The sequence below is a fragment of the Rhipicephalus microplus genome, chromosome 3, assembly GCF_043290135.1.
Source record: "Rhipicephalus microplus isolate Deutch F79 chromosome 3, USDA_Rmic, whole genome shotgun sequence".
Lineage (NCBI taxonomy): Eukaryota > Metazoa > Arthropoda > Arachnida > Ixodida > Ixodidae > Rhipicephalus > Rhipicephalus microplus.
The window spans coordinates 66,790,417-66,851,364 of NC_134702.1; the positions used below are offsets into that span (position 1 = coordinate 66,790,417).

At 45.7% G+C, this 60,948-nt stretch overlaps 1 protein-coding gene across 6 annotated transcripts; it reads left to right on the top strand.

Annotated features, from left to right (window-relative positions):
- The first annotated feature begins 20,532 nt into the window (after positions 1-20,532).
- Positions 20,533-57,303, top strand: LOC119161297 (beta-1,4-galactosyltransferase 1-like). Of its 6 annotated transcripts, none has more exons than XM_075889706.1 (9): positions 20,533-20,748; positions 23,264-23,322; positions 23,385-23,548; positions 28,515-28,677; positions 34,015-34,247; positions 36,254-36,438; positions 44,499-44,621; positions 49,204-49,299; positions 56,960-57,303. In XM_075889706.1, exons 3-9 carry the CDS (start codon positions 23,405-23,407, stop codon positions 57,090-57,092), a joined length of 1,077 nt encoding a protein of 358 aa, XP_075745821.1. In that variant the 5' UTR covers positions 20,533-20,748; positions 23,264-23,322; positions 23,385-23,404; the 3' UTR covers positions 57,093-57,303. The 6 variants fall into 6 exon arrangements, with proteins under 6 accessions (XP_075745821.1, XP_075745820.1, XP_075745819.1 ...); XM_075889705.1 differs by having other exon boundaries at positions 23,267-23,322; XM_075889704.1 differs by having other exon boundaries at positions 23,264-23,548.
- The last annotated feature ends 3,645 nt before the right edge of the window (positions 57,304-60,948 follow it).

Consider the following 60,948-nt stretch of genomic DNA (forward strand, 5'->3'; position numbering starts at 1 on the left):
CGGGGGCCAGCCCGGTGGCTCCGCCCATGTGGGGACTGGGAGTCGGAGCTCGCCAGCCACCTTTTGGGCCTTCTGGACGGCCTGGTGTTGAAGGGCCCTGTCGGGGCTCCTGAGGTGGTTGAACCAGTCGTCCTCGGTGGCAGGGGACCCGAAGCTAGCGTTTAGCACGGGACACTGCCACAGCATGTGACTTAAATCGCACCTTGAATTTTGGCATTTGGGGCATTCTGGCCTTATATCTGGTAGGTATTTGCTGCAGATATAGGGGCTGGGGTAACTGTGCGTTTGCAGCAGTCGAAGCGTTAATTGTTGGGCTTTATTTAGTGCTGAGTGAGGTGAGGGGAATTCTTTTCTAAATAACTTATAGTGCGAGCAAATTTCATGATATGATAGGAGCGGCTCCCGGTGCGTGTTGGTGTCCCCGGCCAGTGAGCCGGACCGCGACCCCCCGCGGCACGTAAGATCACGCGCGAGGTTATGGGCCAGCTCATTACCGTTGGGGACCCCTGGTTGAACGTTGATCCCTTCATGCCCAGGGAACCAGTGGATATGCTTGTCTACAGTTATCTGAACAGATGTTAGAACTCTTAATGCCGACTGGCAAAGTGTACCGCGGCGGTATGCCAGTGCAGCGGGTTTAGAGTCGGTAAATATTGTGTCGCGCTGAGGGAGTGCTAGAGCAAGGGCAATGGCCACTTGTTCAGCCTCGCAGGCTTTCTGAGTTTTTACGGTAAGAGCATTAAGAGCTTTTCCGTCTGGGGCGACCGCTACAGCTGCAAAGTAGGGTTTGTCCACGTATTTAGCGGCGTCTACGAAAACCACGTCTGTCGCGTGTAGGTTGGCCGCTTTTAGTAAGGATTGAGCTCGTGCCCTTCTTCGAGCCTGATTGTGCACCGGGTGCATGTTCCTGGGGAAGGGTAGCACTGTGATTTTAGCGTGAAGGTGTTGCGGTAATGATTCTGCTTCGTTCACTTGAGTTGGGATAGGAAGACCTATGTGTGAGAGGAGTTCCTGACCCGCAGCTGTCGAAGACAGGCGCACGAGTTGGGACATTCTTTGTGCTTCGATGATTTCTTGGAACGTGTTATGTACCCCAAGGGATAGCAGGCGCTGCGTGCTTGTGGACATGGGTAGACCAAGTACTCGTTTTGTGCATTTTCGGATGAGGTTGTCTACTTTAGTTTCATCGCCTTTGCTCCACGGGTGAGCGCAGGCAACGTAGTGAACGTGGCACATTAAGAACGCATGAAAGATGCGTAGTAAGCTTTCTTCTGTGAGTCCTGCGTGTCTATTAGCGACGCGTCGGACGAGGTGCATGACTGCCTCAGCTTTTTTGGTGAGATGTGTGATGGTTAAGTCGTTTTTGCCATTCTCCTGTAGGGTAACGCCCAGAATTCGAACCGACGACACTATCGGGATAACCGAGCCATCCATTGTGGAGAGGTGTATGGTAGGTTCGGCTTTGGTGCGGCCGTACTGTGGTGGCAGAAGCAGCAACTCGGACTTAGATGCCGATAGTCTGAGGCCCGTGGGCTTTAAAAATGTTTGTACTGCAGTGACTGCTTCCTGAAGGCTCGCTTCGATTTGTCCATCGCTCCCTCCGGTACGCCAAATAGTAATATCGTCGGCGTAGAGCGCGTGTTCTATACCTTCGATGTGTCGAAGCTTTTGCGAAAGTTGCCTGAGGGCTAAATTGAAAAGAAACGGTGAGAGCACCGACCCTTGCGGGGTGCCGCGCGGGCCTAGGTTGTAGGTGTGTGACTTGAGATCCCCAACTTTAAGTGTGGCCGTTCTGGCTCTTAGGAAAGAGCGGACGTATTCGTAGAAACGGCGGCCTAAGCCTGCCTCCTGAATCTCGTGTAGTATATGAGCGTGGCTTATGGTATCAAAAGCTTTTTCTAAGTCAAGAGCTAGGATTTCTCGGAGGTCTTTGCTCCTTACTTTAAGTAACGTCTCCTGCAGCATGAGAAGTACATCCTGCGTGGCCATAGCCGGCCTGAACCCTACTTGATTGAATGGGAAGAGGTGTTTTCGCTCTGAATATTGTGTGACTCGACGGAGAATGACGTGCTCCATGACCTTACCCACACAGGATGTGAGGGAGATGGGTCGTAGAGAGTCGAGTTCCAGGGGTTTGTTCGGCTTGGGAATGAGTATGACGGTCGCGGCCCTCCATTCTGGCGGGACGCTCCCTTGCTCCCAAACCTCATTCATGTAGGTGGCTAGTGATTCAATGTCATGGTCAGCCAGGTTGCGGAGTAGCTTGTTGGTGACTCCGTCAGGACCCGGGGCTGACTTAGTATTGAGCTCTGCTATTACCGCGCGTATTTCAGCGCTAGTTATAGCATGCTCAAATGGGTCGTCTGCGGCCCCCGCGTAAGGTGGATAGTCTTCATGTGAGGTAGGTTCTGTGCATAGATACCGGGCTGCTGTAGCATCTAAAATCTGCGCGTCGGTAAGTTGCTGTCCTCGCGCTTTGTGTAACAGTCTATCTAGAGTTAGTCGTTGCTCTGACTTGGTGGGCTTGTCGCCGAGCAGATGCCTGAGAAGGTCCCATTTTAGACCCTTTCTCATGCGTGCGTCAAGCGAATTACACACCTCATTCCACTGATTGCGTGCTAGTGTGTGACTGTACTCTTCGATTTGTCGGTTGAGCAATGCGATTCTTTTTCGTAGCCTACGATTGAGTTTATGCATTCTCCATCTTTCTTGAAGACTTTTGTGAGCCTCCAGGAGATGTGCGAGGTGGCTGTCCATGTGGTCTATGTTGCGTGTTGTAGAAATATTTTTGGTAGCTTGTTTTACGTCCCGCTGTAGCCTCGCAAAGAGTTCAGAGAGTGAAGAGTAATGGTTGGTGTCTTGTTTGCGTATTTGCCTAAAAAAGTTCCAGTCTACTACTTTAAAGTCTCTGGGCTCGAGGCTGCCTATATTGACTGTTGTGCTACAGATAAAGTGATCGCTACCGAGGTTAGCTTGCAGATTAACCCATGTGGGGTTCGAAACGTTGCGTACTAGGGTCAGGTCAGGGGATGAGTCCCGTGACACTGAGTTACCTATGTGTGTGGGGGTAGAGAGGTCGTTAAGTAACATGAGATTGTGTTGAGTGATGTGTGTTTGTAAGTGGCGTCCTTTCTGTGTTGTGCGATTGTAACCCCATTGTACATGGGGGGCGTTGAAGTCCCCCGCGATGATGAGGGGATGGTTGCCTGCTATCTGCGTCGCTTTAGTTAGTAGTGTGGTGAATGTTTCTGTGCTGTGTGAAGGTGAACTATACACGTTAAGGATAAATACCGATTGCTTAATCTGAGCGCTGGGGATAATCTCTATCATCTGATGCTCTATTTTGAGGTCTGGGCGTACTGCATGTGTCGTGTAAGCATAAGGCTTAGCCACACAAGTGGCTATTCCTCGAGCTTTGTTACCACAGACGGCCTCGACTCTGTATCCGCGAAGAGCGAATCGGTCGATACGCGTTTCCTGCAGGAGAATGACGGCCGGTCGTTGGGTCATAGAGCCAATGAATTGTTGTAACGTTTCTCTCCGCGTACGGAGGGTACTTGCGTTCCATTGCCAAATTGTGAATGATTGTGACGACGCCATTTTAGGGTCTAGGTATTTGCCCAGCACGCTTACTGCGTGCCAGGTCCTCCTCCAACACCTTAGTCCTCGCGTCTATTTGTGCTGGCCATGTAGCCAACTCGATAAGTTGTTTCTGCATGCTCTCTAGTTTAGCGTTGAAAGCGCTATACTCGGCCGTGGTCTCTGCGCGGTACTGCTCTAGTATCGCGTATATATTGGCTGTAAACCGGTCAAAATCGGATTGCTCTTCGGCCTGGAGCGTCGGGCCTGCCCGTTTCTTAGCGCCGCGTATCGAGACGGGGCCGCTGATAATGCTACCCTCGCGCGATTCGGGGGCCTGTTGTTTTGCTAGCTCTTCTTTAAGCGATTGGATTTCTTTAGCCTGCTCCGCATACATGCGTTTTAACTGTGCTAGTTCTGGGTCAGGTTGCTGTGGCGAGTGTCCCTGACGCTGCGCTGCGTGGGCCTCACCTTTGCATGCCACCTTGTCGGCCCAGGTAGGCTGGTCAGTGGGAGTAGGATTTCGTGGGTCTAGAGGAGGTCCTTGCGGTTTGGTGGTCTTGGCAGCAACCGGGCTGGTTGCTGGGGTGGGTGCTTGCTGCTGGGCTTGCTTTCGTCGGCGACGGCGCTGACGACGACGGCGCACCAGGTAAGGCAGCTGGTAGCGATGTCGGCATTCGCGGTCGCCCGTGAAGTGTGCTTCACCACATAAGGCACACACTGGCTGGTTGCACACGTGTGGATTGTCCGTTGGTAAGTGACCGCAGTGGTCGCAGACCTTGGTTGAAGGAGTGGGGCACACGTCTTGGCGATGGCCCACTTGGCCGCAGGTACGGCAGGTGTCTATTTGGCGCTTATACAACGTGCAGCGGTAGATGACCTGGCCGCAGTAGACGTAGTTGGGCACTTTGAGCCCGTTGAAGATCAGAATCACAGTTCCAGTGTTCTTGATGCGACGCGCTCCCAGTAGGCTTGAGTTGCGCGGTTGGATTAGCATGCGGTTGAGTGCTGCGTCGTCAAAGTCAGTGTCGACGCCGCGAATCACGCCTCGGCTCGTGATACCGGCAGGTGAGAGGTAGGCCGTGACCGGGTGTCTCTGGTCGGTGAGGATGATCTCTGTTACTCGGCTGTACGCTGCTGCATTAGTAGCGCTGGGCGTACTGACGACAAAAATGTTTTGCATCGAGTTGGGACAAATAATGTCCTCCTCCGTTACCGACGGCGCTAGCTGAGCTGCCATGGTTAGTGCGGCGAGAATCCTGTGCGGGCTGCAGGCTTGCACGTTGAGGCCGCCTACCGGTCGCACGATGACTCGATTGTGACTACGTGGCATCGCCGGCAGTCGGCTCGCAGCTGCGACGCGTCGTAGAGTAGCGTTCGGCGTCGCTGTCGCGCCTCGTTGCGTTCCAGACTGGCGGGCTGCATGTGACTTCGCTCGCGATTCTTGCCGTCTTTTTAGAACGGAGAACCATCCGTTTCCTTGTAATTCCTCAGGGGTGACGTCGTCCCCTTCCATGGCAATCTGCTGCGGCATATCGCAGCTGACGTGCGAGCGCCGTAGGCGGGGAGGCTGGCCTAACCTCGCCTAGGCTTAGCTCGCTGGTGCAGCGAAAAGGCCTCTAAAATGATGAAAAACGAGCCCACCTTGGTGAACTAGGTGTCGAAATGTTCAGGTGAACTTCGCGGAAGAGGGTCTGTGCAGCTCAGGAAGATTCGAGGCCGTTGACTGGTCAGAATCGGCATTAGCAGCGGAGCGCGATAGGTGTGCGTCCGCACACCAGTCTGAGAGACGTTCTCCTTTCATGACAGAGGGTCGCTGGACACGCTGAAACGCACATGTGTCAAAGCAACGCAGTGCGGCACGCGCCTGCGAGAATATGGCAGGACCAGCGCCTGGCGTGGCAACGCCGGCGTGACGCGACGAAATGAACGCCGGTGAGCACGCGAACCGCGTCACGTCGATATGTATTGGCGCCTTGACTGTGGCATGTAGTCATGTTCTCACACGACACGCATCTCATGATTACCATGTATGCACCAGTCACATACCTTCGTCATCCATTTCGTGATCCATTGGCGTCACGTAATACCAAATTTCGCATACGTGAAGCTAGTGAAGCGGCCGCGAGCACATTATTAGTGTGGCTTGCAGTCATGTCGTTAGATGACACGCATGTCATTATTATCAAGTTTGGTTGTGTCATTTACCTATGCCGACCCTTCGCGTCACGTAATAACCAGTTTGGTACATGTGAAGCTAGCGAAACAGCCGCGAGCGCCTCAAGAGCGTAGCATGTAGTCATGTTGTTACATGACACGTATATCATGATTTTCCTGTTAGTATCTGTCGCTTGTGTACACCATGCAATCATGCCATACCATACCAGTTTTGCAACATGCCATGCGAACGAAACCACCACAAGAGTTGCAGGACCATGAAATGTAAATTATAACATTCATGACATACATATCATAATTTTCTTGTTATGACTTGTCAGATAGAGAGAGAGAGAGATAAATAGAGATAGATAGATAATAGAGATAGATAGAGATAGATAATAGAGAGATAGATAATAGATAATAGATAATAGAGAGATAGATAATAGAGATAGATAGAGATAGATAATAGAGATAAATAGATAATAGAGATAGAGAGAGAGAGAGAGATAAATAGAGAGGAAAAGCAGGAAGCTTAACCAAGCTTGGCTCGGTTGGCTGCCCTACACTTGGGGTGGGGGAAAAGGAGATTAATAGAACGGAAAGAGATAGAAAAGAAGAGTAGTAAGAAAGAGAAGCATGAATAGTCAGCTTGAGACTACACAGCACAGTCTCGCACAGTTCTTCCACAAGCGGTCGTGAAGTCTGGTGGTCCTTAAAAAGTACAAGAGGGCTATCGTGGCTTTGCGCGTATGGGAAGCCGTCGGCCAAGGTCCCAGGATCTCCTCTTCTGTAAGCGGCCAAGAATCCAGCTGACAGAGCTTGGCTTCCAGAATACGTCGTTTGGTCTGGTATGCTGGGCAATGACATAGAATGTGCTCAAGCGTTTCCTCGCAGACGCAGATGTTGCATGCCGAAGTGCTCGCCATTCCAAGGAGACGAGAGTACGAATTCGTAAATGCCACGCCCAACCTCATGCGACACAGTAAAGTTTCAGCGCATCGTGGGAGCGCGGATGGCGAACGAAGTTGCAAGTTTGGGTCGATCGAATACAGGTGCGTGTTGGAGAAACCCTGCGTATTCCATTTTAGGAGAGATATACGGCGAGCAAGTGGTATGGGCGTGCGCTGGTCTTGGTCATGAGCCGATCGAGCAGCTTCATCCGCGCGGTCGTTGCCGATGATTCCGCATGACTCGGCTACCACTGAAATACAATATCGTGATCTTCCTTGAGCGCTTCGTGGTAGTCGTGCCTTATCTGATATACTGATTGTTCATGTAACCCGTGCTGCATAACAAACCGTAGTGACTGTAAGGCTGACCTGGAGTCGCAAAAGATGGCCCATTGGTTAGGTTGCTGCCGAAGAATGTACTTTAGTGCACCTTGAAGTGCAGCGAGCTCTGCTGCTGTCGACGTCATGGTGTGAGAAAACGTGTACTGAAGCAACACATTTTCAGATGGAACAACCACTGCTCCTGTAGACCTGTTGGAATCAGTGGAGCCATCGGTGTAAACATGTATGCGGTCGAAGTACCTTTCGTCCAACAGATGCAAAGTCAATTGCTTCAGGGCTAGCGTTGACATGCGTGCCTTCTTAAAGATTCCAGGAACTGATAAGCGGACGTCGGGTTGACGAAGACTCCATAGCGCAGCTGCTGGATGCATCGCAAGTTTGAAGCCAGGTGGTAGTATGTCCTGATGTTTTGTCACAATACCGCAGTACGAAGAATGGGGCCTCCGAGCTGTCAAACACGCTGAATGATGTGACGGTAGCCGTGATAAATGCCGAATGTGCGCTCTCAGCGTCTCGACAATGATATGCGTTGTGACCGGTTGTTCTTGTGCAATAACAATAGTTGAAACTGTCGATGAGCATCTTGGAAGGCCAAAGCATGTCCGAAGTGCTTGGGCTTGTACGCTTTGCAGTGCACGGATGTTAGTCTTGCACGTGTTGGACAGGACAGGAAAGCTGTACCGGAGAGTTCTGAGAAAGAGGATAACGCTGTTGCGGATGCGAGTGAATACCTCGAAGAGTCCTCCATACGGGAGACAAGGGCTTTTGAGGGTCTAGCGAGTCACAAAATTCTTCCACCGTTGTTCATGAAGTTTGTGCATTCGACGCTGGATTTTTTTCTGAATGGGTCTGGATTCTCTGAGGTCAGAGATAGATTTCTTGCGTCTGTACCGTCTTTCGGCACGTCGGCGGACCGCTCGAAGTTGTTCCAACTCTTGGTCGAGTGCCGTGCATCTCGATTATTTCGAACATATCTTCGTGGAAGTCTCCGTTGCACAACTAATCACTTCTTCAATGGATTCTGGCAGTTCGTGCATGCACTTGCTCTCCACTGATATCTGAAACTCTTCCCAGTCAATAAGTCTTGAATGTCCAGGGAAAGGAGAATCGCCCAGACCTCTCACTCTCACGTACGTGGGGATATAGCCACTGCCATGTGTTTCAATATCTGTGAACCATTGGACTTTCGTGACAATGCTATGCGACACTAATGTCAAGTCCAGGCAACTGCTGTAAGTTACTCCTCGGAGATAAGTAGGGCTGCCGTCGTTCAGCACCTGAAGCCTGTCACCTGAAGATCAACTAGGTTCGTGCCTTTTCGATTTGTCCTGATGCTCCCCCACAATGAATGAAGGGCGTTGTAGTCACCCATCAATATCCAAGGTGCTGGAGTCGTTGCAAATATACCATTTAATATCTGTTGATCTAGTCGACGTGACGGCGCTATATATGCGTCTATCTGCGTAAACGACAACTTCTTTTTAACATGTAGACACGTAGTGATTTTCCTTGCGAGACTCTACTCTTTGGAGAACGTAAGTGAGTTCTTTACGGATGTACACAGCAACTTGACTTCGCTCAATGCACGATGAAGAAATGAACGATTCATAGCCCGACAGTCGAGGTATTTTTGAAAAATGCGGTTCACATATGATGATGATGGGAAACTTATTTTCGGAAAGGAATTGTCTGAACTCAGGTATTGTTGACTGTAGACCTCTTGCGTTCGACTGAATTATGGAAGCACGCTTGACTTTTTTTCGGAAAGGCTGATGTGGTCTATGGTGCGCGATCTTGTTACTGAAGTCCGGCAAGAACTGGTTCTAGTGTGTCCAAAATTTGCAGCACGCATTTAGCGGCAGGGATCTGTAGACTATCCAATAGAGTGCGAATAACACTCATGAACGACCTCAATACAGAAAAAACTTGTACCTCTTGCGCGGACAGACTGCCGGCTGGCGGCATATCCGTTGTTGACTGTCGATATTGTGGTTCCGTAGACACGTGTACCCACGGTAAAGCGGGCCAGTCAGAGCCGGATGTTCTCTGTTGCGCCACAGTGTCTTCCGGCACCTCTAGACGTACCCCGCTAGGTGGCGGGAGCGGGGGAGGTCTCTGTGGTCGTGGCGGCGGTGGTGGTGGTGGCGGCGGCAGAAGTGAAGGCACCTTCGGCACAGGACTGCTTTTTCTTTTCTTCGAGCACCGCCGTCGACGGGAACGCCGTCGTTGAACAACCGTTACCGCTTCCTTTCGTGAGGATCCGTCTTTAACCATTTGTCTCAGAATGCTCCTCTCTTTCTTCAGTACTGGGCAGTCTTTGGACGAGGTCTCATGGTTCCTGTTGCAGTTGCTGCATTTTAGGAGAGTTGCTTGGGAAGCCTCTGCTTTGTGGGGTCCAGCACAACGGGGGCATGCTTGCTTGTTGTTGCACACAGCGCTAACATGACCCAGTTTTAGACAGTTGTGGCACTGTAGTGGTCTTGGGATGTATGGTCGGACAACGTGACAAAAATAACCAACCTTTACATGTGATGGGATTCAATCACCTCTGAAGGTCACCTTGATGCAACGAGATTTGCCAAGCCGGCATACTTGCAATATGTCCGTTGCCCCAGTAGCTGGCTTTATCAGAACAGGAAGGTCTGCGTTCGGTATGGAAACATCAACGTCATAAATGACGCCCGTCGTCGTGTCACTATTCTGCGGAATGTAAGTACTGAGAGAGATGCCTCCAAGCTCCGTGACAGTTCGCAGGGTATGTAGCACAGCCGGGTGCTCGATGTCTATGGCCAAGATATTCTTCCGGAGGTTGAGTCTAATATCTTTTATCTCATTAGGCATGATAGCTTCAAGACGTGCTGATATCACTTGCCTGTTCATGTTCTTCAGGTTGATCGAAGAGTCGGCAGGAACAAAAAAAAAAATGGCAGCATATCCATGGAGGGAATGATGGAGAGTGGGGCGAAGAGTTCGTCCGTCCATTCATTCTTGCTTCCGTCCGTCCATGCGTCCGTCAGTGTGACCGTCCATGCGTCCATCAGCCCGTCCGTGCGTGCGTCTGTTCATGCGTCCGTCCCTGCGTTCGTCCATGCAGCCGCCCCTGCGCCCGTTCATGCGTCCATCCATGCATTTGTCTATGTGTCCGTTCGTCCATCTATTCAACACTCCAAGTACCACCATAACGCATCTTTTCATCATATATTCCCCATATAGAAGCACCGCCATCCAGCGGACATTCCAAGGACTAAACGAGAGATGGCACACGCACACTTTCTTACGGCTTGCGCTTCGGGTCCACTTCCCACCTTTAACCACCTCGAGTTCATGGTATATACTAGTTCACTGTATTCATGGCACTGCGGCCCAATGCTCGCTAAACTATCTAAAACCAAGGAGGTTACGCCCGGCGAGTATAATGTAGCAACCTTTTCCTGTCAGATAGTGCTCAATGTACGTGCCAGTGGCTGCTAATGTGAAATGAGAGACAGGAGGATTCAGCTTTTAATTTCTTACGGCTTGCGCTTCGTGTCTACTTACCATTTTTAACCACCTCGAGTTCATGCATGGTATATACAAGTTCATTGTATACATGGCACTGCGGCTCAACGCTCGCTAAACCTTTCTAAAGCTAAGGAGGTTACACCCAGCGGGTATAACGTAGCAACCTTTTCTTGTCACATAGTGCTCAATGTACATGCCAATGGTTGCTAATGGTGATCGCAGCCTGCGCGTTAACTAAAAGCCGAATGCTCCTGTCTCTCATTCCCCATTAGCAGCCATTGACATGTACATTGAGCACTATTTTTTATTGTTCAACAACGCACAGAAAAAGTCTCTCACCGGCACCACCTTGGAGGTCAAAATGTTATACTTGTTGCATACTACGGGGGACGAACGGGTGCCGCTATAAGGAGCTTCGCTCCTAAAAGTATGGTATGGCGTTCAGAACTGCACGCTGCCTTCACGGTAAAGACGCTCGCTGGCGAAGACGCGCCGACCATTCTCCTTTTAGCTTTACGCTTCACTGCAGGGATGATATCGTCGTCGCTGTCTTCACTACTCGCCGTGTACAGTTCAGTGCTGTCACTGTTGTTGTCGTCCTCCCGGCTGTTGCGCTTCCTTGAGGTTGACGTCGAAGGTGGCGCCAAGTCCGGATTGCATACGGTGGTGTCTGGATCCATCGCTGACCGCAGGAGAGCGATGATCCTCGGATAAATCGTAAATTCACACAAAAAACACCAAACGGAATTGGCAGCGTTCGGCAGAAATACACTTCGTCGTCGTCCACTTGTCAGATATGTTCTTCATACAGTCATGTTATGGCATACCTAGTTTGGTATCTATACCATTATCGAAACGGCCAGGAGAGCTAAAAGTTGTACACCGCTAGATAGATAGATAGATAGATAGATAGATAGATAGATAGATAGATAGATAGATAGATAGATAGATAGATAGGCTCAAAGTCACCGAAGTTCACTAAGAAATGCTTCGCATTTAAAAACCTGGCACAGTGGGGTTTGAACCCTTGTCAGCTGCGTGCCAGTGCAGTAGTCTACAACTGCGCTACGTCGGTGCTTGTGCCTAGTTGGCAAACTTGCTTTAGGCAGGCCTAATGTTGGGAAAGCAATCACGTTAGTACGACTTTTAAAGCGTTTTAAAACAGTCAAAGAGCAACCAATCATCGTGCACTGTGAATAGCGTAAAGAGTGGGCCGTCCAATGCTCCAACCTATTATAAAAACTTGTTCCTGTTCCCCTAATAAATGTGTCACATACCCACCTTCCACCATAATTCCTCATCGTCGTCAGCCACTGCATGAACAATTGGGAGTGAATTCCTTGCCAGTGTTTAGCGGATACCACGCTTCTCAGAAGAATGACGAAAAATAGCATAGCGAATGCCGGCCTATTACACCAAAAATTAATAATAATGCCCGATATCAAGCAAGTGTGGTGGCAGTATTTGCTCAGTGAGTGTTGAAAAGGCTCTGAAAGGACGCTCTTCTAGCTTTCGCTGTGACTGTGTTGCGCCGTCCGCGCAGGTCTAGCATTTTTTTTATAGCGAGGTATGCAGCTGAGTTATCTTCAATTCCTGCGCAGGCTTCTGAGAGTGCAGTGTGCTGTAGCGCATCACGACAACGTAGACGACAACCTATACGACAACCTATACGATTGATATGTGGGGTTTAACGTCCCAAAACCACCATATGGTTATGAGAGACACCGTAGTTGTGGGGTCCGGAAATTTAGACCACGCGGGGTTCTTTAACGTGCGCCCAAATTTGACCACACGGGCTTACAGCCTTTCCGTCTGCATCGAAAATGCGAACAACCTTTACGGGATGTGTACGTTGCCCCTATGTAGGTTTTGGCATACAGATAATCGATGTGAAAAGTTAGAAGACGATTGAGCTGTGCGTACTACTTTGATGTACAGAATGCTAACCAGAAATGGGCAATACGATGCGAAGCAAATTACCTTCTTGTTACTGCAGTAAGCATATCAGGCTGTTTATACAACAGCACAAAAAGACCCAATATTTTGATGTTTAAACAGTGATTTTCGCATGAATATAAATGCAAAGCTAGTGAGAAGTATGTATAGCGTGGCACGCACTCAAAGTTAGATACATGTCTAGAGACTTGTCACAATGCAAAAGGCTCGTATTATGTGAGAGCATTGTTTAATAAAGGCGGTAGTTTGGCTAGCCACTACATGGGTTGATGGTACTGGCTTCAAATGGAGCTGGAAATGCACACGTAGGAACTGAGAACATGTGGATAACACCATGGCTGTGTCGTGACGTGTGGTCTGACGACAGCTGTTTTCTTTGACAATCTTTGCCAAATGCTATTTTGCCTTGCAGATAAAAGCGCAACCTTTTCATACAGAGACCCTTTACTCTGAGTTTATCATTTTGGCCCCTTACGAAGATCTGCCATATAAGGTTGTCATTCGTAAGAACCTTAGACGATAATTATTTCATGTAAAGCAGAAAACAGATAGTACATATAGTTCGACGCCTGGCCGGCTGGTACTGAATAGATGTGGACATGTTTTTTTCCCAATTCAATATTTCCACAGCCAAGTTCAAGAATATGGTAGCCGTCACCAAGGAACAGTGACAACTCTTATTTATTTTCGATTTCAGTAATAACAAAGCTCTTAGTCGATTATTCGGTGCATGTTAGAGTCAGCTAATTGTAGTCGTTCTGTCGATCTCACAGGCTTAACGTCCTATCGTTACAGCCAATGGTAGCGCAGAAGACGTGTGACGTTGCTGCTCCAGAAAAGCCGGCGATAGTTCCTCATTACTGTTCAAGGCTATTGAGTCATTTTTTGGGTAACACCGCCGATGTATACGCAAAAAAAAAGAAACGTTAGCCCCAAATAATTCACCCAACAAAATGTTTTGTCCAACGAACATCCAGCAAAATGTATTATTAAAGAAAATGAAGCATTGAAGTGCGTTGCTCTCGCAAATAATAACCCAATGCTAAACAACTGGCGAGGAAGGGGGGGGGGGGCACTTAAGAGACACCTACACGAAGCATGTTAGCTTCTATTTTCGTTCTTCGTGAAGAAGCGTGGACAAAACCAGCCCCTGATATTAGGTTAACGCATTATATAATAGCACGAATGTGCTATTGTATCATATTCTTCGCACCTAAAACAAACTACGCCTGCTCGTGCGCGTCGATTGAAAATTGGCTGAAACGCTCTCACAGCTGCATTGCTCTGCCTGTCGCTGTCAATGACGTAGTTATTAGACATCGAATATGAAAGCAGGTATTCGCTCACATTGCCCCGCCACGGTGATCTAGTGGCTAAAGTACTCGGCTGCTGACCCGCAGGTCGCGAGATCAAATCCTGGCTGCAGCGGCTGCATTTTTGATGGAGGCGGAAAGGCTGCAGGCCCGTGTGCTCAATTAAAAGGGTGCCCGTTAAAAAATCCCAGGTGATCGACATTTCCGGAGCCCTCCTCTACGGCGTCACTCATAACCATGTGGGGGTTTTGGGGCGTTAAACCCAACATATCAATTTGTATTCGCTAACATTAGCCGGCTAGACGTTATCCTTCCCAGAAAACTTGAAAACATTTCCATCAGCGATGTTCCCACTAAGCATAGGTTTCGAAATATTTTTAAGACAACAAGCACATCAATTTTACTCCGTTTCATTGAGGAGTAGTGGTGATCTTTAAGCATTGTTCTGGGCGTCACCACAAAAGTTCGCCAGATTTTTTTTCGCAGTGCCTCTAAGTGACTGCGTGAAAACGACCACAAAGGACCGCAGTAGATTTTTACAGTGAAAGCATTCGTTCTTCGCTGCACCTTGGATGTCAATATGATAAGTTATCAAAGCCGTTTCTAAGCTTTCAGAGGTTCAATCTTAAGAAACCTCAACGCTGCTGGAAGAAGACGTCGTCACGTACGCTAATTCGGGTAAGTAGCCACTGATTTCCACCTTTGATAGGAAGAGGCGGGGTCGGCTCAGATACCTTGAAGTTCCCGCGCTAGTAGCCGTGCCGTCATCAATTTTTACGGTGTCTTTTAATGCACACGTACTTAAACAGGTAAAATAACGAAGTACACCAATGTCCGAGGGAGCCACAGACTTAACATACCAGGTTTGATGTAATTTCATCCAATGTGACCAAAGCATTAAAAGCACACTATGGAATTCGTGAAATCATGCGCAGAGATTCTGGCACCAAACTTAAAATGAAAACGTTAACCTAAACTTTCTCTCCTATCACTAAACATACTGTATTGAAGTTACCGTCATGGGAGTTTTCAAAGCACAATTTGTCAATCTGAAATAATTAGTTGTTTCCCTTATAGTGTTCTTTTAAATGCTGCTAAAAGGTTAACTCAACGAAATTCTATCGTTGCATGAATAATTGGCAGCTTCCTCTTAGAATGATATCGCATTGTCTTCTCGTAAGGCTACGTCAACTGCCGCATTTTTATATCTGTTAAGAATTTTCGGAGCGCAGTAATACTGCGGAAATGTTGAAAGCCCAGAATCGGGCACTCAATCTTATTCGATATGCTTGTCAATATATCGACATTGTCTGCTGTTATGTATTTAGAAAGGGGAAAAAGGTCATATGTTAATTGGCTATCCGAATTAACTGTTGAAGTGATGCCACATTTTTTTACGTACGACATAACCTAATTTCTAAGTGCGAAGGTAGATAAAGACTGAACAATAAAAAAGAAAAAGCTAGAAGAAGCGTCTTCTAGCTTTACGCGCGATAATAAAAGGTAATGATAATGGTATGTGGCGTTTAATGTTCCGAAACAACGGTATGATTATGAGAGACACCGCAGAAGAGAGCTCTGGAAATTGCGACCACCTGGTGTTTTTTAGCGTGCACTGATATCTCACCGCACATGGCACTCAACCATATCATCTCCATCGAAATACTACCACCGTGGCCCGGGTCGAACCCACGACGTCGTGGACAAACGCAGCTTGCCTTTTCCAGCTTCATCGCCAGCTAATACCAGCAGGGCTTGCACGCTGTTCGATTTGAGGACGGTAGGTATAACATTACTTTTGAGCGAACAGCTTGTTTTCGAAATTCGATGCCTTCTCCACACTTTACTCGAGAAAGGGCATCATGTGACGCTTCAATGGCTGCCAAGTCACTGCGGCATCATAGGGAACGAACATGCCGATACTGCCGCGCAGGCAGCCCTTGATGGAACACGAGAAGAAGCCATACCACTTTCGAGGACCGATGCTGCCAGTAATCTTCGACTACTTGCGCGTGAAATCACGTTTTCACTATGGTGCCCACCAAGCATCGATACGAATCGTCAACACCAGCTGTCCTCTTTGATGGCTCTCCGCATGCCCACTGGACTCGACCGAAGAGAAGCCACCCTTCTTCATCGCTTATGGCTAGGAGTGGCATTTACAAAATCTTACTCCTTTGTCATAGGAAAGGCCGACAACGCTCTCTGCGATGCCTGTCATTGCAAAGAGACGCTACACCACATCCTGTGTGACTCTCCATTGTATGAAATCTAGAGACAGTCACTGGCGTCCTCTTTTGCGCGCATCGACAACAGCCAAACGTCTGTGGACACTATTCTGCCAAGTGCCCGAGAGAAGACATTGCAACAGAAGGCGACGAAAGCTCTGTTGAAATTCCTACGTGACACCGACTTGAACAAGCGACTGTAACAGCAATGTCACACACCGCGAAAGACAAGACTGGACTATGACTGAGTTTGCGCGCGTGTGCTGCCGAATGTGCTGTTTCTCTCTTCCCTCTCTGCTCTCTTTCATCTACCCCATCCCTCTCCCATGCGCAGGGTAGCAAACTGGCTGCCTATAGGCTGGTTAAGCTCCTTGCCTTTCTTTTCCCTCTATTTTCTTTCCTTCTTTCCTTCCTTGAAAGTCACTCACTCTGCAGCACCACTGTTCGTGGTGGGAGACCACGTGTGCATTCAGGAGCGAAAAGTGACGCGGACCCTAAGAAGAAGTAAGATAACTTTCATGGAGGGAAAGGAGAAAGAACAGTTTAGGAGCTTGATGGATGGAGTTCTATGTACGAGGTTCCACTAGATTTTGCCGTAAGCCGCATGTGGCCCCGCAACGCCAGTTGCATTTATGGATCCGAGCTGGAGAGGAGTGCCTCCCATTGTTCCAGATGGGTTTCTATTCTGTAATTATGCTGTAAACGACTCCGGTCATCTTGCCTTTTTACTGCAACACCCTGAGATGTGGTAGAGAGTCGACATTGCCACATAGTATTCCATAGTCAGAATGTGTGAATCATTTGCTTCAAACAAGCTACAAAATTAGAGAATAGCACTATATGCAAATACGTGGGGATACACTTGCTAACGTAGCAAATGACGTACGCTTCCTGACATACGCAAGGGTAATGAAAATCACCAGCCGGTTTTTCTATTGGCGCCACGTGTGGCCTCGTGTTCCTGTCATTGCCCCTTCTTTTAGGGGCGAAGCTTCATATAACGGCACTCGTTCGTCCCCCGTAACCGTTGCAGCGTGTAACAAGTATAACATTTTGACCTCCAAAGTGATGCCGGTGGGAGATTTCTTCTGTGCATTGTTGAACAATAAAAAATAGTGCTCAATGTACATGCCAATGGCAGCTAATGAGGAATTAGAGACAGGAGCATTCGGCTTTTAGTTAACGCGCGCGCTGCGACACCCATTAGCAGCCATTGACATGTACATTGAGCACTATCTGACAAGAAAGGGTTGCTACGTTATACTCGCTGGGTGTAACCTACTTAGTTTTAGAAAAGTTTAGCGAGCGTTGAGCCGCAGTGCCATGAATACAATGAACTAGTATATACCATTAACTCGAGGTGGTTAAAGGTGGGAAGTAGATACGAAGTGCAAGCCGTAACAAAGTAAAAGCCGAATTCTTCTGTCTCTCATTTCCCATTAGCAGCCATTGGCATGCACATTTAGCAGTATTTAACAAGAAAAGGTTGCTACGTTATACTCGCTGGGGGTAACCTCCTTGGTTTTAGAAAGGTTTAGCGAGCGTTGGGCCGCAGTGCAATGAATTCAGTAAAGTAGTATATACCATCAACTCGAAGTGGTTAAAGGTGGGAAGTGACCCGAAGCGCAAGCCGTAAGAAAGTGTGCGTGTGCCACCCCTCGTTTAGTCCTTGGAATGTCCGCTGTAAGGCGGTGCTTCCATATCGGGAATATATGATGAAAAGATGCGAGATGGTGGTAGATGGTGAATAGTTGGACGAACGGACACACAGACAGATGCATGGATGGACGCATGAACGGACGCAGGGGCGGATGCATGGACGAACGCTGAGAAAGACGCACGAAGAGACGTACGCACGGACGGGCGGATGGACGCATGCACTGTCACACAGATGGACGCATGGACGGACGAATGCTTTGTACTTTTGGGCCAAGAATGAACTTCTTTTGAAATAAAATCATGTTTTAGTGGCTCGAATCTGGTTAGCGCACTTCAAACTACCCGCCTAAAGAAGCAGTCCGACTAACGTTACTGTTTCCGAGTACAACGTTGCCCGACTTTTGCTGCTCCCCAACGACACTAGAAGAACAAACGAAAGCAGTGGGAGCCACAGCAGCAACAACGACCGTTGATCGATTTCCTGCCAATATTTCCGAGATGGCAGACGTATTTCCGTTTCTTTGCGTCCCGCTAGATGACATGACCTGTTCAGTGTAACCACGCGAAAATAGAATTTTTGAACCAGTCGCGCTATTCTCCAAAGTAACATCCGGCGCTTCTTTTTTCTTTGAATCAAAGAGAAAGGTAAAGCAACATTTTATTGCAGAAGAGTTTTTTGAAGGGCTAGCTGGTACATGATACTGAGGGGAACAGCACAAGAACAATTTATTGCGCTTCTGGATGCATGGAAGGTTCTTTGTTCAGTGCAGCCAGATCGATTACTAGTGAATAATTGTAATGGTTTGCCTGACGTGATTGGTATAATTTTGAGAATGTCCTATATACTGCGGTGCATGTGTTCTTGTGCATTTACCTTAATTTATCGGTAAGTAGAGCACTACTGTTGATAGTATTGTCGTTTGATATGTTGTCATACAGTGAGATTTCACTCTGACGCAAATTGTTATTTGACTTTAGCGCCCCTTTAAAGAACAACATATGGCAAAAACATGGGGAGGGCTTCAGTCTTGTGAGGGGGACTTTCCTTTCTAACGTGGCTTACACTCGGACCTGCATAGTTATTTGCCAAAAATTGGATTACGGCAAAACGATTCTGTAAAATTGTGATAATCCTACATACTCGCTAGTTATCTGGCCTATTTGTGCTTTCTTACGAAACATTCAAACCAGTGGTCAGTCTCATCCGCTGAGTGCTAGATGCAGCCGTTGCGCGCTGCACATTGCAAGCGCACGTGCGGCTAAACACCGTATCATTTGTCGTTGATAGGCGGGACCTCGAAGGCACATGGTAAAGTTTCAACGGGATAAAAAAAATGGCGCGAGTATTTAATTTATTAGAGCACCCATCACAGCGAAAGTTATTTTTGAGAGTTTCTTACTTGAATTTGTACTTTTGCGTGTGGTAATGTCCTACTGATATCGCGAATGCTCTAGCGCGTCGTGTAAATAATGCTAGCGCATTAATTCAGAATGATCTTGCGTTAGTTTAAAGCAGCCATCTGAATACCTTAAAAAAACTAGCACCCCACAGCGGAGCAGCGCCTCAGACTACATGCGCTCAAGCTACGGTGATGCTGAAACGTGTTCTTTTCAAATAAGGGGTACCCTTGGGCGGTAAAGAATGAAACGATGTGAGTGCTTCGAACGTGTGCTCCTCAGAAAAAAGAAAATAATTGCTGGTGTAAGCAGCCGAAAGACAACAGAGCAAGAGGGTTCACGCCGGGTGCCAGTCGGGGTATTGCGGGAGTGCCGCAAATGTTCGACCTCTGCAACGTTACAAAAAAGATGCCCTGTATACGCGAAACCACACAAAGTGTCGACTGCACCTGAATACTCGAACGAGCACGCGCCGTCACTTTAAAACCAAACTAAAATATTTTCTAGGCAACGCTCGCCACTAATAATCGATTAAAGGTGGCCCCACATTCAGGACTATCACCCAATTCAAGCATATTTAATTTCCAATTATGGTGTTAGGGGTTATTTAAGGCGTAAGCCGTAAAAGCCTTATCAAACACGTAGAATCGGCCATGAACATCGGTGGCATGAGTGACGTAAAGAAGTCATGATCGCATGATCACGCCACCTTGGGATGTCATTGTGACGTCACTGTTTGCGACAATTTGTTGATATTGTTTATCACACGTCACTGAGGTACCACAAAACGCGACATCACTGAAAGATTTCTTCACATGACATTGTAGCTTGGTCACAAGTGGGCCGATCATGGAGGCGATGCGAAACCATGCAAGTTTCAAAAAGCTTTCAATGGCTCCAATCTCGGAGGCTGTGTGAAACCTCGTTAGGCTCAGAAAGCTTTCGCGTGGGCCTGATAGTGATTCAGTAGATCGACTGAGAAAAAAAAAAAGATGGCTTTCTCCATCGAGGCGCCCGAGGCGAATGCATAGGAACCCCGTGGCAGTTTATTTATTGGCTACAGGGAATATTTTACATGCTCCACTTTAGAGTACAATGAACGACAGTTTGGAAAAGAACGCCGGCGAGCAACTGCACGTTTGTTAAAACATTGGTTCCATTTGCATTTCCTTGTTCAAGGTGAACACGCAGCACATTAACACCCGACTGCAACGTTAGGTACAAATACAGTAGCTGTTAAATGTCGTCCCAAATTCCTCCGTAGAGGCCACAGTAAATAAGTACATCTTATTCAATGGTATTCGTATCTACAACAAAATAACAAAAATGCGACTTTGGGGAGCTTGAAGATAGATGGCGTCGGAATTTCTTGGGTCGATGCTCGACACAGGGGCACAATGTGAATCTGCGTCAGACAAAATTACATTGTCGTGGATCGATCTCCTCAATTACAAGTGAACTAGTTAGTGCTTCAGACGTACCGTGCTGACTGATGAGAGAATAAGCAGCCATGCATCGCCGTCGAACAAAGAACGTTTCAACGAGAAGCCACCTTTTTCGTTCTCACATGTTGTTTCAATCGAGACTGCACCTCCTCAACGCACGAGAGCTACAACTGGCACACTTGAACGTACAGCGATTGCTCACGCTTTCAATACTGGGGTATGTGAACACTGCCTATATCACTGCTGTTTACGACGAGGTATATTGATGTTTGTTCAAAGCATCGAAACGCATATACGACTTCAGTTGTTTTGTGTAGTGTGCCATAAGTTTAATGTCTTTCATTACGTGCTTTTACTGTATTCATTTTTTTGCATCAATGCTCTTATCAAGTGGCTAGCGTTCAATTCTATTAATGAAAAAGCACTGACGTTCTGGTGTGGATGCTTTGAGACAATTTTTTCAAGCACGTTTTCAAGCGAAATGAACTTTATTTGGTCCTGGAAAGCTGGTCAGACACCCCTCCCCCCCCCCCCCCCTAAGAGGTGTCCGCCGCAGTTGCTGGCCGCGTCCACGCCGGGACTGGAAGACTGTGGCCCTCCGCCCGTTCGCAGGCCTCCTGGACTGCAGAGTATTTGGCTGAGAGTTTGGGGCTTGCAAGAGCCCTCTCCCTGTCTTTTTCTGTGCTGAACTTCGCGCCATGTAACGCCGGGCACTGCCAGAGCATGTGACCGAGTGTGCAGTTATGTGCCCCACAACTAGGGCATCCTGGAGTTATGCCAGGAGTTATCAATTTCTAGAATGTGGTTAAGTCACAAATCATCGTATAGTGCTTCTGTAACTCAACTTCAGTCGAACGTTTAGTCGAGCTAAAACATTGATTTTGTTGTATACGAATGGATGCGATAAGCGAGGCTAGCAAGGACAACAATTGTGTGGAAGTCGTAAGCTCACGATACGTTAAGGCGATGACGAAATCGCATTTCTATTTTAGACATTCCGAAAGATACGGACGCGTAGCAACGACGCGTTGCAAGAACTAATCGCGGAGGCCATGTTCATGATGCATTACATCGCTTTACGACTCTCAGAGGGTGACGCCACACCGACGACTAAGAGCTTTGTGGGAAGTAAAGTGTGAGATAAAAAAAGGCGCGTTTGTAAATCCCCCAGAACGCGCAGCTGATGGTGTGCCCGGCATGTGCTGTGGTGGACTCAGTCGTCATGTGTTAGAATCCCCATCACAACATTTTTTTCTTTGTCCTATAAACATGTGCAATTTTTTGACGATGTTCTCCAGATAAAAATACAGCACTCATGTCTTGGTGCACTCCGGCATATAAAACTCTTTCGCTTTAAAAGAACAACTTGTGCAAGAAGTCGAATGACCGAACTTTGCTAGTTGTTCAAAAAAAAAAAAAAATGCCGATGCTCTTCTGATATCGAGCTTCCCGCGTGCTTCAGGCAAATGCTCCCGAGGCGGGATGTCACGAAAGAAACAGTTGACGTACTTCCTTTTTTGTAGATCATTTCACCAAAAATGTGTAGCTCAACTGTTAGCCAGAAAACGCGGTCAACAGCAGTAGTTTCAAAGCACCTCTTCCTTTCATAATACGCGAAGAAAGCCAGAGAAAGCACGGCACACGAGAAAGAGACAGACACAAACAATGCTGTCACTAAGAACTGAGACTTTATTGAAGGGGAGAATTATTCAACCAGGAAACCTCTGAACGCGTGCGCAGAGCGTCAATATCGCCTGCCATGCCATTTGGTGAAAGATGGAGTACACAATAATCTTTCTTTTTTGCCATTGTCGCAGCACACTGAATTCCTTGCCCAGGAGGCAAATTGACGGTGTGCTTACACATTCACCACCACTTTTCTCAATTCAGTATTCGCCCTTCCGTCTTCCACGACAAGCGACACTACGGAAAAGTGGGTGGCAACCGTACATTCGCGACAGTGCCGTGTAGGATTAGCACAAAAAATCGCATTCAGAGAGGCGTCTACATAAAGCTAATGCAGCCTAGTATTAACACACCAGCCGGTTTGGCCGGTATATACTGTACCAAAGGTCACCCCTTCCCAGTAATGTCACTTATAAGGGAAGAAAGAACGACAAAGAGAAATGTGAAATTATGGAGGCTTACCAAATCAGGAAAATCGGTGAGAAATGTATAAAAACACCGACAATTTGCCTACTGGACAAGGTATGTAGTGTGCTAGGACGATTACAAGAGATATGAGTGTGTATTGCATCTTTCACCAGATGACGCAGTAAGTGTTATTGACGTGCTGCCCATGTGTTAGAGCTTTCCTGGGTGAATAGTTCTCTTCAATAAAGTCACAGTTGTTAGTCCCAGCTGGTAGTTTCGTCTACTTCTTTTTCATGTCCCGTGCTTTTTCTGCCTTTCTTTAAGTATCATGAACCAACTGACCTGCGTTCAACCCTTTTGTTTTTCTTTCTACTTTTTTGATGAGTGCTGTACTTCATAGCGCGAATGCCAAACAAAATAGTTTTGAAAAGTGACAAATTGTAGACGACGTTTAATGACCCTTTTCTTGCGACCTTCGTCAAAAAGCTATTATTTTTCGCGTATTTACAGCGCTAACAGAAGTTCCACATTTGGCGTGCTGTAAACACGAAAAAAAAACAAAGATGCTACTGGATTGCAAAATGGAACTTCTTTTTTCATTTCGACAACGTTTGTCAATTCTACTGCAACGCTTTCAGCAGGTCCTTCAGAGAATCGGAGGAATTCCTGACATGATGGCTCAAGGATTTCGAGAAACGTAAGACCAAAAGGAGACACTTTTCGGAGTTTCAATCGTACGTATTTGGAATATGTTGCCAGGATAAAGCAAAAAGAAAGAGATGGTGGAAAACGGACGGTGGATCCCACAAAAAGAACGGCTGCTGGCTCGAAGCCGCCTCCTCAAGTTTATCGCGACGCCCGTGATAGCGCTCAGCCTGGTTCACTGGTTGTTCGACGTGAATGAACTGACGAAGGCGGTGAAGGTATGTGAAATGTTCGCACCCACTCTAGCTCATGCTATTTTCAATGTGTTTTTGACCATTGGTATACTAGTACATCATCTGATCTGTTGCTGGCAACCTCATTGTAAGGTACTTATAGCCCTGTCCCTAGGCCCCCCATTTCATACCTCCGGTAATCACTGCAAAGAGAGAAAGAAAGACAAGGTAAAGTAAAAGTCAGGAATCCTAATCAGAATATAAATGCATTAAAACTTTGGTAACACGGACCTCGCCCAGCCGACGAAAATGTTCGAGTCAACCAAATGGCCAAGTTAACCTGGTTTACTGCATGCCTTGCACGGGGAAAGTGTAATGGGAGACAGAGAGGAAATGAAGAAAAGAATCACAGAAAGAATAAAAAAGAATATAAAGACCGTGCACCCACACCCGCACGCATGCACAAACACATACCCACACGCACGCACAAACAAAGGGCAACCAATAGATAAGGCAGAGAAAAAAAAGGAAAGACAACTAAAGAAAATGAACAGTCATGCTAACATACCTCCAGAGGGCAAGCTCTAAGCGGTTAGAAAAGAAGAAATGAAAACTGCCCAACCGTAACTGTCTCTCGCTTTGAGGACACCATTTACAGGTCAGTACTTTTCCGCTGGCGAAGTATTGGGCAATTACCTTTTGCTTCGCCCATACTTAGATGTAACTCAAAAAGAAAGGGGCTTTTCACCGTCATGAAAAGCCCGTCCAGCCAATATTGTGGTGGCCGCTTTGTGACACGCTTTGTGGCACGCTTTGGTATGCTACTTCGCGATTCCTTCCGTGATCGCGGCGCGAAGTCGATCTGCTCCGGGCTCACGATGACATGGAAACGCCATTGCTTCAAGGGTGGTCCTCTGAGGGTTAAAATTTCTTTCTGAATTGTGTTTGAGTAAAGCGTAGGCAAGAGACAAAACTCTCTTACGTTCTCTCGAATTCAGAAGGCATAGCACACCACATTCACGTGACGGGATCTACGCGGTGTTTTTTTTGTTTTTGTTTTGCGATGGCAAAAAAGTTGAAAATGTCTCTTGGTTTTTGCCGTCGCCATCATGTCCCATATAAAGTATAAATTACTCGCATCCCCGGTGCGTCGTAAATACTATCCGCGGAAAAAAGCGCGAGTGGGGGTGATAACGTGGCTGAACCACAGATCAAAGGAGCCAACCAATCTCCGTAGCTAAGAGAGGCTTCCGATAATCTCCCCATGCTTGTTAGACCGGTAGTGTAATGCTCAAGCAGAAATGAAATGTACCACCTGCCTTTAATTAGCATGAAAAGATGAGAGGGGGGGGATGATCGAGCAGCCATTGTGAAGTTTAATTCTACCAGCATGAAAGCCATCGCGCACCATGTCGACACCTCAGCAGCCATGAGCGGGTCACCCATATACTCGTCTATGTGCTCCGCTCCCAACGTGAAGAAACTAAGCGATGAGTGTAGGTTTCGGCCATATTTTTTTACACAGTGCTTTGTACAGCTGCGTGAGATCACATCCAAAAGACTTAGTGGCCATCCTCACTTTCTATAACATTCCGATTTGTTGCTATCGCACTCATTGCTTCTTCTTTGCGATGAAGCTGACTTTTTTGTTTTGCTTTTGATATTGCTTTTGGATGACTTGGAGTGTAGGCACTGTACGCTTAATATGAATGACAAGCGGAAGTGACATGTCACAGTCAGGGACGTTAAACACTGGCGTGTAAGCATGCGCAGCTTGTTGGGTATTGCGTGTCTGAGCCCACGGCTGCATCTGCGCAGAGCTGATAGACGGAGTGGACAAGGCGACGGTGAGTCAAGGCAACATTTGTGTGCATTACAAACGGAGGCGTTACATATTTGGCACTGGGGCCGACAGCTTATGGAGCTTGTGAATTGTGTTTGAGTAATGCGTAGACAAGAGGGAAAGCTCTATTACGTTCTCTCGAATCGAGAATCCTAAGGTGCGATGATGAACGGGGATTTTCCCACTCACTCTCCCTCTCTTCGCGCCACTTGGTTCTTTTATAGGCCCTGGACATCCTCGCATCAGCAAGTAGTTCGAAGTCTCCAATCAGGAACCACCACTGGTCACTAGCTGGAATCGAACCCGTGAGTGAGAAGGCTTGCCACGCGCTGCGTAAGACGCACCGCAAGAGATGCCGTCGATTGCATCAGGCTGGCTGGAATCCGAAGTGTGGGTGAGGCGAATTGCCGCGCGCTGCGTAAGACGCACCTCAGGAGATGCCATCGATTGCATCATACTGGCTCGCTCGCTGGTTTTGACGCTAGTTGCATCGGTCAGTCTGTTGATGTTACCGCCACTTGCATCAGACGACACGAGTTTGAATACTTTGCAGAAGCAATGAAGTTCGGTTTGGACTCCCAGGCATGACAAGCTCCAAATGACCGTGGGAGTTGCCCGAAGTGTTGTCGGTCTTTTTCGCTTCAAACATGCGTATCGTAATTTCCGCGCGCGATCTACGCGTTACAGCTGGTTATTTGATATGCCTCAACCTGGTTAGGAGCCTTGTGATGATGGAAGTATACGTTTGAAGCGGTGAGTGTCCGTGAAGTCTTTGTGTGCCGGAACGAATGTTACAATGGCATGTACAAAAGCCGAAGTAGTTTGTAAAGCTCAGTAAGCATTGCTGAAAATTGACCTAGGCTCAACCTTAAATGCATAGAGCATTCATGAATATTTTCCGAAAGGTCGGATGTTTTGAGCTTTTCTAGGCTAGTGTTGGAGGGCTACATCAAATATATTATTTCAATATGAACTATTGAGACTCTCCAGACCATTTTTCCCGTCAGCGTCGGCATCACTGTGAAGTTCCTTATAAAGTAGAAATTGTAGAAACTTAGCCAAGTGCGTTTTACGATCTATGTGCGAGAGAAATATTGTGAGGGCAGCCAACCATCGTGGCTCATGTGGAGAGGTAATGCGCCAGCCATCACTTTTGTGCAATAGGCGCATAGAACGGGGATGGAAGGGGTCCCGTGTGGAGCTGCGTGGCTCGGGCTGAAGCTATGTAATTCGACCAGCCTGCCCCGCCGCGGTGGTCTAGTGGCTAACGTACTCGGCTGCTGGGGTGCACGTTAAAGAACCCCAGGTGGTCTAAATTTCCGGAGCCCTCCACTACGGCGTCTCTCATAATCATATAGCGGTTTTGGGACGTTAAACCCCACATATCAATCAATTACTCGGCTGCTGACCCGCAGGTCGCGGGTTCGAATCCCGGCTGCGGCGGCTGCATTTCCGATGGAGGCGGAATTGTTGTAGGCCCGTGTGCTCAGATTTGGGTGCACGTTAAAGAACCCCAGGTGGTCGAAATTTCCGGAGCTCTCCACTACGGCGTCTCTCATAATCATATAGTGGTTTTGGGACGTTAAACCCCCCATATCAATCAATCAAATCAATTAATTCGACCAGCCTGGCAAGATTGGGCCTGGTCGGGGGTGTTCTATATTCACAGGAATGTGCAGACGACGCATGACATTATACTAGCGCTGTTGCCACCGCTGTTGACGTTCATACGAGAGACAGCACGAAGGTTGCTTTTCTCGCTACAGCGGCCTCATCTGCTTACGCCAGCTTTTTGCCGATTATTGCATGGTAAGATGCCAAAGGCGTTTGCTGCTCGCTTTCTTTTGTATCCCATTCTGACTTGTCACTGTGGCATTCATTGATGCGTCATTGCCGTGATACCACGACTTCTTCACATCATAATTGTCTCGTTCCTACATGCCTGTAGCGCGCGATAGTATGCAGCTGGCTATCCGTCACTCTATTTAGGGCAGCTACTTTGTGCAAAAGCATGTGTCATAAAGAATACATCAACCACTGACAACCTGATGACGGAGAGATAGAATAAGTTCTACCGACTTACTACTTACAAAAGTGTTTCTTCACTAACCGGTAGCAGTGCTTCGCTCTTTAAAAAAGAAGAAAGTGCAGAAATAAGTAACTTGGAGGAGAGCTTGCCCTTTGGAAGAGATTACGCAACTGGTATTCTTGTGCTTGTTAATGAACCAGCTAAAGCCCTTTTTGCCCTGCCCTTGGTGCTAGGTTGCTGGTTTAGAATAAGTGTTCAGTGGACTCTAATTCAATTATTCAGATGTCTTGGTAGTTTCTTTGCTGATGCGTTGAGTCAATCATCTGGTCCAAAAGAAGCTTTTGTTACTTTGGCAATACTTGATATGCTATATTTCACGCAATCTAGGTATGCCCTGTTTATTTGCTTGGTTGTTTCTCGACAATGTATTTCGAACAATATTTTTACCGCGGCTTCATTGAATGCATAAATGAGAATGTGCCCTATAATTGCTATTGCAATGCGGGGGGATACTGAGGACCCGACTTGTATTGCTTCATACGTCTGTTGATAGTTCTTAGTTTTTAGTTATTAGCGGAGTTATTGCGGTGAATATGTGACATATTTTTCAGAGAAGGAACATAAAAAAGATTTTACACACTCACCATATGTATGTACATCTACATTACGTGTACGTTTTGCATCGCATCGAAATGTCATGTCTAGTACGTGAATCAGTTAGTATAATTAAATAATTCCATAAGACAATAAATGCTGCCAATTTTCTATTACATTTCCATTAGGTTGGTATGCCGAGCGACAAACGCAATTTGATTGGCATCTTCGTCTTATTAACCTGTGCTCTTTGAAGTAGCAAATAAAGAATGATTGATTAACCTGTCACGGTACCCTGAGGGTTATAATATTACAATGCTCACCCGATAGACACGGGGTGATACTTGGAAGTGGTGACCGCATTTCGATGCAAGTGGAATGCTAGAGACCCGTGTCCTGAGATTAGGGTGCACGTTTAAGAACACCAGATGGTCAACATTTTTAGAGCCTCTTACTACGACATCCCACAGTCATATCACTGTTTTGAAATGTAAAGGCTTAGCGATTATTGTAAAGAATGATTGATTGGTTTTCTTTTCTTTCAGACGGATTCGTTTCAACTTCCTTGGCGTTCAGTGGTCAATAACTGCAGTGAGCAAGGTGAAGTCTACAGTATTAAGAGAGCTTTTCCCGAGGATGTAATTACAGATGGCAAGCGAGAAAAAATGTCAGCAGTGAATTCCTGTCCTCTAATACCTCCGAAATTAGGTGAGCAGCTGTTCATGCCATTCTAAGTGTCGTTGTCAAGTGACACTGGAACATGTTACCATCTCACGTTCTTTGACAAGCGCCGTTTCGAGATCGCACCTGAAAAAAAAAAATTCGGAACCACCAAGCAAACAATAGATTTGATCGTTGTCACATTCACTAGGCACAATTAAAATATTACGGCTTATTCACAGAGTGCACGATGATGTGTGGGGCGAAGCGTCCGTGCGCCCATGCTTCCATTCGTGCGTACATCTATCTGTGCGTCCGTCCGTGCGCTCCTCGGGATCCTGCGACGAACACGAGCCGCAGCGACCTTCTGCACCCGGTGCTCCTCGTCGTCCATGGTCCACCAAGAAGCACGATCTGGCAAGTGCCCTCGTACGGTGACAATCTAGGATAATGATAGATATAGACGCGCCAGCGGAACCACACGCAGCACACGCAGCAGCCAATCGAAGAGCAGCTGCATTACCAACGCCATCTAGCGTACCTTCACCCAACCGCCATATTGTACGCGTGTATATGGGACAGCACCCTCTCCGAAACGTGACAACTAATCGAATGCGTACAGCGCCATCTAGTATATTATCACCCAACTGTATTTTGCATGCGTCTCTATAAGACAGCGCCATGTATTGTATGCGAAGTGAGACACTTTTGGGTACGGAGGATGATGGACCAACACCCGATGCCGCTCGACAACTGGCCAGGTCTCCCATAAGGAGCTTCGCCCTGTGGTCTCGATGTGGAGAGATCACCACTTTTGGAGTGAATGGACACAGTAGACGCAGTCCAAATAAACCAAGCCAAACACATTTTTTAATGACAATAGTCTTTTTTGGGGACCTTCATCGCAAATGTTTTGGTCTGTCTGTCTACTTGTCTGTTCGTTCACCCTTCACAATACCGGGTACTTTAAACGGCCCCAGCCGATGGCCGAACGGCCGACTCCATCCGCAGCGTTCACCAATGTTACTCAAGATCCAGCGTTCATACTTGTGCGATCGTCAATTAAAAACACTTATTGCGCACATATGAGGCACTATAACAACACGTATATATTCTCTATGGGCGCCTTTTACTAGAAAAGGCATACAAAAGTAATTCTAAGGACCGTAGCGTTTATGACGCTGTGATGACCATGCAAAACTTGCACGAAAAGTCAAGCATTTCCAACGCATTGCTAAGGCGACACGGTGGTGCCATCTTCCTGTCGCCTTGAGTTCTACACCTTATTACCTCTGAGAGAGAGAGAGAGAGAAAAACAACTTTATTGATGGCATAGCAAGGTCGGTAAACTTAATTGGCTGGTGGTTCGAATGGGGGAAAGAATACAAGACAAGAGACGAAAGGCAAGAGCAGAAAACCACGCGAAACAATTTCACGATCGCCCAACCGTTCTGTATGTTGACGCCGCTCGATGAGCGAGAGACCGTTACACCATATGCACGGTAACCGGCAATGGGGAACTTATTACTGCAGCCACCGTAAAAACGGCCTCAGCATTAGAGGCAGAAGAAGCCGCCATCGCGCTGGCCAGCTCAATTCCGGCCATCAATTCCATCCTCCGTGATCCGAAAAGAGTGCTCATGAATTTTACGATGGGCTGTGTTGGGCCGATCGCGGCCAACATCATCGAAAATAAAAAACGAGACAATAAAATACAACTTATAAAGGTGCCCACTCACGCGGGGAATCCAGGGAACGAGGTGACCCACCGCGTAGCCCGAGGTTTAATCACCTCTGAGAAGGGCGCGCATGCCCGTCTCAGAGCCACACGCTTCGTTTTCCAAGATAACTGCCATATAGCGCTCATGTCTCACGTGTGACGTGATTTGATGCGCTCGTTCTCCTCCGCTGCACGCTCAAGGCACTCTAACGCTGCGCTTCCAGAATACCATTCACCGACTTTCTTGCACAGAACATCAAATAAACGTTTTGTTCACTCTTTCGGTGGCATTTAGAGATTAACCAGCAGATACGGGGGCCAACATTTATTCAACTCCCTTTAGATACGACGATATCGTCAGCCATATCATTGTACATCAATTGTAATTAACACACTAAACAACCTTACACAATAATTACGCAACACTAAATAACATAATAAATACAAGGCGGCAACGCCAACGCTTAACTCACCAAAAGGGTCCACGGCAGATGGCCCACGGTCCATGGCGTGCACTGGGGATCCACGCCAGAAATTTCCGCCCACACCAACTGCCACGCGCTAAAAAGCAGACTCGCTCAACTCTCTCGTGCCGCCACCACAGCTTCGCGCCAGGAGTCACCACCAGCGCTACCGATCTAACCTGGATGATGATAGTGGTGATCAACACTCGCGAACACAACGCCACCTATCCGCTCAATAGTTGTGATCTCGAAATATGGTTTCGGCGCGAGACACGTGCGCCATGCAGCGTAAACAACTTTACAAAGAGAGCCAGCACCTCAACAGTTTAAAAAAAAATTATTCCTTTTCCCTTTTGACACGCACATAAGGTGTGTGCTCCAACGTTATTCGAGGCTGCCGTCGCGTCGACAATGCACTAAAGACCTAGGTTTGTTTCCTGTCTGTTTGTATTCAGAAGCACACTGAAAACTGAGAATCGTAGAATAAGATGGTGTGTGCACGTAACGCGAATATCTCTGTATTGAAGATAGATGCTCTTTTGTGTTGAAGCTGGCAGTGTTAACCTATTTTGTAGCACCATGATACGATGAAAAACCGTGAGATGTAAAACACTATAATAGAATTAGGACGCCGTATATTCGTGATAGAAATACGAGTGCGTTGTAGAAATTAGTTTCAATTATTGAATGAGCTTTCAGACATAGCAGGAGATGAAATATATAAGACAACAAAGAAACAAGCATGCATGGTTGCTTTCCAGATTAGGAGAATGTTGCTCATGAAAGTCTGTTTGTTTCTCTGAGAACTTTCGCGCAGTCATTGTATGGTAGAGTGTAGCTATAGTTGCAATGAACAGCGCTCCGAGATCATCAATGATGTGAAGTTGTAGTGTACTCTGTGTAAAAAAAAGAACGGTATACGACACTATGGAGTTGCTACAAAACACGACTACTTAATAGTAACGTATTCTGAACTGTATGCTACCAAACGGTACTGTTACAACGCTTTGTCACCCTCTCACGTTGTAGTGCTGCTGTAAAAAGGCACTCCTGTGAAACAAAAACTTGCTAGGATAAAAAAGTTTCAGGTGCCAGTATTACCACTTTCTTAAACAGTATACGTCACCAATATTTTGTGCCCAGGGTGCCATTTTAGTGTGCTACAATGTTCAAAGCATTCAACAACATGGGCACCAGTTTGTTTGTATCTTGCATCTACAAATTTCAAATTTTCGAAATGGGTTCGTTAACGCGCAAGTTGAACCAAGTGAAGAAGTAATCAGTGTTTCAGTTTCTTGGATGGCTTTCTCACATGAGAAGACGTCAATGCACGGCTTAGAGAGTTTGCAAGCGGAGGGCGAATTTTTCTTTTTTTTTTTGAGGTGCACGTTTTTTCACGAAAACGTTTGTGCTTACTCTCTTTGGAACTGTCGGTATCTGCTATTGGACCATGGTGATAGCACGCGACTGGCCAGCAGCCGAAATAAACCCAGTGTGTCGTTCGGATCAAATGTGTCTCTTGCCACGCAGTGTCACCACGTGCCTCGCACTAGAGATAATGTAGCAAGCCACACGAGCGCAGGAATCACAATGCGAGAGAGTGATCGCGTTTGAAACCACGTGATTAGTCATGTTTCACCCTGACGTGACTTCATCCCTCCGTTTCATAAACATACGCGTAGCTTCCAGCGGCGCCCTCCGTAACGAGACAATGAAGAAAGCACTTAAACAATTCGATAAATTTCTATGACTCTATATTTAAATCACGTGCGTGTTTTGCTTTTCCCGGTTTCTCATCGCACCCTCCCTGTCGACATATTTCTTGCTGTGTAGTTTTGCAAGACCAATATAATTAGATCCGCGGTCTTCCATAGCATCTGTCACGTGCGTTCACACTAAGTACGGAGAAAGAAGCATTGACATTTCATCATTATCATTTTGAAGCTCACTATCACGTGATGTGAAAGATACATTCATAATCATGTGTAACGAAAGAGTTTAAAAAAGTGTTTTTTTTTTTCAATGTATACCTGCCACTTTTTGTTTATTTTGTAAAGTTCTTTTGTGCGTTTGGAATTCTTGACGGGCTAACCTGAACATTCAGTAATGTCCTTATAGCTATAAGTGCTTCATAAACGTCTATGTTATTCCTTGTTTGTAATGTAGTTTTACATTGCCTATGGTCTTCCTCTGGCATATTTACGGCAATGTACATTTTCACGCCACCATTACAGATTTTTTTTTACTGAAATACTGAAATAGGAGAGATTGGTTTCATTATGGTGGCACGGGCTCGTCCTTCTCACGTAGAAGACAAAATATGTCATAAGAAATAGAAGAAGGGCACAGATGCAAAAAAGTAGAACACACGAAGTGAAAGTACGGTACAGCCTAGCATCTTACGAGCTCAGATACGGCTAATTGGTTCATACGTACACAGTTTACGCGGACAAAATTGATTCAGACTGAAAAACTCTTCTCACTTTTCATGAAATGAAACTTTAAGGCAACCCATCCGCGTCGCTTTTGACTCCGAAACTGATGTAAAGCCGTCATTTTTGAAACAGTGGTTAAAGATCTCTCTCACGCCTCCTCGTTGAAAGGCACTAAAAAGCAAAACAAGTTTTCTTGTATTAGTAAAGTACTATTTCACAGTCTCGAAAACAATACCTTTAGCACGAAAAGACGCTTAAAAATTAAAAAAAAACGCGTGAGAAGAAAACTTCGGAAGACGCCGCTTCGAGATTCCCAAATAAACACTGTCACGGAATAAATTTTTATGCCGTCTTCTGGGCTGTACATAATTTGTAACTGATAAAAATGAAGTATATTGTCATCTGCACACGCCATAGAGCAGACATAACAAGTTTTAAAACTTTTCGTCAAGCGCATGTTCCAAAAATGAGAAATATGTGTTTTGAATCTAGAGACAATTAGCGATTAGGTTTTGGTACGAAATTTAAAAATGAAACTTGAACCTTGATTTCGTCCGTTAAGAAGGAAAACATAATGAAAATTCAGAAAATAGTGATCTCAGAGGACAGTTTATCCATCAAAACCCAGTCATTGTTTCACTTCACTGTCCCTTTAAGAAGTTCTGGTGCCATCTCTTCAAGTCGTTGCAGAGAAGAGTATACAACAGAAGTATAAGTTATAACTAACTTAAATATTTTATAGCTGCACACATTTTATTTTTTTCAGTCGGAGAAATCCGCATAAATATGGACATTCTGTCTCTCCAAGCGGTAGAGGATGAATTCCCGGATGTAATGCCAGGAGGTCGTTTCCGGCCAAAAGAGTGCACTTCGAGACACAGGGTCGCCATACTGGTTCCCTACCGTAATCGCACCGAGCACCTCAAGATATTCACCTATAACATTCACAAGGTGCTCTCTCGGCAACAGATCGACTACGGCGTCTTCGTAATTGAACAGGTGCGGTAGTTTAACATCATGGTTTGTAGCTTGAACAAGTTCGAATGTATCGGCGCTTCAAACCATGCTTATTAAAGCTGTTTGTTGAAGACGGGGCAAACATTTTGGTTACTGAAAACCCCTTCTGATAATGATTCAATTTGTGAGAACACAATCTTCCAAATTCAACCCAAGGTTAATGTGATTGGTCGATTATTAATGTAAGTTGGCATGCGTTATTTTTGAGGAAGCCCTCATATGAAGATTATTATAGACACAAATATACACACAGCGAAGAAATGTGAGAAAGCAGGCTTTGAAATGCTACCTAAATAGCATGCGCCTGCTTCCTCTATAAAAAAAAAGGAGACTATAAATAGCTATTTAGTGAAAATAAGGTTGCAGAAACAACAAGAAGAACATTGCAAGCTGGAGCTTGAGCTTATTGATACTTATTGTGATGTCAGGCGTTGACTATAGTGCTGAAGTTTTCAAAATAATAATGCGATTGATTTAAAGAGCTCATTTTACAGAAGTACAGCTGCCGTGGTAGGCGTCGTTGGTTGTGAGCGAAAAATCACCATTTTTTCGTGACCTAAAAGTCCAGAAAGATTCAAATAAAAATAATAAAAAAACCTCGATCCTGAGCGGCAATCAAACCCGTGTCTTTTGCATGGCCAGCGGTTGTTATACCACACAAGTGTGAATACAGTGAAAATAGCTTACGTAATCTAGAACGCACCCCAAATATAAGAAATTTCTGGAGCTATCGACTATGGCGTTTATCATTAGCATATCGTGGTTCTTTTGGACGTGAAACCCTAACAAGCATACAATACGTGAGCTGAATTCATTTTGACATAAAGGAGGAGAAACGTTTGCATATATTGCGCATTAGTTTCTGCATACGTGTACTAAAATACAGTTGTGAGTGGACGTGCGTGATGTGCATTCTTTACTGCGCCTAATATCGTTTTATTTATTTGCGCAAAAAATTTCAATAAAAATTTTTCGCATGTTATCGCTCATTGTTTCTGCACGTTCATGTGAATCTTTGTCTTCGTCTGTCTTCTGGTGCGTGCGTGTTACTTTATCGGGCTCAACTTATTTGAAACAAGTTGATTTGGATGTTTTTGTTTAACATAAACAGGAATGGAAATATCGACTACAGTATCACTTCTCTTTTACTTGTTTCTACATATGACGAAGGCCGTTGCTTGGCAATGTGTTGTTTATTTTTGTTCACTTCGCCTCAAAACCTTACGATTACCTTGAAAGTTGTCCCACGCATCTGTGTTGTATTGTGTATGTCCTGCTAAATGTGCAGATCACTTTTATGATCCCGATTTGTTGTATTGTGTCGTATGCTGTGATCATATGTTGCCGCTGTACTTTGGCGTAACACAAGCATTCCGCCCATAACATAGCCAGCTACAGGATATTGAGCGCGAGTACGCCAAAGGGAAGTCTTCTGCTTCTTGTTCTTCGAGCACCTGGTTGATAATATTCACGCATACGGAACTACATATAGTATAGCCAAAGGTAGCATAATAAGTTCTCAGTCGCGCCAAGTGAGGTCGGCTTTGATATTGATCTTCGAACACGCTGGTAAATATATTAAGTGGGCAGCCCTGAAGGGAACCGAGCTGGCATAAGCTGTGGTATACTGCCGTCGCTTGGAGCAATGAAGTCAAAATTACGCATAAAAATGAGGAAGAGGAACTAAGCCGAAAATAAATAAAAGAGATATGAACAAAACTAGAAACAGGTAACAGTACAGAAGAAAACACCAAATATTCTGGAATAGAGTAAAGAAACAAAATAGATAAAAACCAATAAAGGCTGCCCAGCTTTGATATCCATTCAGATTTTGTACCACTAGAGCTAAGCTGTCCTATTTTTTTTTCGTTATGCTTTTTGTTACGCATCCCCGTACTGAGCTTGTATTATGCTGTATGTCTGCTCCCAATCCTACCTAAAACATTCGACGTACGCCGGGGGTGTTTAATACATAAACAAATATGCAGGGCGACAGCGAGGAATTCAACCGAGCGAAACTGTTGAACATCGGTTTCGTTGAAGCAACCGCCCTGTACGACTACCAATGCTTCGTCTTCCACGACGTCGACATGGTTCCCGTCGACGACAGAAATTTGTACTCCTGCCCCGAGCAGCCACGGCATCTGTCCGTGAACGTCAACAACAAATCCACGTAAGCCGACAAAACTGGTAATAGTAGCACACCCGTTCTTTGAGTTTGCTTTATCACAAATACGCGTCTAGATGCTATTTGCAAAGCAATGTCCAAAATGAAAATACTATTCAAGTAAAAACGAACCCACAAGTTTCAGTGAGAGCTGAGCTCGGCAGTCCAGTTCTTCAAGCTTGCTTGAAGTATTCTGTTTGAGCGGGATCAGTGATATTCCATACTACACCGAAGAATTCCCATTCAGAGACATGAAACTTCCCTATTTCAGGGATTATTCCCTGCAAACATTTACGAAACTTCCAGCATATTTCCCTACACAACAGTACTAATTTCCGCCCCCATCGACGCACATACGCACTATAATTACACGTGTCTTACGCACTGGTGACTTTTGAAAGCATGGCTATAGCCCCTCCACTGTAGCGCAACAAAAGCATGAATTTATTAAATCATATAATGTTAACGTCAGTGTTAATTTGTCACAATGTTAAGAACATGCCTGAAACTGAGCTGCTGTCTTTGTACGGGGGCGAAGGACTCCCTCAAGCCATTCAAATGGGTTTTTAATTCTCCTTATATCACAGTGTGCTGTGATGAAACGATAAACTCAGTCAATTCAATATACTGTTAGTACACTGCACAATGTGGGTTTCAAGTCTAATACCAATAGTGAAGTAAAAATCAATCAGCGTAAATATTAGAAACCAATCTCAAAGGCTATGCTTGCGTGGTGCATGCGTCAGAACGGATTAAAGCGGGTGAACGTGCACTGTGACCGCTAATTAACGGTCGTCATATGAGAATTTAACAATTCCTGAGATTACCTGCAACATCACGAAGACTCGCTTTTTCCCTTTGGCTCAAAATGCAGGCGCAAATGCCCCCCCAAAAAGAGAAAATTCCCTGCACGGAACATCACTGAGCGGCACGATCATTTGTTTCATTTTCCTTTGATTGATACCAGCGTTAGTTCGAGCTTTAGTAGTTGTCAGATGTGAACGCTGTAAACGGTTCATAGACACATAGTAGCTATATGAGGACATGTTCATTGTAGTTAAACACCAAACGTTTCGCATACTCAGCTATTTGACGTAGAAAGATACGTTTGTCAATTTATCATCTCTGCCTACACAGGCTTCTGAAAGGGCCGTGAGTGGTGTCCCTTGGCAAGTTCATAGGCCAACGCGCTATAGACTATTTTGCCCAAGTGCAAGTCTTGGCACGTGGGCAATCAACGTGAAAAGTTCAGCGGTGACTGAACGGTGATATGCTGCTATATGCACCACGCTAATTATTATGACGCACTAGAATGTGAATCGAGTCAGCTTTTCGCCACCACAGTGTATCTGTAAAACTGTTTGCATGACAGCGAAAATATCACAGTATATTGAAGAAGTGAATCATGGTGAGTGGGCTGTCACAGGTCCCGTTAACTAGGGAGGCGATCACCGGGCTAAATACAAGGGCTGAAGTACCAGCCCCTCCGAACTGCATCTCGAAAGCATGGAAAATTTAGAAGTGGTCCAATTTGGCGCGCCAGCAGACGCCGGCTGTGGTCGAAAAAACACGTCAGAGCCGAGAGTTGATAAACAAAACAAAATTATATTCATCAATAAGGAGATCAAACGATGCACAAATATGTACACTTGACAATAATTCAGTACAATGTTCCACCAACCAAAAGAACGGCCTACACAATACAACCAGCTAAACTCAAGACAACGAATACGTGCTACAATGCAATCGCATGCGTCAAACAACCAAGACACTTATTCAGTCCAAAATTCTTGAATCAAAATTGAATGTTTCTTTCCTAGGAAAAACTCACTCAAAGTCCAGCGTTGTTGTCTATCCGCTGCCCCCGAAGTTTCTCTTCCAGGAAACTTCGTCTTGAAATGTCCGCACTCCAAGCGCCCAACTTTGTCGGAAACACGTCGGCTTCCCACACGTTGCGATTGCCGGACGCGTCTTCGCTCTCTGGCGGTAGACTCGCACTATTCTGCGGGTAGCACCAGCCTTCACCCTTCAGGTGGAAAGCCTCTTCATTACCTGCTTTTTTACTGACGTCAAACGCCTTCACACAAACTAGGTGGAAAAACCCTACGCACTCTTGCGCAAATTCTTCGGCATCAGCATGAGTGTCGTCACACTCGTGCGTCAGCATAGCGTCCAACGTTGTAGTGACTTTGCGCCTGTGTATTAAACTAAACGGCGTCATTCCGGTAGTTTTCTGCCGGGCGGTATTGTAGGCGAAGGTCACATAAAGCAAGATTTCATCCCAGTTTTTGTGTTGTGTGTCGACATACATGCAGAGCATGTCTGCGAGGGTCTTATTAAGCCGATCTGTTAGTCCGTTCATTTGTAGATGGTACGCCGTTGTTCTCCAGTGAGCTGTACGGCTGAGCCTGAAAACCGACTCCAAAAGTTCTGCCATGAACGCAGTTCCACTATCCGTGATGAGAACTGTTGGTGCATTGTTCCGAAGGACGACGTTTTCTATAAAGAAATGAGCCGCTTCTGCTGCTGTGACCCTCGGCATGGCTTTAGTTTCTCCATAGCGAGACAAGTAAACGGTGGCGACAATGATCTATCTGTTCCCTGTGGTAGAAGTTGGGAATGGGTCCAGGAAATCCATTTTTATGTGGGAGAATGCCTTTGCTGGTACTTGGACGGAACGTAATAAGCCTGCCGGCCTGCTGGGGGTCGCTTTGCGTCTTTGACCGTCGGCACAGGTTTGGACGTGATGTTTTACAGCAGCAGGCAGGTTCGGCCAGTAGTAACTGTTTTGCAGACGGTACAATGTTCGAGTGTAGCCAAGATGACTGGAGGTGACTTCATCAAGGCAGGCTTCCACAATTTCTTTTCGCAGTGATGCAGGGATGACGAGTAAGTATGGGCTGCCGGTGGAAGAAAAGTTTTTCTTGTATAGGACGTCGTTCCTTAAACAAAAAGATGGCAGACCTCTCGCAAAAACTCGTGGCACGTCTTCACGTCGTCCTTCTAAGTCGATAAGCGGAAGCAGGTCAGGGTCACTGCGCTGCTCTTGTGAAATAGTGGCCGCGTTGATGACTGCCAAGAACGCGGCGTTCATAGACTCGTCAATAATAGCGGCAGGCTCGACGGGTGACCGCGAGAGACAGTCTGCGTCGGTGTGCTTCTTCCCTGATTTATAAATTATGGTCATATCAAACTCTTCAAGCCGAAGGCTCCAGCGTGCTAAAGGCCGGATGGTTCTTTCAAGTTAGTGAGCCAGCAGAGCGAGTGGTGATCCCTGACGACCTTGAATGAAGCGACACGTTTTGAGAGGCGTCTGTGACACGTGACGCAACTCTGCATCACCACGCCCCTTTCCTTCGAGATCTTTCCAGGGCTTGCTCGGCGGCCGATGTGAGGAGGTTGGTCGGTGAAACTACGCTTCCGAGGGGGAGAGACGGTGTGCCCAGGGATTCTTTGGATGCTTGTTTTTCTTCTTTAGCGTTGATCTTGACGCATCTCTCTGGCCCCTGGTATCGTCACCATAGCCAGAATGCGGCGGCGGGCGCTTTCCTGAGCGCTCGTTCGTGACATAGGCGAAGCTCCGGGAGATCGTCAACCCCCGTAAATTTTGCTTTCTTCTTTCCTTTCTTTCATACCAAAACGCACTGCATGATTTTGAGCGATAGAAACGAGAGCAAGAGTGTTTTATAGCTATTGGAGCATCGCTGCGAAAGAAACAGCGTGCCACAAAAGCACCCGCTCTCATCGTTCTCCTCTTCTACCTTAGATCGGTGCACTCGCGGCTGGTTTTCCCAGCGCTTGCAAGTAAGGACAACGGACATCGGAGTGACAAACTTCGACCCTAACGTGCTTCGTCACGAAAGAAAAAGTGCCGACGTCTTTTTTATTTGAAATTTTATGTGTTTGGGACATACACGTATTTCTGCATTCAGCATGATAGTCTGGAATGCCATTGCGAAGGTTCTATATAGGCTGGCATCGACTGAAATACGGACACTTGTCTGTCTACTTCTCATGAGTGCTACAGCCTCGTAATACGTGAGGGCGTTGTTCGAAAAAATTGGTATATCCCCCGTACTCTGGGAACCGATGATATGGAAAGTACGAATGAGGAAGGTTGAGTGTTGACATTAAAATCAGCACAACGTTAGGAGGTGGACGTGAATTATGCCGTATTTGTCTCCCATATCATAATCATAATGTTTTCGCCTGGAATTTGTGCTTGTCGTGCATTCACATCACGTAATACCGATTATGGTATATGGGAAGCTAGCGAAACGGCTGCGAGCGTGCTATGAACGTCGCAGTAGTCATGTTTTACGTGACACGCATGTAAGTATTATGTTAAGACCTTGCGTTTACCTTGGTCGTGCATTCGCGTCACGTAATACCAAATGCGGTATATGTTAAGCTAGCGAAACAGCCGTGAGCGCATCATCAGCATGGCATGTAGTCATGTTCTTACATGACACGCATGCCATGACTATCATGTTTGCTCCAGCCATGTAACCTTCGTCATTTACTCACGTCTTGTAACGCCAAACTTAGTATATGTGAAGCTAGCGAAACGGCCGCGAGCGCGTGATGAGCGTCGAAGTAGTCATGTTTTACGTGACACGCATGTAAGTATTATGTTAAGACCTTTCGTTTACCTTGGTCGTGCATTCACGTCACGTAATACCAAATGCGGTATATGTTAAGCTAGCGAAACAGCCGTGAGCGCATCATCAGCATGGCATGTAGTCATGTTCTTACATGACACGCCATGACTATCATGTTTGCTCCAGGCATGTAACCTTCGTCATCGACTCACGTCTTGTAACGCCAAATTTAGTATATGTGAAGCTAGCGAAATGGCCGCGAGCGCACTGTGGGCCAGCATGTAGTCGTTATGAAGTGATCCCAAATATATGTACAAATGTTGCACGCACAGACATATGTTGAAGAGTTGCAGATGCTTATATAACCAAGCGTTTCCACTTGCGCAATGATGTCGACAGGAACATGAGTAGCAGCAACACCAGAAGCGATAAGATTATATGAAGCACTGGTGCTTGTGAGGATGATAGACCAGGATGCTGCCGCATAAATAAGCTTCAGCGCGTGGCGCCTAACTACAATTGACGTTAACCCGACGTCATGGCTGTACCGTAAGGGCACATATGAAACGTTTATAAAATTGAATAGCCAGCATGGCAACCACAATTGACATTTTACGAGCATTATAATGAGTCTATTTGAAAAGTAGTTTCTAGACCGGGCATGGCTTTGTAATAGTAGAATGCTCCATTGCCTCGCAGATTGCTTGGGTTCGATTCCTGGTGGGATCCTGACATTTATTCTTTGCAATTGTCAGGTCACTGCTGCCAATGTGAGGTTTTTCCTAACACTCACGTGTTAAAATTGTCCGGTGTGTTCTCGTCATTCATACGTAGATATTTTCTATCACCTGTGCACATATCCGCATACTAGTGGCCCATGCCCACCTGCGGGTATGTGCCACTGTCTGGCGGGAAGTGATTGACGACGTACACAACATGATTGTGACATTATTCATGTCTTCACCAGCACGTCATATTTATCAAACTATCCTAACCTCCCATACCACTTTTGGATCATGCCAAGTTAACGGAGTGGTCCCGAGAGCACCCAGATGTATGCGGCTGGATAGATAGATAAATACAGAGATATACGCCAAAAGTGCTTGCAGTACGCAAAGAAATGCGTGGCAATTTAAGTTTTAATCGTTTTGAGCGTTGGGTTCGGCATTGTTCACACTTGTAGCTCGTTGCTCAAACACAAAGGCCTAACAACTGGGAGAGTTGTTAGTTCGTATGTGTACCTCTGCGCTCCTTTTGAGATTCGTTTGTGCTTCAGCTGTGCGCTGCAAGTTTTGAGCGGCTTTTTGTTCTTTATGGCACATTCCAATTTCTTGCTATCGCATTCATTGCTTCGCAATTGCAGCGAAACTGTGACTTGTTTAGATGCGAAGCAGCTGTTTGAATCACGTGTGTAATACCATACGTCCATGCATCCGTACAAAAGCGACAAAACGCGTTCCTTTCGCCACAGGTGTTGGTAGCGATGCAAAGTTAAATGCCAAGTAGGTCACGCCGCAGCTGGGAATTGACGTCACGCTCCCCTCGTACGTCTACTTCGCAGGTGCGCGCTTCCATCACTCTCTTCCTCACCCGCAGCACGCTCACCGCAGCGCCCGAAGCTGCCGGCTCCTCCGCCCGCTCGCAACGCACTTCTCCCTGGCTTCACTCTCTTTAGCGCCCGCAACGCTCCACCGCACGTCGAGTGGAAACACTCTATCGCCTCGATTATTAGCGATGAAACTTACCAAAAACCCAACCCGCATCCCGTGTATTTGCACTTCAAATGAACGTTTACTCGAGTGAACGCTACACCAGGTTCCACTTTAAACTAATCACCCAGCAGTCGTGTCGACGCCTGTTTCAACCGGGTCAACGCCGTGCGCACCGCTGCGACTTCGCATACCATCAGTGTTCCTTTTGGGGAGATGGTTCATACATTGTATATTAGAGATCTTTATTGAGAAGCTGGCGGCATAATTTAAGAACACAAGACTTGATACGTTTTTTTTATTCCGTTAGCAGATGCTACTCCTCAGATTGATGTACACGTTTACAAGTATATGACACTGTTCACGTGATTCAAGCGCATTCGAGACCCTGAGACGTCAAACGTTTCACAGCGAAAGCAGAATATGGCTAAAGCAGAAGCAAGAAACCATTAAGCGTTAGTGTCCCACGCAGTTTCTGTTGGCTGTGCCATCAGTGATGTCATTCTCAGTGTCCTGCTGAAGAACACGCGATGTTGGCTGCGTCGTGAATGACAGCGTCCCTCCCGTCGCAGCTTTGGCGCCGAGCATGTGTGCATCGCTTTTTACTGAGAGCTTCCACATGGGTAAGTCACAGACAACTCTTCAAGAGCACCTACAGCGGAAACATGAGAGGGCTAACATTTGCCGGGCGGATGGGGTAGTCCGGGCGCATAAACTGGTCCGGGAGCCTTCCAAGCCACGCTAAATTGCGAACGGGAATGCAAGCACCGTGAGCGGGCGAGTCCTACAAACCAGGCCGCCGAGTTAAGTTGTGATGTCAAACGCTCGCAACAACGCCGCGCCGGGCACAACCACGTCGACAGGATGATTGCGGGAGCGTGTTTGTCGCGACGAACGCCCGTTTTCGACGGGAGTTTCTCTAGCGGCACCTTGGTCTCGGCTGCGAGGTCTGTGACCGCTTCTGGTTTGAGAACAACCAGTGTGATTAACACATTGCGAAACGCATTTAAGCACTCATTACATTCCTCCATGACCGCGATCATGCGAGGGACATTGTGATGTATGCGAAATAAACTTTGTGGTAAACCCAAGTAAAACGTGTTTCTCACCTCTTTAGGAGGCAGGAACATGTTATCACTAATGAATAAAGACTTCAGGGCAGCATCGTGTTGAAAACGCTGATAAATACTGGGGCCGTGCATGTTTCAGCTTGCGATGGTTAAGCATATGTATGGAGTGCTTGGATGGTAATTTTTTTTCTTTATTAATTTCATGATTGGACGCTGCCCTTCTGTATAATGTAAATGTTCATTACGTATGTGACGTCATCCCAGTCGTTCAACACGGCAACACATTCAGACGAAACTTGCAAGTAACTGGTATCTTTGAGTAAAAATCAGCGTTAACTGTCTGGAGACTGCTTACTTTGGAGAGTATCAGTTCGCGACTGGGAGGTTCTTGCTACCATCGCGGGTTCACTTAGTACTACAGCTTCAGCAGGCATTTCTTTGAACTCGCTTAAATGGCTGAGTTTCTGAAAACTATGAGCTGAGTTACTGATATCATTCAGGCTGTCCGATTAGGTTCGCGAAAAGACTGCTTGAATATGCTTGCAGAACGACTACTCGAAAGCTCATTATAACAATGTACCATTTGCATGCAGTGAAAACATAGCACAATTCTAGCTGTACTTTGTGCATAATGTGCGTAGCATGAAGATATCAAGAATTTTTTGCCTGCATGTTTACTTTTTCAGAATTTTCTACCACTACTTTTTCGGTGGGGTAACTGCCGTTACAAAGGAACAGATGTTGCACGTCAACGGATACTCCAACAAGTACTGGGGTTGGGGAGCTGAAGACGACGACATGGGGCACAGGCGAGTGGACTGGAAGTGGTGGTGGAAGGCACGCAACTGCTGAAAGACAACGTTTCTCGTGCAACGAACCAAGTATTCTATAGAAATATTCATACCGATTATTAATCATGAAGTTAGTTCGTCTAGTTCTATTGGGAAGGAGAAGAGGGGCTATATATTTCACTGTATGAAAGCTGAAACGCATCAGCCACTCAAAATAGTGATGTGTTATATTAGGTGTAATCTAGTGAAAACGAGATGTGTGATAACAAAGGCTATCGGTGTCTATACAACGGAGTCAGTGCCTGAATAATACGTTTTCATTCACAATTCCAGATTTCTCACACTTTTTTATGCTCTTCAACTTGTATAAGCGTAGTTGAAAAATGACTTACATTTAGCCTTTATTTAACCCAAGCACTTGGACTTCGGTTGCATGTTACCTGCAACCTGTGTCATATAAGCGAGAAATGTAGAATATTGTGAATATATATATATATATATATATATATATATATATATATATATATAAATCGATGAGATCTAACAGACCGTAATGCGAAAGAATATATAGGAGAAGTTATGAGAACAAACGGAATGTAAATAAGAAGAAAGAAAAGTGGGCGAAAAATAACCAGCCGTGAGCAGGAATCGAACCTACGACCTTCGAATAACGTGTTCGATGCTCTAGCCACTGAGCTATCACAGCGGCCGCTGTGATAGCTCAGTTTGTATATATATATATATATATATATATATATATATATATATATATATATATATATATATATATATATATATATATATATATCACTTGAAGCTGTGTAAAATTGGGAAGCAAAATTCATCTTTTCTGATTATTCATATCAGTCAAGGGTAACTGAACTTAAATATCGTGCCAACCTCGCTACCATTCGTCACGACGCTGTAGAGCTCGACTGTGCCTGTTTTTCAAATTATATCATGCATTACCTCGTACACCCGCCATCAAGCCAGCCCATAGTCATTCGGACCACATCAATCACGTGACAGCTGTGTACCGGCCAACTGCTCACACAACTGCACACCTTTCATTGTTTTTTGTCAAGACTGCACGAGATTGTGATGGCCTTCTTACTGACGTTGTGCACCACTCCAGTGTCATACACTTCATAGCAGTGATCTAGCATCTACCCCTTTAACCCATTGTGATAACCCACACTTAGGTAAAACGTCTTCGTTGGAGTCTTTGAGGACAGGACAGGACAAACAACTTTATTTGGTCCTGAGAGTCAAGGCAGCGGGCCAGCTATGTAGGTCCCCACCCAGCCGTTGGCTAGTCCCATGTCGGAACAGAGAGGCCATGCCTCTATGCTCGTTCACGGGCCCTCTGGACAGCCTGAAGCTGGACGTCTTGTCTGGGGTCTGTGATTGCCGTCGTCCAGTCTTCTTCTGTTTTAAAATCTTGTAACGCAGCGCACTGCCAGAGCATGTGACTCAAAGAGCAAAATTCACCACAATCTGGGCGAAGTGGATCAATATCCGGATGAAGCATGCTCAGAAAGCCCCTAGAGGGTTAAGACCCCGTCTGGAGCATGCGGAGCGTGCTTGCTTGTGATCTGTGGAGCTTATGATGGGGAAAGGGAAAAGTCTGTCGCTCTCCTCTGTAATGAGATGTTATCTCGTGAAAAGTAACGAGAGGATCACTGTGGACGAGCTCTCCCGAACTCACCCGAGAGACCACCCCGTCGCGGCTTGTGAAACCTCGCGCACAGTCGTGGGCTATCTCGTTTGGGTTCAGGTGACCCGGCAGTACGTCTGGTCCCATGTGAGCGGGAAACCAGACTATGTGATGAATAACGTCTGAGGGGGGTTTGCTGTGGAGAATTCCGGCTGCCTCTGTGGCTATCAATCCCAATGCGAACGCCCTAACGGCCGCTCGGGAATCGGTGTACACCGTGGTGCGTTTCGTGTCCAGTAATGCCAGCGCTACAGCAGCCTTTTCTGCTACATCGACCAAGGAGGTCTTCACTGAAGCTGCCGAGACAAGTTCTCCCCTGTCATTGACTACTGCCACGGAAAACTTGCTGCCGCCGGCGTGGCGCGCTGCGTCCACAAATGTCTCTGTTCCGGAGAGGTTCTTTATGAAAGCCCTAGCCCTCGCCAACCTACGACCTTTATTGTGTTGGGGATGGATGTTTCGTGGAAGAGGGTCAACAATAAAAGAATTCCTTGTTTGATAATCAAGCTGCGTAGTTTCTCCCTGATTGAAGATAGGACGGAGGCCTGCCGCATCGAGCAGTTTTCTTCCTGTTTTGAAACTCGATAACCGAATTATTTGTGCTGACCTTTGCGCTTCAATTAATTCCGAAGTGGTGTTGTGCACTCCCAACTTCATGAGTTTTTCTGTGCTAGTCGTGATTGGGACGCCGAAGTCTTTGAGGTATTATAAATAAAGTATTAGGTTTGTCTGAGAGTACTGTAAGAATGGTTAATGAAGTTAAAAAAGAAATTCAACATTCAATGAAAAAAAAATAGTGACACGAACTTGCGTTTTCGTGGCAAGAAAACCTGTCGGAATCACATTCTGCGTGCTTGACGTCCCAGAAATCAGCGAATGCGATTGTGTAGGCCATCTACGCAAATCTTCTACGGCTGAGGTCACCATGGCTGTAAGAGGAGTTTACGATAAATTTTAGACTGTATTTGATTCGAATTTAGTTGTCGTGATCATTTATAGACACCAGCTCCAACACAAACCTGCAAAGCGCAATCATGCCAAGTGTTTTCTTTAGAGAGAACTATAGTCGGTTACAGCCTACGAAGAAATTTGAGCTCTGCGTCACGTCCCACAAATGTAGGATTTTCGTAAATGTGTTTAGAAAAATTTATTTTCACATGCCTCAAGAGTATTTCAACAGGACACTTGCTTTTTAGACATAAGTTACCGATAAATGTGTTTAGAACAATTGTTCGACGGTTTAGAGTACGGTGTACTCTACTATGGGGGAGCTTTAGGCGTTCTCGGTTAAAAAGCCTCTAAAGACGAATGTTTGGAGTGTGTTAAACAATATTTAACAAGTCTGAGTAATTCGTACTCTACTATGGGAGAGCATTAAGTTGTCCCCGATGACGAAGATGCTCAAGCGAGTCATAAGCAAATACTTTGTGCGTATAAACGATTTAACGTACGAGGTACTTTTCCATGGGAGAGCCTAAAGCCGTCCCGTGGCCCTCACACCTGATGAGGCCGTGTCGACCAACATTACGCCATGTGTACGGTGTACTGTATGGAGAGGTGTTTACTACAAGCACTCGACAATTTAGAGTACATTGTATTCTACTATTGGAGAGCAATAAGCTGTCCCAGAATTTGTGTTTAAAAGAAGTAGTTAACAATTTACAGCACTTGGTACTGTACTATGGGACAGCTGAAAGCCGTCCCACGTGCTATCCGACCGTGCATGGTCGTTGAATGTGTGTTCAGAAAAAGTGGTTAACGATTTAGAGTACTCGGTACGCTACTATGGGAGGGCATATCTGTGTGTTTAGAAAGTGGTTAACGATTTAGAGTACTCGGTACGCTACCATGGGAGAGCTGAAAACCGTCTCTTGGGCTAAGTTCTCTCGCACAGTCTATTGCAGTGTTTAGGATATGTGTGTGTGTTTAAAAAAAGTGTGTAGCAATTTAGAGTACTAGTTACTCCAATACTGGAGAGCTGAAAGCCGTCCCGTGGCTACGCTAAGAAGAACCGATTACGTGACACTGTGTTTAGAAAAAATTTATTGCCACAAACGTCAATAACACTCAACAGAACATTTCCGTCTTAGACATACTCTAACGATGATGACAAGACAGACGTCATTTACATGAACATGGATATGAGATGACGTTGACACTGCGTGGAGAAAATCCGCTACTTTGTATCAATCATGCAACGTCAGGTCTTTCACGTATTTCATTCATATGACTTGGCATGTGTCCATATTGATAGTTTTCGGTCAGAAAATTTGACTTCTGGCAAAATTTCATCGAAAATTCTTTCTTCAATGATCAGGCAGACGTAACATTTTCACAAGTAACAACGAACTTTTGATTCATAATATGCGTTGTATTTGCACTGTCAGCGAAAATGTTCTATTGTTCGAATAAAAATTGACTATCATTGCTCTGTTGCACACATGAATTGCAGGCACGCTGCAGCATTAGGGCAGAACGCCTATTTATTCTTTGGTTGTAAGAGACTATCTTGAAGTATCGGAGCGAAGTTGAAGCTTCTCTCGCCTGAACTTCTGGTATCAGTCGATGGGCTACGCTACTGCTTAGGTCACCAAAGAAATTTCAATCATTCGACACAAACCCCGAATCACTGAACGTGTGCGTATTACGCACACACATTTAAGCTTTCAGGGCTGATACATGCATATGAAGACACCTTATAAACAGAGCTAACGTAGCTATTTCCTTTACCGAAGGGGTAGTTCTTATTACCCAATTGGTGGTGCACTTTGAACCTATACTGATATGGACTATGAATGGATGGCTTCTGCAGTCACGAATATTCATTCAATGAAACACTTCTGAAACATTACTGAGAATACCGTGCTATCCTTCCTAACGCAGGCTGCTAAAATATGGCTACAGAATTTCCAGGCGGCGACAAGATGTGGGGAGGTACGTTACCCTCGCACACGAAAAAAGCAAGCCAAGTAAACAAAGGTGAGATTGTTTGCTTCAGTAAAGCATGGTTTTCAAAGAGCGGACCCGTTAAAGCCAACCGTTAGATCATGCCTAGGAAAAGAATGGCCCCATATCTGCATGTTACGCCGCAAATGTCACCGAAAGACGATAGTCTTGCGCCTGGAGAGTGAACGAAACGTTTATTTGATGTTCTGCGTGAAAAAACCGGTGAATGGTATTCTGGAGGCGCTGCGTTAGGGTGCGTCGAGAGAGCAGCGGAGGTGAACGAGCACATCAAGACACGGCACACGCAAGGAGGATTAAAAATTTTTTTCTTTAATCCTCCTTGGGCACACGTGAGACATGAGCGCTATCTGGCAGTTATCTTGGAAAACGAAGCGCGTGGCGTGCTCGCCCGTAATTGAGGCGATAATGTATAGAACGCAAGGCTACGGGTAGGTGCCACCACCATGTCGCCTTAGCAAAGCGTTGGAAATTTAACACTTGCCTTTTTGTGCAAGCGTTGCATTATCAGCGCAGTGTGATAAACACCACGGTCCTTAGAATTACTTATGCATTTTTTTTGTATAAAAGCACACATACCAAATATTGACGTGTTTTTAGAGTGCCTCAGATATGCGTAATAATTGTTTTTCAATTGATAATTGCACAAGTATGAACGCTAAAACGTGAGCAATATTAGTGGACGCTGCGGATTGGGTCCACCGTTTGAGGTATCGCTAGGTGTCGTTTGAGGTACCGTTAAGATAAGGTCCCTACCATTGTATCATGATATCGCATTGAATTCTTGCTTACATATTTGTCAAAATTGTCATGTATATTAGAGCAAATGTTTTCACTGTAACGTAGTGATGTTAGTCGTGAAATATAGATGTGCCGAGGTATATATGCCCTGTTACTGGAATGGTATGAAGCCTTTGTGTTCTGTACATGTCGTAAATAAACTTTTTCTAAACAAGATGAAACAAGGTAGCGTCACTCATTGTTCTCGAGCCGTCCTCCTCACTGTCTCGATTACTCCTCTTTTTCTCTGCCATCCGCGTCTGTAATTGGTTCATTACTTGCACGTGATCTTGCAAATGGCTGGTGGTGTTATTCATTATTATGCAAAAGGTTCAAAACGAGTACGCATGCGCATATGCATCCAGCCGGATTCTCGCCGTGACCATAGACAAAATCGTAGCCAGAACATAAACTGAAGAGGAGGAGCGTTTCGGTGTGCGCTAAGTCGACCAAGATTGTTTCGCCATGCTCGTTCAATGCAACATCTGCGTTTTTCAGCAATGCTGCGTTGCCGTAAACAACAGAAAATGGTTTCGCTGTCTTCAACTTACCTCGTGCTTTCCGAGATGAAGCGCCCCATGAAGTGCAACTTTAAACCATTTAAAGCGAATGCTTTCGTGCAACTCCGTCAACGTATGTCGACGCGGATCTGCGAAGCGAGTTCACTTGTCGGTTTTTATTGAAACGCCAGGCGCGCGTCTAATGCGTGTCTAGTGCATGCCAGTTGGTACAAATACATGTGGGTATGCACGTATACAGAGCAGCTGTAGGTTGTAATCAACGCACCTTCAGAAACATTTCACTCTTGACCAGTTCCCGCTTGAGCCGAAACGCGCTGCTTCGAGACACCTCAACAGTAGAACTCTCACTTTTCAGGAAGTTCCCAGCACCGCATCAGAATCACTTGGCATCACGATTGTCCAAATGGGCACATTTAAAAAAAAAACGCCATCGCAGTGCTGCTGGACGAGTGTTCGTACCAGTCTGGTCGTAGTTTTTTTTTTCTTGCGTGTGCACAAGCCGGTTGTGATCAATCGTCACAACGTCACGCCCTGTGGCCACTTACAGGATCCAGCAAGAAGCACGTTCACTGTGTCACAGCACGAACAAAACACAATCGGAGAAGTGGACTAGTTAGAACTGGACAAAATACCGCGGCCGTGGAACTAAAATGTACTACGCGAGACGCCATGGCTAGTGGTGTAAAGTATAGAACTGCACAAAGTTGCCGGTTGAGTAACGCACATCCTGCTTGCTCTTGTGTTGTGCCGTTTATGTTCATAATGGTAACTGTTTATTCTACGACTTATTTCGTTCCATTTTGTTTCATTTACATCTATTCACCGTAGCAACGGAACCCAAACATTCCCTTTTGGATGAAAGTTTTAAACCTTCTAGGGGGCGCTTTAGGAACATAGGCGAAGAAGAAAAGGAAAGGTGTCACTACCTTGGAAACTTGTTTCATCTAGGGACCTTACGTTAAGAACAGACAAAGAGACACATGTACAGACAGACAGACAAAAATTTTTGCGTCAAAGGTCCCCCAAAAGATTATCGTTTTAAAAGAAAATAAACTGCCATTCCCATGGAAACTACCAACACAACCACCCTGTGTGATCGGCCAAGAATGGACCTCTCCCTGTTTGTAAACATTGTAACGTCACTGCGGGCACCCCGCCCACCATAACTTCTCTCGGAGCAGGTGCTGGTTCGCAAGAAAGTACCACCAGCGGGGTATTTTTGCATAGCCGAGCTGCATGTCTGCATTCCTTCGACAAAAATTTCTACATTGCTTTGTTCTAAAGTCGCAGCTTCTGAAAGAACGCGTCGTGGAAGGGTCACTGGTCATAGTGTGGAAACACCCTAGTCGTATAGTTGGATGGATGGAGAAACTTCATTTAGAGTACTGAGAGACGCGACTAGCATGCAGTGGGCTTAACCCACGTAGGTGGCAGCCGTAAAAAAAAATCTGATCTTTTCGAAAGGGAACATATAGAATGTACACGGGGACTGGCACTTGGAGAAATATTTGCATGGCGTGGGTGCAAACTTCTTCATTTTTCATCGTGGTAAGTGCAATGCAGTTTTAAACGAGCTACAGCATTGGCGGCAGCATGGTTTTGAGCTGCTGCGCGCAACGTCACGGATAAGATTCTCACTCATTGCGCAAAAGTCTGATCGGAGATGAAGGGGGAAAAAACACTTCTTGCCGTGCGTGAGGGTGAAGTAAACATATCGTCATAAAAATTAAAGTAAATTTCTGTCGCTGCGTTTGTCAATAACCCAGTGAAAATGCATGTGATTTAAAACCCGAAAACATGATATTATGTAATATGATCTGGCATAGTTACCTTGCTGCATTTGACACCTATAACGTGTTTTTGTACCTATATTGCTCCTTTAGGCCTGAGACACAAACTTCTAATGCACATTGTCGCTTCATAAGGACAGAGCCGTAAATGTCCAAAGTAGATAAGAAACGAAAATCTCCGCTGTTTTCATTAACACGTATCAGGTATCCGGTAATACGAGTTATAGCCATGGTGAAGCGTGTATGCAGATTTGGTAACGCTACAACATGCTTATAGCTCATGCGTAGTCATATACATCACCCGGAGATCATGCTTTATTTTTCTGCTCGCCCCGCATACGCTGAGATGTACCCAGTTGCAGATGATCACGTCAAATTCATTTTCACTTTGACTAAAATGTCAGATCGTAAAGTTCCATCGACAACCGGTTACTGCAACCGGCCCTCAACGAATACCAGTGTTTTCGCAAACAGGACGCATAGCAGAAGTCACACTGCACACACCACGCACAATATTCCCAGTTTCACCGTCCATGAAGGCCAACCAATATTGTCGATGTCTTTCAACGCACACTACACGCCACAGTCAACATAGCACATTTTCGAAGGCTATGCCGCTGTTCCTCGCACAGGCCACCACGTGTGTTAACTTCTCCGAGATAAACAGCCAGCCAGCGTGGCAAATGTGTCATACCGCACTTTACCACTCCCCTAGACGTTCTCTAACACATACCACAGCTAATGTTGTCACTGTGAGATGAAGATTAAGCTCTTAAAAAGACAAAAACTTGCCCCAAGCACCAAGCCACTGCACCCCACTTAATCACCGGCGGGAGTGTTCTGCCAACCACCACCTTGCACGTGCACTGGTGACGTCACCCTGTGACGTACCCCAGTAGAGGTTTATTGGGTACTTTAGAAAAAAAACATTTAAAAACCAGAAAAGAACAATTTGCTTTGTAGAGCAATTTTTCAACAAATATTGTTTTATGTTGGGTATATTGAAAATAAAAAAGTACGGTTGGATCAATTCTTATCGAATTAGAAATAAATGAACAACACATAAAAATTTTTCCAGCCCTCTTCCCACAACCATTGCGTAGCTGCCTCAGTTTTACTTTTATTTTTTAGAACGTCGCATTAGAGACCTATATTTCGAGTTTTTGGCAATATTGTCGGTAGTCGGATGCCACTTGATCAGTCCGTGGCCTTTTCTGCACAAAGGCGGATGTGCACAAGCCTTCACTGATGGGTGCTCACTTCAGAGGGACGTCATGAGCAGGACGGCGGGTGGCTTCGCCTTCAGAGAACATTGCCGTGTCACTGAGCGCGACTACTTCTGTAGTCGCCGAGACGACCAGCTGCAATGCACAGATCGTCTAGGTGGGTCCTCTGCGAAATTCTTTAATTGTATCTAACTATAGGAACAATTTCGATGTCAACTTAAATGGTACTCGAACCTTCTATGACACATTACAAGTGCAGCGTGAATAGAAATAAATCTTTTGGGGCACTCTAAAAAGGTTGGTGGTAATTTTAGGAAGATATTGTTACGGTGGTGGTAGCCGCGTAAATTGAGGCCGGACACGGCGGCTTTGAGCCATTTTGAAGCAGCGGCATTGCTTGATATCATATATACGGTCGTGACGTTGGTGTACACGAGCAAGCTGAAGGCATCGTCCGCGACGCCCTTGTGTATGTGGCCCACCTTGTCACTCTCTGTCATTTGCTCGTCCACTTTCCGGCACAACGCGAGCACGTCCTGTATGTACGAGACATACGACTCAGTTGAGGACTGCACACGAGTGGCGAGTTCTTTTCGCGCTTCCATTTGGCGACCGGATAGGTCCCCAAAGATGTCGCGTAGTCGCTCCTTGGAGACATGCCTGCTGGTGAATTCGGTCTCGTGGGCGTCGAACATGACACATGGGGTGCCGTCCAAGCAAAAGATTACGTTGGCGAGCATCATGGTAGGGTTCCGTCGGTGTGCCTGGCTAACACGCTCGTACACACGGAGCCAGTATTGAACGTCAAGCACAGGTTGTGTGGAGAATGTACGGGGATCACGGGGGTAGGGAACCGTCAGGTATGTAGTGGCTGGAGCTACAGATCGATACGCTGACCGGTTGTTGTCATTGCTAGCCATGGCTGGAGACTGAACGGTGTGGCCACTGCGAAGCTCCATTGTGAAAACGGGAAACGTTCCACCTCCACCAAATATGTTACGGAAAAGAAGAGACGCCGTATCGACGAAGCTGGGGATTAGATGTATTTAAAACCAGTGGCAATGACGTGACTGGTTCACCAGCGATCAAGCGGAGAGAAACCCTTTGTCTTCCTCGTCAGGCATGCACGCGCGTCCTCACCTAGAATATCACTATGCATGCATGTAGCAATATTTCACATTTCCGTGCTAATATCTAGCTAATATCGGAACAAGTACTTGAAGTATGAACGCTTGGACTCAAGAAGACAGCGGCAATCATAAGTCTCCGTATTCTTGTGTCTTCGCGCATTTACACTATGGTGTTCTCAAACTGGGCAGTGCGTCGTCTTCGCTACAGACCAATGGAAAAAGCACATTCATTCTTGCGATGACGCCACCAGGATGGAGGAGCCTGGATCAGTCGGTCTGTCCGGCGCGTGACATGGAAAGCTGCGTTAACTTTCGGCCATTTTTTAAATTTGAATAATACACAACAAAAGTTCGAACGAAAATTATATGCCAGATTCGAACACTGCTGAACACAGACATGCATAATTACAATAAAGTTTCTTCGTTGTCTGGGCTTGCACACTTCCTGTCGAAGATTGCTGTCCGGGATCATCTGCATTCTGAAAGTTTTGACCGCAGAAGGAATAACAATTTATTTCGCGGTTCATTGGATGATTAAGAACGCATGCCTGGATATAACATTAACCCGAAGTTATGCGAGGAAACACTCAAGGAGGTCCAGAGAGGTGTATTCCACAGCATGACCACCACTTATCTCTAACATCCAGGAGTGTAGTCACAAGGTTTTTGATAGAAAATATATAACGCTCAACGATGCATACTGTCCCATTCATTTGCACATTTTACTTCTCAGTGGGGCACCAACATACATGAATTCAGCTATGATTGATACATTTGAAGCGTTAGATGTGTCCTGTGCACGAAGTGCAATGCATCAGGCATCCCCAAATACGCAGTTTGATATGCACATGCGTGGGAAGAATCGGAAATCACCGTGTCAGCATAAAAATGTGCGAACACGTTACGAGAAACAGAGGATAGCAATTGACGAGTTTCTTTCGTAGCACACGATTAGCGCAGCAACAACGACGACTGATCATGGAGCTTTTGTATGTCCGCTTACCGTAAATTACTTCAAGGAGCAGCCGTATATGGCAACACAGAAGTTTATTGTGATCTGATACTGAATGTCGTCATCACATAAAGAAAAACGTTTTCGGCGCCGGATGACACATTGCCCTATTTCGCCACAACATAGTTACGTGCTCAAATCTGAAGTATTACGAATGAAAAATTTGCCCAATCTGCCATTCAAACAAATAATGCAAATGAAGGAAAACTTGTCCTTCCCGTCGGATGCTACATATGGGAAGGGTGATATTGAGTCCTCTTCAATTTTCTTCATTAAAAGTGCACAAATAATTTCAACTCTATATGCTTTTGTTGGCTTGATTCCCTGTCGGTTTCATTAGTTGCGCATAAGTAGTAACAGCGAGTGATTGAAAAAGGCAAAACAAGCATGCGTGGGACTGGCGGATCTTCTGCGTGCGTCTGATTTATTTCGGGATTTAACCTCAGGATTTGCATTGAAATATGTAATGAGGCCATTTCATATTTAGCGTAAAAATTCCGGTAGGAGTCCATTAAGGCATAATATTTCTTGTGAGTAATGTCCTCATCAATCGCACATTTCAGTAAAAATTCTAACTATAAAAAAATAAAGTTCCAAATCAGCGTGTCCATGACCGCGTGATGGTCTCTTTATTGGGCCTTATAGAAGCTAGCGATTGTTAGAAAGCACATGAAAGACACAATGCCCATGCAGAGCTCTGGCAATGACCTCAACCTATGGAGATATAAAGAATGAAAGAAAGAGAGAGAAAGAAAGAAACGAAAAAAGAAAAAAAGCAACACATGAGGAACGCGCATGCGAAGCTTCGCTTGTAACTCTATGTCGGATTTGTTTTGTACACCATCTATGTAAAATAACGTTCAAAACTCGCAGCGGCCAATGTGGTTTGAACGGTGACCATCCCGGTACTATTGTCCGGAATGACAATACGTTATCCTGAAGTCACGTTACAAGCCTGTGTGTAAGTTAGCCAGATAAAAGATGAACATTAGGCGGCGTGAAGTTTCTGAATAAAAGTGTGGATAATCGTCTTTCTCTTAGTGCCGTAAAATGTAGATCTTGATATTGTGCATATACCATATTCCTAGAAATAAACTATAGGTTTTAATTATTGCAATACTTTCGAACCTTACGCAATTTAAACTTATCGATTAGTCGGATAAGGGTAGGTTTATGCGAAAATACCATATTTCAGCAGCATACTACTCAATTGCAGGTTGGGTCTTCTGAGCGGATGGGCCAGCCGCATCAAAACGGATGGTCTCAATAGCCTCGAATACAAACGCTTGGACATGAAATTCAACAAGCTCTACACTTGGATACTGGTTGACCTACGAGAGCCAAAATGACAATTAAGTGTGATCGCATCTATAGACACCGGGTCGAAAGCACGCCTTCGTGCAGATGCATGTGTAGAGAAGACCTTGCGGTTGAGAATTTCTGTACCTAAGACGCAAGCTCAAAGGTGTTCGCCATGGAATAGCTTTTAGAACATTATGGCACCATTTCATCTGGTCAAAGCAATTGATCGTTGTACAAAATATTTTCCCTCTCTTTGGACATTGTCTTTTTTTCTGATGTGCTTCATGCACTTTGCTCAAAGTGATGCGTGTGCGTCGCCTGGTAGTATGTTACCCGCGAAACGCAATCATTTTTGCTTTTGAAAACTGTTCGAATGTGTCCTCAGTGTCATCAACAAGAACACCTCATGTTCTGCAACGTTGACGGAACATCATTTGGCCACATTCCTCGTTCGGTAAGAGAAATGTCACCTGCCGACATATACACCGATGGATTGATCTCAGCCTACATCTTCACAGGTGGCGCTGTTATCCCAACCTGCCAAGTGACAATGAAGTTCAGAGTGTCCCTCAAGACGACATCAACAACAATGGAGCATGCCGCCTGACGTAGTGTTGTTCTTTATATCGCGAAAGCGCAGCCTAAAAAATGGTTTGTTTTTTTGCTGCTCTAAGACACCCCTTCAGACTCCGCAATCAGAGTTACGATGAAGGGTGCATGAGCAGCTAGCGAATGAAATAAGAATTGTCCTTCACCAAGCTTTGTCGAAGAGACATGACGTAGCATTCGAATAACAGCCGGGACACGGTGGAGGTATTAATTACGCCCTTTCTGATAATGCCACTCGGTCCACCTACAAGGACCAAGCAGTCCAACACGCGTGTCGAGAACAGACGCTGCAAGGTGCCTTTGCCCGTTCACTGACGCAATGACGCAAACTCGGTTGACCCATGCCATGTCTGAAACCGTCGCATATACAAGCTATAGATTCACCGAGAAAGCTGTGAATCCCATAGTGCGTTTACCACCGTTACACAACCTCTGTGTGCCGCTTATGGTTAGGAGGGGCTTTCACGAAGCTCTAGCTACTTCTTCCGCATAGAAACAGCAGACACTTCCAGATTAGACACGTGGAACAGTGATGAAACGATAGAGCATCCACAGTATGTCTGTGGTTGTTTTGTGAGCGAAAGCAACGTTCTACGCCACGCGCTGAACAAACTCTACAATAGACTCTTTCTGGAGAGATCTTCAGGTTGCGGTGCTACCCGTAGCGCCACAGTCATTGACAGTGTCTTTACAAATCGGCCGGGTTGAGCGATACCTTGTAGGAGAAAGTAACAGACCGATGCATATGTACCCTGAGACTATTTTCTTCCTTCGTTCTTTTTTAATTCCTTCAATATTTTTTTCAGTGTATGGGTTAGCAAACCGGAGGTGTATTTGGTTATCGCTTCTTGCCTTTCGTTACTTCTTTCGGTGGACCATAAGCGCAACCCCCATTGATATTGTGGTGTAGTTTTACAAGTTTTGTCAACGTGTGCTATGTGCGATATCATTGTGCGCACAAATGAAGAACTGACAAGTTTGTGAAGGTATCTTAAAACAATTTCTCTTATATTCCAACTTTTATACAAATTAGTGTTTAAAGCTTAAAAAATGAACAAACCGGCGGGCTCTCAACAGTAGTCAGAGCATCATCAACACCGGATAATTATGATACTGAAGAGTTAATTATGCGTGTTCTACACAGATTATGGAATGATTGATATGTGGGGTTTAACGTCCCAAAACAACCATGTGATTATGAGGGACGCCGTAGTAGAGGGATCAGAAAAATTTGACCAGCTGGGGTTCTTTCCTGTGCACCCAAGTCTGAGCACACGAATCTCCAGCATTTTCGCTTGCATTGAAAAATGCAGCCACCGCAGCCACTAGACCACCAAGGTGGGGCACAAAATAAGAAAGCCATGGTGCTTGAACACAACTTGATAAGAAGTAAAAGCAGAAATAGGACGTTCAAATGTTATAAATGCCTAGTTAGAACTAGTTATAGTGGTTAACTTTGACGAGCAAGTACCATGTTTTCTCGAATAGTGGTTCGATTGCTTGAAAAGAGGTGTGTTTTAGAGGCTTTCAAAGTTGAAGCAAGTGCCATGTTTTCCCGAATAATGGGTCAATTTGTTGAAAAGAGGTGGACCAAAGAGGCTTAAATATAGAAGAAAGTGCCATGTTTTCTCGGATAATGGTTTGGTTGGTTAAAAAACAGAAAAAAAACAGGGCGTAGTTGCTTAAAAATGGCAGCACGCTCCATGTTTTTGCGGATAATGGGTTGATTGGTTGAAAAGAAGCGTGTCATAGGGGCTTCAAAAAATAGGAACAAGCTCCATTTCCCCCCCTAATAATGGTTTGGTTGGTTCGAAAGAGGTGTGCCTTAGTGGCTTCAAAAAGTGCCAGGCCTGCGAGGAAGACGCAGCATAGTCAAAGCAAAAGCTTGAATAGCTGCCTTTCAGAGCCTTTTCTAAACACTAATGAGGTAACTGCTGCAAACACACTTGCTGTGTACCCGCTATAGAATTAATAATAATAATTTCTGGGTAGTAGACCAGCATACGTTATGCTATCCTTCGTCATTCTTCTGAGAAACGTAGAATTCACTAAACACTTGAAAATTATTTTGTGCCAATTGTTCATGCAGTGGTCGACGACGATGAAGGATTATGCCTCAAGTGGGTATGCAGCACTGTCAATAGTTGATCAAAAACGCACTTTTGTAATGGGTTTGATACAACCCAATCGTTGTGCTATTTGCATTGTGTTACGCCTCGTTGTTCTTTTGGTGTTTTAAAACGCTTTATTACTCGTATTACCACGATTACTCGTATTACCACTTTACCGACATAAAGCCGGCCTAAGGCAAGTTTGCAAACAAGTACCAATCACTAGTAGAATAGTGAACTGGCAAGCAGCGAACCCTGGTTCGAGCTCCACTGTGTCCTTTGTGCTAGGTGTTTTTTTCTTACTTCGCGATAGTGGTTACGGATACCGGCGGCGGCGGCGGCGGACAACTACAACGCCACGCGGAACCTGAGATTTGATCTTATGACAGCCTTCGCAGTAAAATACGAGCAAGCTCCGTGTGCTTGAAGCAAGAGGCGCCTGAGTGGTACGAAAGAGTTAGGCAATCCTGGTAATGATGAATTATCATCACTCATTTAGGTTACACCACTTCCCGTCAATAATAATATTTACCGTACGTGTTCAGTATCATTTACAACTTTAGCGAGACTGCACGGGTAGTTTTTCTCCTATATCGATCACAATAAGACTTTTTTGCAAAAGAAGTGAAGCTCTGCAGCCGTAGATGTCCTTGAACGGTGGTTCTTGAAAGTGGCGGTAATATTTCTAGCCTTATAACCATTGCTAAAGACGAACGCAATAGATATGATGAAGCAACATTGTAAATAGTTGCGCAGTTTGCGTACCTCACGCGCAGAAAAAGCTGAGATTGCTGTTACAAAGCCGAAGATTAAAGCTTGGACTAAGGTACAGCACTGCACACTGGGCAGCTAATCACTAGCAGTCTCAAGGATGGTCTGTATTAAGCGATCAAATATTGCCCTAGGACAGTTGCTGTTAGGCCTGCGGCATGGACCATAAGATATATTGGCCCAGTCCTCGTCTCTATGTATGTACTATGTGTAATTTTGCGCTGAGTTGTTTATTATTGAAATGCAATCTGGGCCAATCCCACTCTTGACTTTAGTAAAGTGAAGGTGCATTGTCGCTTGTGCCAACATCGCACAGTACACAGGCTTCTAGTGAAGAAAATAATGCAGCACAAAGCAGCATAAGGACAAAGAATACCGGGATGGGAGATGATTGCTCGTGTCGTGGCACATA

Bases quoted from the DNA above. Each gene is read 5' to 3' on its own strand.
- LOC119161297 (XM_075889704.1), top strand. From the start codon at position 23,405: ATGGTGGAAAACGGACGGTGGATCCCACAAAAAGAACGGCTGCTGGCT. The intron at 28,678-34,014 runs GTGAGCAGCTGT...TATTTTTTTCAG, and splicing joins TCTAATACCTCCGAAATTAG to TCGGAGAAATCCGCATAAAT. The intron at 44,622-49,203 runs GCGAGTGGACTG...TTCCTAACGCAG, and splicing joins GACGACGACATGGGGCACAG to GCTGCTAAAATATGGCTACA.